Source organism: Arachis hypogaea, chromosome 19 (assembly GCF_003086295.3).
Source record: "Arachis hypogaea cultivar Tifrunner chromosome 19, arahy.Tifrunner.gnm2.J5K5, whole genome shotgun sequence".
Classification (NCBI taxonomy): domain Eukaryota; kingdom Viridiplantae; phylum Streptophyta; class Magnoliopsida; order Fabales; family Fabaceae; genus Arachis; species Arachis hypogaea.
In genome coordinates this window covers 11,906,865-11,977,252 of record NC_092054.1, presented here as the reverse complement: position 1 = coordinate 11,977,252, position 70,388 = coordinate 11,906,865, and the positions used below count along the sequence as shown (strand labels likewise).

At 36.8% G+C, this 70,388-nt stretch overlaps 6 protein-coding genes, 1 long non-coding RNA gene, 3 other non-coding genes and 2 pseudogenes across 12 annotated transcripts in view; 6 read left to right on the top strand and 6 right to left on the bottom strand.

Moving 5' to 3' along the window:
- Window positions 1–3,676, top strand: part of LOC112775801 (uncharacterized) — a 5,690-nt gene extending 2,014 nt beyond the window's left edge. Inside the window, exons 5-9 of one of the 2 annotated variants that reach the window (XM_025819656.3) lie at window positions 1–104; window positions 298–426; window positions 1,270–1,356; window positions 2,326–2,370; window positions 3,347–3,676. The exon at window positions 1–104 is cut by the window's left edge and continues 53 nt beyond it. In XM_025819656.3, the coding sequence (XP_025675441.1) occupies window positions 1–104; window positions 298–426; window positions 1,270–1,356; window positions 2,326–2,370; window positions 3,347–3,475 (494 nt within the window). In that variant the 3' untranslated portion in view covers window positions 3,476–3,676. The remainder of the gene's footprint in view (window positions 105–297; window positions 427–1,269; window positions 1,357–2,325; window positions 2,371–3,346) is intronic. The other variant, XM_025819658.3, reaches the window with a different exon arrangement.
- Window positions 3,677–3,845: 169 nt separating this feature from the next.
- LOC112775802 (ubiquitin-like-conjugating enzyme ATG10) lies at window positions 3,846–7,517 on the bottom strand. 2 transcript variants are annotated; one of them, XM_025819659.3, is made up of 7 exons: window positions 7,256–7,496; window positions 6,263–6,438; window positions 6,133–6,183; window positions 5,969–6,052; window positions 5,739–5,838; window positions 4,744–4,841; window positions 3,846–4,227 (listed from the first exon to the last, which is right to left on the bottom strand). In XM_025819659.3, exons 2-7 carry the CDS (start codon window positions 6,434–6,436, stop codon window positions 4,024–4,026), a joined length of 711 nt encoding a protein of 236 aa, XP_025675444.1. In that variant the 5' UTR covers window positions 6,437–6,438; window positions 7,256–7,496; the 3' UTR covers window positions 3,846–4,023. The 2 variants fall into 2 exon arrangements, with proteins under 2 accessions (XP_025675444.1, XP_025675446.1); XM_025819661.3 differs by lacking the exon at window positions 5,739–5,838 and having other exon boundaries at window positions 5,965–6,052; window positions 7,256–7,517.
- Window positions 7,518–17,059: 9,542 nt separating this feature from the next.
- LOC112777904 (uncharacterized) lies at window positions 17,060–18,709 on the bottom strand. Its single transcript, XM_025822285.1, has 2 exons — window positions 17,620–18,709; window positions 17,060–17,535 (listed from the first exon to the last, which is right to left on the bottom strand). Exons 1-2 carry the CDS (start codon window positions 18,707–18,709, stop codon window positions 17,060–17,062), a joined length of 1,566 nt encoding a protein of 521 aa, XP_025678070.1.
- Window positions 18,710–18,934: 225 nt separating this feature from the next.
- LOC112780337 (small nucleolar RNA R71) lies at window positions 18,935–19,041 on the top strand. Its single transcript, XR_003191181.1, has one exon. It is a non-coding gene; the product is annotated as a small nucleolar RNA R71 (small nucleolar RNA).
- A 5,992-nt stretch (window positions 19,042–25,033) lies between these two features.
- LOC112780443 (small nucleolar RNA R71) lies at window positions 25,034–25,141 on the bottom strand. Its single transcript, XR_003191280.1, has one exon. It is a non-coding gene; the product is annotated as a small nucleolar RNA R71 (small nucleolar RNA).
- Window positions 25,142–37,945: 12,804 nt separating this feature from the next.
- Window positions 37,946–38,051, top strand: LOC112780234 (small nucleolar RNA R71). Its single transcript, XR_003191086.1, has one exon. It is a non-coding gene; the product is annotated as a small nucleolar RNA R71 (small nucleolar RNA).
- A 2,178-nt stretch (window positions 38,052–40,229) lies between these two features.
- On the top strand, window positions 40,230–51,478 carry LOC140182137 (uncharacterized). The gene is made up of 7 exons (XM_072228258.1): window positions 40,230–43,116; window positions 43,213–44,616; window positions 44,680–44,885; window positions 48,325–48,392; window positions 49,573–50,011; window positions 51,056–51,115; window positions 51,215–51,478. The coding sequence occupies exons 1-7, from the start codon at window positions 40,230–40,232 to the stop codon at window positions 51,476–51,478; spliced, it is 5,328 nt and encodes a 1,775-aa protein (XP_072084359.1).
- On the top strand, window positions 51,475–53,743 carry LOC112777903 (protein FAR1-RELATED SEQUENCE 5-like). The gene is made up of 8 exons (XM_025822283.1): window positions 51,475–51,950; window positions 52,049–52,168; window positions 52,240–52,442; window positions 52,572–52,788; window positions 52,899–53,053; window positions 53,099–53,225; window positions 53,313–53,532; window positions 53,630–53,743. Exons 1-8 carry the CDS (start codon window positions 51,475–51,477, stop codon window positions 53,741–53,743), a joined length of 1,632 nt encoding a protein of 543 aa, XP_025678068.1.
- Window positions 53,744–55,009: 1,266 nt separating this feature from the next.
- On the bottom strand, window positions 55,010–56,216 carry LOC140181763 (uncharacterized). Its single transcript, XR_011876943.1, has 3 exons — window positions 55,904–56,216; window positions 55,379–55,775; window positions 55,010–55,294 (listed from the first exon to the last, which is right to left on the bottom strand). It is a non-coding gene; the product is annotated as an uncharacterized lncRNA (long non-coding RNA).
- A 5,298-nt stretch (window positions 56,217–61,514) lies between these two features.
- On the top strand, window positions 61,515–63,143 carry LOC112779278 (serine carboxypeptidase-like 50). The gene has a single exon (XM_025823529.3). It carries the CDS (start codon window positions 61,780–61,782, stop codon window positions 63,070–63,072), a length of 1,293 nt encoding a protein of 430 aa, XP_025679314.1. The 5' UTR covers window positions 61,515–61,779; the 3' UTR covers window positions 63,073–63,143.
- Window positions 63,144–65,966: 2,823 nt separating this feature from the next.
- LOC112777902 (NADP-dependent malic enzyme-like) lies at window positions 65,967–67,821 on the bottom strand (annotated as a pseudogene).
- Window positions 67,822–67,938: 117 nt separating this feature from the next.
- On the bottom strand, window positions 67,939–68,952 carry LOC112779949 (bet1-like SNARE 1-1; annotated as a pseudogene).
- Window positions 68,953–70,388: the final 1,436 nt, after the last annotated feature.

The following is a 70,388-nucleotide window of genomic DNA, read 5'->3' as shown; positions in this document are numbered from 1 at the left end:
GTAAAGTTGCTCTTGATTCTGGGCTGTCAACTGGAGGATTTACTGACTGCTTACTTCAGTATGGCGCATCACATGTTTATGGAGTTGATGTAGGCTATGGACAGGTAACTCATCCTATTTTATAAGTTCTGTGAATGTGGAAACTGGTTATTGGAGTCTACATTATTACTGGAGTATGCTGTTTCATTTTCCCTTTAGAAGTTCTATGCACTCTTCTTATTTTTCATATGACCTACAGCTATTGCATATCAATCTGCTTGGTGATTTTCTACTGTTCATGATTGTTAACTTATTTAGGTGGCTGAGAAAATTCGTAGAGATGATCGAGTATCTATTATAGAGCGGACAAATTTAAGATATCTTACAGAACTCCCCCAAAATGTTGATTTGGTGACTTTAGACCTTTCATTCATCTCTATTCTCTTGGTAAGCTCTGAAAACAGATCAAACGTAACTCAATTTCTCCTATTACGGGGTATAGCATTTCTGTTTCGGGAAATTGGATTGGTCCAGCCAGTTGAAACAGGAAGTAGCCAGTTTACTGGTCTGTTTCATCCCTTCTTCTGAGTTTTGGATATAACCAAAACTGTTAAATATTTGTCTCAGACGTATGGTTTTTGGTAGACTGGTGACTGCTTCATGTCATTCTGATTTTGTTGTTGGACAGTAAACTGGTCAGACATGTTATGATGCTATGTTATAAAGTTGAAAATGGTATGTAAGCTAAATCTTGCACACACTTTGAAAGTAGATAAGCCATCAGCCATCAAGTCAAAATTGCTTGTTTTTAAAGCAGGAACTTGTACATTTACATATGTTGTTTAAAACTACTTTAGAAAAATGGAGATTCCAAATTTTGCTGTGGTTGATGCACCAATTGTTAATTATTATAACTCTTCCAGTTCAATTATCACATTGGTAATCAAAGCTGTTCTCCGCTCCTAAATTTCCAGAATTTGAAATTGCCTTGTTGATTTGTATTTGGCTTCTTAGATTTTTGCATCACTAATGACTCGATGTTAACTCTTGTTATGTAAATCCTATGAATAGTTTGAGTATATGTGTATTTGCACAAGAATGACATTAGGCTGGTTTCTTATTGATGGACCACTAGACTTTTTTGTGGCTGACTACTTCACTCTCTTAACTAGAAAATCAAGTGAAGCATGGATCAACTATGATAATGTTTAGTCGTCTACTGATCTTTTTGAGAATAACCTGCATGGTTGGCCTTCTTGACCCACTAACATTCTTTTATTCTCTTCATAGGTCATGCCTGCTGTGGTTAATGTCATGAAGGAGGATGCAGCCTTAGTAACCTTAGTTAAACCACAATTTGAAGCTCGTAGGTCTCAGGTGATTTTTTTTTGTGTTGCCAACTGTAATTTTTATGGCTAAATATTCTCAACTTGGTTAAACTAAAATGGAGTTAGGGTCGAAATAGGATCTTGCAAGCGAACAAAAATGTAACTACAGTTTTGCATTTTCTTCACCCACATTTTCCTCTTATCCTTTTATCTCTACTCGTCGTGTTACTTGTTGTCTATTTGGTGAATTAAGATATGCCCCACAGTTTGGAACAGTTTATTTAGATAATTTCAGGGATTTTGGTAGGAGCAAGGAGTGTAAAGTGTTACTTAGATATGGTTTGCATGGTCTCTTTAGATTGAGTCGAATGTTCTAATTTGTAAGGGAATATCTTTCCTTAGATTTGTTATTATGATGACATTTCTTTGGTAGTTAGCATATGGATTAATTGGATTCTGTTAAGGTTTCCTTTTTAGACATCTTGGAGTAAATGCAGGAGCCCGTGGTCTATTTGATCCTTCAATAATAATATTTTCAAAGAAATTGATTAAAATTTCACTCTTTTCAAAACATGTTACCAGTATTATGTTGAGTTAGCTCCATTGTATCAGTGTATGTAGAATACAGGAATTAAAATACATGCCAAATGTACACAGGTGTCAACAGATCTCCTATCTAGAATTGATGGAGCATTACAATTACTGAGCCAATTAATGCCTCCTTTTTTATTTCAATGTCTGTAAAATAGTAAACAAATGTTATATTGATTGATCTTGGTAAGTACTTTGGTCTCTTGACCAATAGTGTTGGTTCAAGTCTTGGGTATACAAAGAAGGGATATTTTAGGGGGAAAAAAATTGGACACAACTTCCCCCAATCCTCTTCATATATAGAAAATTAGATGCAAGCAACCGAGTTATGCTTTTAATAAGATAACTATCATTGTTGACTCAATCTCATGAATAAAGTGGAAACAAATACTTCTATTTTTAAATTGCAATATCATTTACTTTGCAGGTAGGAAAAGGGGGGATAGTGAAAGATCCTAGTATCCATCAAGAGGTATGTGATTTCTGGGTATCTTGTTAGATTTAATGTTCTCAACATTGTTCTAGTTAGGATAAAGAGAACTAGTTTAAAGACAAATGCTTAAGCACAATGCTTTATATTCTGCCATTCATAACTCCATTCCCTTATGTTCCATCGAATTACAAATTGCCAAATAAAAACTCAAACCGATTAATGCACCAAATAGTTTGGCTACATTATGGGTTTCTGCTCATGTTTTAACAAATTCTCCGTGGACAGTTATTCAAAGGTGATTGGACAGTTCTTTTGAGCTAAAAATGTAATTTCCTTTTAGTTATTTTGGTATTCTTTTGCTCTGGGGTTGTTATGAGGATTATTCCTTGTCTTTTTCTGGCTTTTTGTCATTCTCTTTGCAAGTCAATTCTAGTGACAGAAAAAGAATTCAAACCTTGTTTAATAAAAGTCAAGCAACAACCTTTTGGAAGAAGATATAATTGGACGCAAGATCAACTTTACCTTTCTACATCACTACACTCTTCACATGATGTGATTCATATGTTATATTGTCAGTTTCTCTCTCTCTCTCTCTCTCTCTGAAAAAAATGTTTTATAATAAACTGAAAGAAGGATTTGACTGTCGTGTCATTCATCTGACATGTGCATCTGCATCACATCAACTGGCTAAGATTTGTGTCTATAATACTGCAATAAATTTAGAATGGCGAACATTAGGCTTGCATGTATAAATGATTCTTAATTCTCTACAAAACTGGTGATGCCTGCTTTGGAAGCAAGCTAAGAAAGGGAAAAGAATACAATATTAAGAACTTAGGAGAACTAATTGAACTAATATCATTCTCAGTCCCCAGCCAGCGCACTGTTGAGAAAACTTATAATCCAAAAGTTTCTAAGATTTGCAGCTCTCTTCTCATGTTAAATTGTTAATTCACCCTGCATTGAATCATAAATAGTATGACAATCTGAAAGTGTTGGTTTTTGGTAATTTCAGGTTCTTGACAGGATTATAAAGGGAGTAGAGGATTTTGGTTTCTGCAGTAAGGGTTGGATTGAGTCCCCTCTCAAAGGTGCTGAGGGTAACACAGAATTCCTTGTTCACTTCACTAGAACCCCAAAATAAAGGTTCTTGAAAGACTTATAAAGATTTGTTCATATTGCAACTTGGAAGGTGCAATATTGTTGTAGAGTGATGGGTTTATGCCATGTAGTGGTGAAATTTTGCATGATCCATTGAAGAAGCGACCATTGATTAGTGAAACAAAATGTGATGAACAATACAATCATTGTATTAATGAATGAATTGCGTAAAGTTTTTCGCCCACGAACATCCTTTTGGTTAATTAAGAATCATTGTTCACGTAATTTCTAATTAGTACCAAAATAAAGGTTCCTGACAAAATTAAATTACTGATACCTGTTACATTTCTTGAATAATTTTAAATGAAATAGATCCAATGCAATAATCAATAAATTATACTATTTGGAACAACTTGATAAAATTGATTTTTCATTCAAAACCAATCAAAACTAAACCGTGAACACCCTTACATATCTCATGCCACATTCACTTGGTAACTTCTAAAAGTAAATTTGATGTGCTGTGCAGAGACTTTTTATTCTTTACCCTCATTTCATCAATTACATTTTAAGCATCAGTGACCACCTTACTTAGCAACTCAGAGTCTCCAACATTCCCAAAGGGATTTTAAGACCAACCACTTGTCCAATGACAGAGAACCATGAAACCAGATAGTGTTCAATAACAAAACCATTTTTATTCAAAGCTGTATCGCCATGGAATAGCAGCTTCATCCACTCACTTGTCCCACATGGATGTAACTTGTACCAAGGTCTGTTCAAATATGGGTGTTCCTACAAGAAATATGACATTGAAATCATTTAATATGTATATGTACAAAAATGGTGCAAGGTTCGAAGACAAGTTTTTGTTATTTTTAAATAATGTGATTACAAACTGAGAAAATATTTTTGCTACTTCCAAATGTCTGGAAATATCCCTTGCATGCCTTCTGAATTTTCCATGTTTATTCATAAAAATGCTTCTTGTCACAGTGCAAAGAATCAGATGGACCGAAAATTGATATAGCTTTCGGAATATTTTCATGAGGAACACAATTATGGATAAAAATGGAAATTTAAATTTAAAAGAAAATGGAAAGAAATGACACTAAAGTCTAAAGTTGAAAATTGTTACTGGCCACCCTCACACTACACACAAGTTCAAGTTGTCATCAAAATTCTCAGTTTATCTAAAAATGAAAAGCCTAATAGCCGTAAGTGTTAAGCAAGTCTTACCTCTCAACTTAGTTTTGGGGTGAACCCACTTAATTTCAAATAGAAAGAAAGATATGGAAGAGAGTTGTTTACCTCCTGAGTTATAAAAGTCCATTTAGATTCTGAACGTATCTTTGCAGAGTGATCAGGAAGGTCCTTTTCAATTTCACCAAACGGCAAAGGTTGCCCATCTATATAAATAGTATCCCCAAATCAAATATATTGTGAAAGTGAAAATCATTTATTTTAATAAGAAAACATACTTGGCATAGTAATGTATAAAAAGGAAATATGCCTATAATGACCATTCATCATTTAGAGAATAACAGTTGTTTTTACAATGCGACCCTCTTTTATCCATAATTTGATGAAATATGGATCGAGATATAAATTGCTTCCAGATATATTAATTTATGAATGTATCAAAAGTTTAAAATAACATATTAATATTGAATGGAAAGAGTGTTATACAAACTGATACAGACAAAATTTAGAACGGTTGTTTTTCAAGAAAGTCAAGACCATTCACCTAGATGATATAATTGAAAATTGTATTTCCCTCCATTTCCTATAAAATTTCTTTTTCCAATCACAGCTTCAATTACAATGGCATTGTGGGTTCCCTCAAACCTAATAAATATAAAATGAGGTGCAGGATTCTTAATTTAGACAGCATTTCTTGATTTGCCGAAATACAACCCAATTCCCCTTTATTTCTAAACATATATATTGATTTTCCTTGAGATACAGAAAATGATACACTTGGTACCATTGTAGACTTTTAAATGTAACATTAAACACCTTTATAAACATAACATTAAGCTCCCATAAAGGGTGGTCATTGTCACCTAGACAAATAGAGGGGAATCACAATGAATTTCATCAAACCTCATAGGACATCAATATCATTTGTCGTAGATGTTAAAACAGGAGCGGGTGCAGGGTCGCTTAAAGTAACCCAGTCCAAAATCCCAACATCAATATGAAAAGGTAATGTTGGTTTTCAAACTTATGTTTTATGAAGAACATAATTATAATCCATTAAGATATTTATCACACAAACTCCATAGATTGAAAAGTGAACATACCACTATGGTAAGAACGAAAATACAACACTGGAACTCTATATGAAGGGCTGTAAACAATGTGAAAATCATAGTGGTTTACTTCATCACAACTGCTCTGGACCTATAATATTTAAAATATTATTGTGAGTAATCAGAAACAGTAGTGAAACTGTAATGAGGTGATAGTAACCATATTCGTGTAGTGTATGCTGTACAAATGAGCTAGCTTATGAATACCAATTCATACATACTAAAGTGGCATTGTCTACAGCTTCTTCTTCTTGAGAGATGCTGCTCTCTTCTTTCCATGTTTGACTTCTACAACTCTCTTGCTCCTGTAATGGCAATTACAATCCACAAACTTACATCGACTCGGCTATTATTAATTAAGTACTATATCGAATTGCTGACAGACCTCACTTGATTTGATAAGGCACATGCCCTCTAGTGATAAGTATCCTTCCTCCTGACATAGAGACAAAAAAGACATACAACTAAAACAATAATGCAGTGGACAAAGAAAAATATAATGATGGAAAACTCACCTTATGAGAAGATAATAAATGATGCTTTCGAGATGGTACCCACAGCCATGGAGGAACAAAAGCATTGAACCTTTTCCACTTCTCAGAAAAGGCACAAGCAGCACTAAAAAAGTCACTTGAAGAAAGAGTCCCATCCCAAGGAGTTATGTCCCTAACTGATTCTTTCTGGTCCATACCTACAAAGATGACAAGAAGCACGTTTTATAATCAAGTAGAAATTAACTAAGCTGACATTTTTCTTTTCCCAGAGCATCTTAACTTCAATCCAATAGGTTATATGAAGAACTTGTTGTAGAAATGAGTGCATATGTTGCTTAGTCTACACTCTACATATAATGATATTAACCAATCAAAGAAACATCTATCTTCATAGATCAAACATCAAATTCTCAACTTCTAATGTACACAAGAAGAAGAACAATTATTTAGCATTTTTGCATTAGGACAGGTTGCTTCTGGGGATTGAATAACATTATTGAATCTTTTCAAAACCATGTTCTAGACAACCATTCCTCCATCCACCATGCAAGGTTAAGTGATCATTAAACCAATGGAACAGACAGTTGATTTGACTAAAACAAAAAGGTGATACCCAAATCCGGAAATATTAAATCAACAGGTTTGGAGAAGATTAGTGCAAGCAGGGATGTTCAAAAGAGCACAAAATATAACCCTCATCTCAAAGTTATCAAACTCAAAAATTTAGAAAAAATCTCATGAATTCAATTCATAGATTAAAATTGAATTCCCATAAATATCAGAAGCTTACACTACAGAAATTAGCATAACTGCTGTAACTAACTCTACCAACTGAATTCCCAATTCAGGTAACATTGTTTATCTATGGTTGCTCAAATCAAAACAAGAATTTTGATTAACAGTAACACATCAAATTCTATCAATTTCAATTAATCCAATCAATTTCATCACCTGAAGCTTGCATAAGAAATAATCAAAAGAGAACAACTGAATATTGCTATAAACAAAACTAACATGCATATGAGAGCGCGTTTTCTTTTTATTTTGAAACAAACTTGCGAGTGCTTCTTCAAATTGGTCAACAGCTGATGGAACAGGGGCGGCGGAAACTCAGATCGGCGGTGGACAGTTAAAACCGTTGGCGGCTATGGATGGGAGGCAGTGATGACTGATGAGCGGAGGAGATTGGAGTTTTTTAGTAGGTAATGGAATCAAGAATCATTTCCGGTTATCATCTTAACTCTCGGTACAAGTCACTTTTTATTTTATTCAGGCCAATTTAAGTAAATTTTTTAAATAAGTTCTTTTGATAAAAGAGTTTAAAATATAAATTCTTTTATTAATAGTAGTTTATGAATAGTCATAAAAAAAAAGTAGTTTATAAATAAATTATTTTATGTTTAGATTTTTAGTTATAGAAATATTTATTTTAAAGTGATAGTGTTTGAATAAATGTTTAAAAAATATAATTTTTTTACATAAAAAAATAGATATTAAAATAATGAATAATAATAAATACTTTTTGATATTGAATGTTGATTTTACATAATTTAATCCCACTTGTTTTTAAATTATTTATACTCATTATTTAAATCAGTCTTTTTCAAAAATTTTGTTTTTGAATTTGTCCAACTTTGTTAAAATGTGTTCCGGTCTATTTTCAACCATTATCTCTTCTTTACATATTTTTATGAATATAATAGTATTTTGTTCATTCTAATCAGCTTTCAATTTTTTTCCTTCACTTTCATAAATTTGTTGAGGAAGAACATAAAAAAAATTAAATAAATATTTCGTACCTGAAGAGATACATAAAAAGTTGAGAGATATTGCAACATAAGGAAATAACCCTATTGAAAAAAAAAATGGTGAAAGGCTAGCACTTCTAGTAGATAGAACATTGTGTAAAAATGGTGGAAGACCAATACTTCTAGCAGATGGTGGTAGAGGATCAATATTTTCAGCAGATAGAAAATATTTTTCACAAAGCCAAAAATAAAAGTAGCACAATAATCTCTTTTATTTTAAAGTTAAACTTTTTTTTAATGAGAGTGATAAAATAACGTCTAATAAAAAAAAAGTCATATTTTTTTACTTTTTCAAAAGCTCTCAATTAACTTCTTAAAAAGTTAGAAGCGTTTTTCAAAAATGATACCAAACATGCTTAATATAACTTTTCATAATCCAAAAGAAAAAAAAAAAAGTAGCTTTGGCTATTTTTTAAACGGGCTTAGTGTTTGTTTGTATACACTATTAAATTGATAAAAAAGATTTTTTTTTAATTTTTAGTATATTTGACAAATTTCTAATAGTAAAAATAAAAATATTAAAAAAAATAAAGCTACAATTTACATTTTTTTTTTAAATTTTTTTTCTTAAAAAAATATTTTTCACGTAATAAATGAACAAAAAAAAAATATTTTTACCTTATTTTACATAAATATAATTAATAGATAAAAAAATTCTTTTACATGAGATATCCAAATATAAAATTACTTTTACTTTTGTAAAAGATCTTTTAAAAAAATTATTAAAAAAGATCTTTTCTAAAAGTGGCGTTCAAATAACCCTTAAACTAAATTTACTGATCAAATCTAATTTTTTTCCTTAACCCTTGATTTAAAAAGTTAAAAATAATAATAATAGTAAATAATATTTCTTATAAATTAATACGGTAATACCTAACAAAGAAAATCAACAAATTAATTTTTAATTGTAAATGTTAATACGTGTTTAAAAAATTAAATAGAAAAGGCAAGTGTAACCCTCTCTAAAGCATCACATAACAAATAAATAAGTAGATTTATGCATTTATTTTTTTATAGTTTTATAAAAAAAAATAATATTACACATTTAAGTTTTTTTTGTTAATTAAATCTAAATAAATTGGCCTAACATAACAAAAATCAGTTATGACTAGTATTATTCCAAGTCTTATGACGTCGGGACGTCGCTTGGGACACCAATCTTAGCGAGGTTAACAATCTCACTATGGTAAAAGTAGTCAAGATCTCACCTTGGTTAGCTAAGCCAAGGATGTACCTCTTACTTTCAAAGAGCCTAGAAGAAAATAAGCACACAGCTTATTTAAATATATAACTCAATCAATTCAACTCATAAATAAAATGGGTACATACGCATATTTATACTAATAGGGGAGAGGGAGCCTTTGAGTATTAGGCGATGTGGGACTAATTCATATGCATATTATATTAACATAACTAAACTTTACTACTTTAACAAATATTTCTAATAACCTAATAGATGCTCCTGCATCATTCTCCCTGGGTTGGAAGAGGTTTGGTCTTATCTTGTATTGATTCTGCATCTTATTCATAGGAAGGTGACAGATTAGCCACGTTAAAAGTGACAGATACTCCATAGTTTCTTGGAAGTTCAATCTTGTAAGCATTATCATTAACGCGCTCCAAGACTCTGAATGGTCCATCTGCTCGAGGAGATAATTTCCCGCGAGACTCAGGAAATCATTCCTTTCTCAGATGAATCCATACCAAATCTCCGACATTAAAAATATTTGGTCTCCTATGTTTGTTGGCTTGGACCTCATACTGAGCAGTCTGACGCAATATCTTCTGTCGTACCTCTTCGTGGAGTTTCTTGATTTGTTCAGCACGTTCATCAGCATTTGCACTATACTCTCGAGAAGTTGGTAACGGCGGAAGGTCTAAAGGACTCAGGGGTCGCTTGCCATATACCACCCGAACGGACACCTCCATGTTGTTTGACTAATGGAATTGTTGTAGGAGAACTCGGCTTGTGGCAACACAAAATCCCACTGGCGAGGGTGTTTGTCACAAAACTTCGTAGCAAATTTTTTAGGCTTTTGTTAACCACTTCTGTTTGACCATCCGTTTGCGGATGACTAGCAGAGCTAAATTGTAGGTGAGTTCCCATTTTTTATCCATAAAGTCCTCCAGAAGTGACTCATGAATTTCACGTCTTGATCTGAAGTGATTGTTTGAGGAATACCATGCAAGCGCACAACCTCTTTAAAGTACAAATCTGATATGTAGGAGGCATCATCTGTCTTATGACAAGGTACAAATGGGGCAACTAAGGATGGAGCACCAAGAGCATTCCATCCTCCTCCATGAAATTAGAGAAGACCAAAGAGCCATGAGAGAGGAGCAACAAAGGCAAGGAAAAGACATTGAGGAGTTAAAGCACTACATAAGATCTTCAAGAGGAAGAACTAGCCGCCATCACTAAGGTGGACCCGTTCTTTAATTTCCTTGTTCTTTATTTCCTATTTTTCGTTTCCTAGGTTTTATGTTTTATTTATGTTTGTGTCTTTATTACATGATCATTAGTGTCTAGTATTTATGTCTTAAGCTATGAATGATTCCATGAATCCATCACCTTTCTTAAATGAAAAATATTTTAATTGCAAAAGAACAAGAAGTGCATGGTTTCGAATTTTATCTTGAAGTTAGCTTAATTATTTTGATGTGGTGGCAATACTTTTTATTTTCTGAATGAATGCTTGAACAGTGCATATTTTTGATATTGTTGTTTATGAATGTTAAAATTGTTGGCTCTTGAAAGAATAATGAAAAAGGAGAAATGTTATTGATAATCTGAAAAATCATAAAATTGATTCTTGAAGCAAGAAAAAGCAGTGAAAAGCAAAAGCTTGCGAAAGAAAAAAAATTGGCGAAAAAAAATAAAAGAAAAAGAAAGAAAAAGAAAAAGCAAGCAGAAAAAGCCAATAGCTCTTTAAACCAAAAGGCAAGAGCAAAAAGCCAGTAACCCTTTAAACTAAAAGGCAAGGGTAAAAAGGATCCAAGGCTTTGAGCATTAATGGATAGGAGGGTCCAAAGGAATAAAATCCTGGTCTAAGCGGCTAAATCAAGCTGTCCCTAACCATGTGCTTGTGGCGTGAAGGTGTCAAGTGAAAGCTTGAGACTGAGCGGTTAAAGTCGTGATCCAAAGCAAAAAGAGTGTGCTTAAGAACCCTGGGCACCTCTAACTGGGGACTCTAGCAAAGTTGAGTCACAATCTGAAAAGGTTCACCCAGTTATGTGTCTGTGGCATTTATGTATCCGATGGTAATACTGAAAAACAAAATACTTAGGACCACGGCGAAGACTCATAAAGTAGCTGTGTTCAAGAATCAACATACTGAACTAGGAGAATCAATAACACTATCTAAATTCTGAGTTTCTATAGATGCCAATCATTCTGAACTTCAAAGGATAAAGTGAGATGCCAAAATTGTTTAGAAGCAAAAAGCTTAAGCCCCGCTCATCTAATTGAGACTAATCTTCATTGATATTTTTGAGATTCATTGTATATTCTCTTCTTTTTATCCTATTTTACTTTTAGTTGCTTGGGGACAAGCAACAATTTAAGTTTGGTGTTGTGATGAGCGGATAATTTATACCCTTTTTGGCATTGTTTTTATATAGTTTTTAGTATGCTTTAGTTACTTTTTATTATATTTTTACTATTTTTTATTCAAAAATCACATTTATGGACTTTACTATGAGTTTGTGTGTTTTTCTGTGATTTCAGGTATTTTCTGGTTGAAATTAAGGGACCTGAGCAAAAATCTGATTCAGAGGCTGAAAAAGGACTGCAGATGCTGTTGGATTCTGACCTCCCTGCACTCGAAGTGGATTTTCTGGAGCTACAGAAATCCAATTGGTGAGCTCTTAATTGCATTAGAAAGTAGACATCCTGGGCTTTCCAAAAATATATAATAGTTCATACTTTACCCGAGATTTGATGGCCCAAACTGGCGTTTAAAGTCAGCCTAAAAATTCTGGCGTAAAACGCCCAAATTGGCACCAGAATTGGAGTTAAACGCCCAAACTGGCACCAAAGCTGGCGTTTAACTCCAGGAACAGTCTAAGCACAAAAAAGCTTCAATGCTCAGCCTAAGCACACACCAAGTGGGCCCCGGAAGTAGATTTCTGCACCATCTGCACCTAGTTACTCATTTTCTGTAAACCCTAGTTACTAGTTTAGTATAAAAACTACTTTTAGAGATTTATTAAGAGACGGGAATCTTATGTTCCTGTTTTGGAGATTGTACACATTTGGAGGCTGGCCTCACGGCCATGCCTAGACCTTTCTCTTATGTATTTTCAACGGTGGAGTTTCTACACCCCATAGATTAAGGTGTGGAGCTCTGCTGTTCTTCATGAATTAATGCAAGTACTATTGTTTTTCATTCAATTCACGCCTACTTCTTCTCCAAGATATACTCTTGTTCTTAATTCAGTTAAGTCAGAATGAAGGGGTGACCCATGACAATCACCCAATCTTCGTTACTCGCTTATCCAAGATCCGCGTGCCTGACAACCACAAGCGGTCTACATGATGTTCAACATAGTCATTGGACGACAGCCAGAGTATATTCTCTTGAGTTTCCAATCAACGATTCACATCGTCTCTCCTGACAACAGAGCATCTGAATCTGAGATTAGAACCTTCGTGGTATAGGCTAGAACCATTAGCAGCATTCCTGAGATCCGGAAAGTCTAAACCTTGTCTGTGGTATTCCGAGTAGGATTTGAGAAGGGATGACTGTGACGAGCTTCAAACTTGCGAATGTTGGGCGCAGTGACAGTGTGCAAAAGGACAATGGTACTATTCTGACGCTAGCGGGAACTGACAGATGATTAGCCGTGCGGTGACAGTGCACATGGATTTGTTTTCATCCGAGAGGATCATACAGCTTGCCATGGAAGGAGGTAACGCATGGTTGGAAGAAGGCAGTAGGAAAGCAGAAGTTCAGAAGCAACAAAGCATCTCCAGACGCTTATCTGAAATTCCCACCAATGAATTACATAAGTATCTCTATCTTATTTTAAGTTTTACTTATATTTTAATTATCAAAACCTCATAACCATTTGAATCCGCTTGATTGAGATTTACAAGGATGACCATAGCTTGCTTCAAGCCGACAATCTCCGTGGGATCGACCCTTACTCACGTAACGTTTATTACTTGGACGACCCAGTGCACTTGCTGGTCAGCTGCACCGGAGTTGTGGAAAGTGTGGAATACAATTCCGTGCACACCATATACCACCACTTACTGTTATTTCACTTTATTGCCAAAAAGGAACTCTTCCACTTCTTGTTCAAACATTTCTTTTATTGAAATTGAAAAGACTCAGGGAACAAAACAAGCATTTAAACTGGTGAAAGTGAAAACACACACACCTAGGCTAGCATACTTATTGCAAAATTAAACACACGGAATGCAAGATGACTAAAACTACAAATTGACTATTAATATGGGCACATTCAGACTTCCAATTTAGAGCATTTCAAAGCAGATGAATTAAGTAACAATACAACCTCTTAGTGGTGCCTTCTAGTTGCTTCCTCTCTGCTATCACCATCTGTGGCTTTAGTGTCCTTCTTTTTTGTCCTTTGATGATAATGCATAGTTCTTCCAAGGGTTGATTGAATTCCTGCAAAAGCTACTGAAAGCTGCTTGTTTCCCAAGCACTTGAGAGATGGTTAGCATGCATGTATGCTTGTGATTTTCTGAACTTAACTTAGTGTGGGAATACCAATCTAAGTTCCTTGCCTACTTCTACATGAAGCAGAGTAAATATATGCGTGAATCATTAAGTACTTTTTATTAAGAAAGTAAACTATGAACCATAAAACAACTATGAACTAGATAACAAACTAGAAACTAGAAACTAGAAAACAACAATTTTTGAGTAATTTCTCTGATTGTTTGGAGCTGATAACTAGTTATGCTGAGGGTGCAATGTGTTCTTTAATGAAAACCATGGTGGAACACCAAACTTAGATTTACATACTCACCCTTGAATTTCTTTGGTGTACAACACCAAACTTAGCTCCTAGCAATGCAGAGAAATCTCCTTACTCTCTTATTGACAAGCTATGAAAAGAGAATTACCTTTGGTTGGGTTGCCTCCCAACAAGCGCTCTTTTAATGTCAGTAGCTTGACGACTAACTCTCTCAGTCGAGTCTGTATTTTGTCTTAGTCCTTTCCTTCATATCACCCAAGTAGTGCTTGAGCCTTTGTCCATTTACAGTGAAGGTCTCCTGTGATTTTTCTTCCATGATTTCTATATGTCCATAAGGGAAAACCTTGGTGATAAGAAAAGGGCCAGACCACTTTGATCTTAATTTCCCAGGAAAAAGTTTCAATATGGAGTTGTAAAGTAGCACTTTCTATCCTTCCTCAAAGCTTCTTGGTGCCATCTTGAGGTCGTGTTTTTTCTTTGCCTTTTCCTTGTACATTTTGGCATTTTCATAGGATTGGGATATGAATTCTTCCAATTCTTGCAGTTGCAAGAGCCTCCTTTCACCAGCAGCTTCACTATCAAAATTCAATAACTTGAGAGCCCAGAATGCTTTGTGTTCAAGCTCTAATGGCAGGTGACAAGCCTTACAATATACCAGTTGATATGGAGACATCCCAATTGGTGTCTTAAAGGCGGTCCTGTATGCCCAAAGAGCATCATCCAACTTTTTTGACCAGTTTTTTCTTAAAGCTCCCACCGTCTTTTCTAGAATTCTTTTTAGCTCTCTGTTGGATACCTCTGTCTGGTCACTTGTTTGGGGGTGATAGGGTGTGGCAACCTTGTGCTTCACCCTATATCTCAGGAGGAGGGTCTCTAATAGCCTGTTGCAAAAATGACTTTCTCCATCACTGATGAGTGCTCTGGAAACTCCAACCCGACTAAAGATATTCTTCCTGAGGAAGTTCAAGACCACCTTGTTGTCATTTGTAGGAGTTACAATGGCTTCCACCCATTTGGACACATAGTCCACTGCCACCAAAATGTAATTGTTTGAGTATGAGATTGGGAATGGTCCCATGAAATCAATCCCCCAAACGTCAAACAGCTCAAGTTCCAAGATGAATTGTTGTGGCATCTCATTTTTCTTGGGCAGATTTCCATCCCGCTGCCATTCATTACAGTTCTTCACTAACTCTCGTGCATCTTTGAAGATGGTGGGCCAAAAGAATCCGCACTGCAAGACTTTTACTGCAGTTCTTTCTCCTCTAAAATGGCCCCCATAGCAAGAACCATGACAATTCCATAAGACTTCCCTTCCTACCTCCTCTGAAATACATCTTCTGAGCAATCCATCTGAGCATTTTTTTAATAAGTATGGCTCATCCCAAATGAAATACTTTGCATCATTGATGAGTTTCCTCTTTTGATGCTTGTTGATCATTGAAGGAAATTCTCCAGTAGCCTTAAAATTAGCAATGTCTGCGAACTAGGGTGCCTTATGAACCAGCATTAATTGCTCATCAGGGAAGAATTCATTAACACTTGATTTGTGGGTGCTACCTTCTTCACAGGGGATTCTGGACAAATGATCTGCTACTTTGTTCTCCACTCCCTTCTTGTCTTTAATCTCAATGTTAAGTTCCTGCAATAGCAAAATTCACCTTATCAGTCTTGGTTTTGACTCTTGTTTTGCAAGTAAATATTTTAGTGCTGCATGATCAGTAAAAACAATCACTTTAGATCTAATGAGATAAGATCTAAATTTGTCAAATGCAAACACTATTGCCAGTAGTTCCTTCTCAGTAGTGGTATAATTCCTTTGAGTTTCATTCAAAACCTTGCTGGCATAATATATAACATGCACTAAATTGCCTTTCCTCTGTCCAAGTACTGCCCCAACAGCAAAGTCTGATGCATCACACATCAGTTCAAAAGGCAAATTCCAATCAGGTGGGGCAATGATAGGTGCTGAGGAAAGCTCTCTTTTTAGTGTTTCAAATACTAGTGTGCATTTTTGATCAAATAGAAAAGGTGTATCAGAGACTAATAGGTTGCTCAAAGGCTTTGCAATTTTGGAAAAATCTCTGATAAACCTTCTGTAGAAACCAGCATGGCCTAAAAAACTCCTAATTTCCTTGACATTACTAGGTGGAGGTAATTTCTCAATTAATTCCACCTTAGCTTTGTCTACTTCTATGCCTTTTTCTAAAATTTTATGGCCAAGCACAATCCCCTCTGTTACCATAAAATGACATTTCTCCCAGTTTAGAACTAGGTTTGTCTCTTGGCACCTTTTTAACACTAAGGAAAGATGATTAAGGCAATTGAGAAAGGAATCTCCAAAAACCAAAAAATCATCTATGAAGACTTCAATGAATTTTTCAATCATGTCTGAGAAGATAGACAACATGCATCTTTGGAAAGTTGTAGGGGCATTGCACAATCCAAAAGGCATGCACCTGTAAGCAAAAACTCCATATGGACAGGTGAATGATGTTTTTTCTTGATCTCTAGGATCAACCACTATTTGATTATAACCCGAATATCCATCAAGAAAATAGTAATATGCATGTCCTGTCAATCTCTCCAGCATCTGGTCCATAAAAGGGAGTGGAAAATGATCCTTTCTAGTTGCCTCATTGAGTTTCCTATAGTCAATGCACATCCTCTAGCCTGTTACTGTTCTTGTGGGTATGAGTTCGTTCTTCTCATTGGGTACAACTGTGATCCCTCCTTTCTTTGGAACCACATGGACAGGACTCACCCATGGGCTGTCGAAAATGGGATAAATGACTCCTGCATGCCAAAGCTTCATCACTTCTTTTTGGACCACTTCTTTCATGACAGGATTCAATCTTCTTTAGGCTTGAATGGAGGGTTTGAAATCATCTTCCAGCAAGATCTTATGCATGCATATGGATGAGCTTATCCCTTTTAAGTCAGCAAGGGTCCATCCAATGGCATCTTGGTGCTTTTGCAACACCTTGATTAATTCCTCTTCCTGTTCTTGACTAAGGGCAGAATTGATGATCACTGGGTAACTTCCATCACTTCCCAATTATGCATACTTGAGAGTAGGAGGCAGTGCTTTCAGCTCCAGTTTGGGTGCTTCTTTCTCCTTTTTCCTCCCCTCCAATGTGCTTGGAATAGACATTTTAGCTGAGTTAACATCAGCAACCTCAATATTTAACATGGAATCACCCTCTGTCAATCTTTCAAGTGCTTCTTCAAAGGTTTCTTGCACCACAGTTTCCACTGCATCTAGCCTCATACACTCTCCTAGTGATTCTGGTGGATAGCTCATGGCCTTGAATACATTGAATACCATTCTCTCATCATGTAGCCTAAGGGTTAGTTCACCCTTTTGGACATCAATGATGGCTCCAGCAGTAGCTAAAAATGGCCTCCCCAAAATTATTGAAGCCTTAACTTCTTCCTCCATATCCAATACCACAAAGTCAGCAGGGAAGATGAAGTCTCCTACTTTCACTAACAAGTCTTCTACTATTCTATGAGGGAATTTGAATGATCGATCTGCCAATTGGAGAGTCATTCTTGTTGGTTTGGCTTCCTCAATCTTCATTCTCTTCATCATTGTTAAGGACATCAAATTTATACTAGCTTCCAAGTCACATAATGCTTTTTCAACTGTTATTTCCCCTATGATGCAGGGAATTTGGAAGATTCCTGGGTTCTTCAATTTTTGAGACAGCTTGTGTTGGATGATAGCACTACATTCCTCCATTAAAACCACAGTTTCATCATTCCTCCAGCTTCTCTTGTTGGTCATCAATTCCTTTAGAAACTTAGCATAAAGTGGCATTTGTTCTAGTGCTTTTGCAAAGGGAATGTTGATCTGAAGTTTCTTGAAAATCTCCAAAAATTTGGAGAATTGGCTGTCTTTTGCATTCTTCATTAGGCGCTGAGGGTAAGGAGCCTTTGGGACATATGGCCTTAGAACTTCTTTCTCTTCTGATGGGTTGGGAACAGGTATTTGTGCTTCTTCCTTGGCATTTGAACTGCCCTCTTCCTTCTCTTCTTGAGTCTCCCTTGGAGTCTCTTTCAATTCTTTTCCACTTCTGAGGGTAATAGCTTTGCATTCCTCTTTTGAAGTTGTCCGGGTGGCATTACCTAAACTGTGCCCAGGAGCTTTCTTGGACAAGTATCCAATTTGTGCTTCAAGTTTCTGAGTAGCAGCATCTTGGTTTTGCCAATTGGATACTACTTCCTCCTGAAATTTTTTCATGTCTTTAATTTCCTTGAAAAGGTCTGCAATCATAGCTTCCATCTTGGCCATTCTGTCATCATGAAGTGGTGATGGTTGGTTGAAATTGGGGTGTTGAGAGTGGTTATTGTGGCTTTGGTATGGTAGCTGTGAATAGGTATTTTGTGTGGTCTGGTATGGTTTTTGGTTGGAGTTTTGGTGAGTGGAGTTGTTATACTGGTTTGTATTATGGGGTCTGTGGTCTTGGCCTTGGCTTTGTTGGTTCCCCCACCCAAAGTTTGGGTGGTTCCTCCAACCAGAGTTATAGGTTTTAGAATATGGATCATTAGCTTGCCTCGATGAGTTTCCAAGGTAATTAGCTTCCTCCCAGTTAACTCCTTCTTTTGTGTCCAAATCTTCTTGGGATGATGGTTGAGTATGGATAGCTGCAGCCTGATTCTTCTCCATGTGCTTGGTCAATTCAGCTAGTTGCTTAGTGATCATCTTATTCTGGGCTAAGATTGCATCCATATGGTTTAATTCCAAGACTCCCCTGTTGTTGCTCCTATCTCAGGCATAAAAATACTCATTGTTAGCCACTGTCTCTATAACATCAATGGCTTCTACATTGGTCTTCTTCTTGTTTAGGGAACCTCCAGATGAGTGGTCTACAGCTTTCCTTGATTCACTCAGCCCTTCATAAAAGATGTGAATTTGCACCCACTCATTAAACATATCAGGGGGCATTTCTTTGTCAAATCTTTGAACCTCTCCTAGGCTTCATAAAGAGTCTCACCATCCTGCTATCTAAATGTCTGCACTTCAGTTCTTAGCCTGTTTACTCTTTGTGGAGGGTAGAACCTTGTTAAGAATCTATTCATTACATCCTCCCAGGTTGTCAAGCTTTCCTTGGGGAATGATTCTAGCCATTTTGATGCTTTGTCTCTCAAAGAAAATGGAAACAATAGCAATCTATAGGTGTCAGGATGAACACCATTAGATTTAACTATGTCACATATCCTTTGGAATTTAGTGAGATGCTCATTAGGATCCTCTTGTGCACTTTCTCCAAAAGAACAGTTGTTCTGGATAAGAGTTATAAGCTGAGATTTCAATTCGAAATTATTAGCATGGATAGTTGGCCTTTGAATGGTGCTACCACAATTTTCTGGATTTGGATTGATGTAAGATCCCAGAACTCTCCTCTCTTGTCCAGCAAGGTTGGCCCCACCTCTTCTGGTATGATTATTTACCTCTCCTTCATGATGGTTTTCCATATCATCCTCCATGGTTATATCAAAGTCTTTCTCCTCTTCTTTTCCACCAACAACCCTCTTTCCTCTTGCTTCCCTTCTTAATATTAGGAAGGTTCTTTCCGGTTCACTATCAAAGGAGGTTGAAACCTCTCTTCTACCTGTCATACAATGAACAAGTACAAGAAACAGAATTTTCTTCCGGCAAGTGCACCGAATTATCGTCAAGTAAAAACTCACTGTAGAGTGAGGTCGAATCCCACAGGGATTGGTAGATTGAGCAATGTTAATTGGAGAATTATACTATTTGAGCGAAATCAGAATTTAATTGGGATTGCAGAAAGTAAATTGGCAGGAAACTTAAATTGTAAGAAAGTAAATGAACAGAAATTAAATTGCATGAAATTAAATGACAGAAACTTAAATTACAAGAAATTAAATGGGAATGGGAATTAAGCATGAAATTAATGAAGCAGAATGTAAATAGAATGGGTAGATCAGAGATGGGGTTCATTGGGTTTCAGGAGATATTCAATTCTCCGAATCAAATCATTTTCACCTCTTCCTCAATCAATGCATTCATTGACATTGCTTGGCAATCTTAGATGATTGGATCCCAATGTCTTGGCTCACTAATCTCTCTAAGCATGAACAATTGCCCAATGTCTTGATTTAATTGCTCATGGGAAGAGTTGAAGTTCGGTCACTGACTATACCACACAAATTCATAGATCAAAGTATTGGTAGGATTACATGTCACTATATCCATCCAACCCCCAATCTAATCCAATGTGAGAAAGCAATTCTAGCATGAATTCTTCATCCCTCTCTCAATGATCCGAAGAATTCCAATTATGGATAGCTTCTCTCTCAAGACAACTATCCAATGGAATTAAGACCGAAAGCTTTCTAACAAAAATCAAGAGAAAAGAAAGAAGAAGAAGATGAAAACTACTATTGATCTATTGAATTACAATAGAGCTCCCTAACCAAATGAAAGGGGTTTAGTTTTTCATAACTCTCAAAATGGAAATTCAAATTGAAACATACATTCTGGAAATTAAAAACGAAAATGAAAAGTGCAATAAAGTAAAAATCAGAACAAAAGTTTCGAAAAGAAAAAGAAGGTTCCTCTAACTTAAATTCTAAGCTATTTATACACTCTCTTTCATTGATCTTCAATCTCTGAATTGGGCTTTTGGCCTTGTTGGAATTGGGTTGAAATGGCTCCAATTGGTTTCCCTTGCTGTTGAGAAGAGATCTGTTTGAATTGCAGATTCTGATGCTTCACGTTGGAGTCAATGTTTGATGGCCAACGTTGACTCAAACGCTCTTCAAAAAAACCAGATAACTTTGCTGTCATTGGCGTTTGACTCAACGTTGGAGGGCCAACGTTCCGCTATCCACGTGTACGCGTGCCTTGCGCGTTTGCGCCCATGGGGTAAAAATGCTCATCCATGCGTGCGCGTGCTGTACGCGTGCGCATGGATGCAAAAATTTCATTCTCCAGTTTTAAAACCATGTAGGGGAGCATTGGCCTCTGATGAGCGGATAATTTATACGCTTTTTGGCATTGTTTTTACATAGTTTTTAGTATGTTTTAATTAGTTTTTAATATATTTTTATTAGTTTTTAAATAAAAATCATATTTCTGGACTTTACTATGAGTTTGTGTGTTTTTCTGTGATTTTAGGTAATTTCTGGCTGAAATTGAGGGACCTGAGCAAAGATCTGATTCAGAGGCTGAAGAAGGACTGCAGATGTTGTTGGATTCTGACCTCCCTACACTCAAAGTAGATTTTCGGGAGCTACAGAAGTCCAAATGGCGCGATCTCAATTGCGTTGGAAAGTAGACATCCAGGGCTTTCCAGCAATATATAATAGTTCATACTTTGCATGAGTTTACACGATGCAAACTGGTGTTTAACACCAGCTCTCTGCCCTATTCTGGAGTTAAACGCCAGAAACAAGTTGCAAAGCAGAGTTAAACGCCAAAAATATGTTACAAACTGGCGTTCAACTCCAAGGAAGACCTCTACACGTGAAAACTTCAATGCTCAGCCCAAGCACACACTAAGTGGGCCCCGGAAGTAGATTTCTGCATCATTTACTTATCTCTGTAAACCCTAGTAACTAGTTTAGTATAAATAGGACTTTTTACTATTGTATTTACATCTTTGGATTGTATTTTGATCCTTTGATAACGTTTTGGAGGCTGGCCTCTCGGCCATGCCTAGACCTTATTCTTATGTATTTTCAACGGTAGAGTTTCTACACACCATAGATTAAGGTGTGGAGCTCTGCTATTCCTCATGAATTAATGCAAAGTACTATTATTTTTCTATTCAATTCAAGCCTACTTCTTATCTAAGATATACACTTGTTCTCCAACCTGAGGAAGGTGATGATCCGTGACACTCATCATCATTCTCACCCATGAACGTGTGCCTGACAACCACTTCTGTTCTACTTGCAATAGCTTAAGTGCGTATCTCTTAGTCTCCTAGTTCATGACGCATGGTTGCCTCACCTGACAACCGAGTCTTTCATTCCATGAGATCAGAGTCTTCGTGGTATAGGCTAGAATTATTGGCGGCCATTCCTGAGATCCGAAAAGTCTAAACCTTGTCTGTGGTATCCCGAGTAGGATCCGAGAAGGGATGGCTGTGACGAGCTTCAAACTCGCGAGTGCTGGGCGTAGTGACAGACGCAAAAGGATTACTGAATCCTATTCCAGTATGATCGAGAACCGATAGATGAATAGCCGTGCGGTGACAGCGTATTTTGGACCATTTTCACTGAGAGGACGTGATGTAGCCATTGATGACGGTGATGCCCTACATAACGTTTGCCATGGAAGGGAGTAGGAATGATTGGATGAAGACAGCAGGAAAGTAGAGGTTCAGGAGGAACGAAAGCATCTCTATACGCTTATCTGAAATTCTCACCAATGAATTACATAAGTATCTCTATCCTAGTTTATATTTTAATTATATTTTAATTATCAATTCACTATAACCATTTAAATCCGCCTGACTGAGATTTACAAGGTGACCATAGCTTGCTTCATACCGACAATCTCCGTGGGATCGACCCTTACTCACGTAAGGTTTATTACTTAGACGACCCAGTGCACTTGCTGGTTAGTTACACGAAGTTGTGAAGAAGTGTTGAGATCATATTCGCGCGCACCAAGTTTTTAGCGCCGCTGCAAGAGATCACAATTTCATGCATTAAGTTTTTGGTGCCGTTGCCGGGGATTGTTCGAGTTTGGACAACTGACGGTTCATCTTGTTGCTCAGATTAGGTAATTTTATTTTATTTTTTTTAGCTTTTTAATTTCGAAAAATTTTCAAAAAAAAATTAAATTATTCTATGTTCTTCAGAATATTTAAGAAAGAATTCTAGAGTTTCATGAGATTTGTTGAAGCCTGGCTGGCTGTAAAGCCATGTCTAATTCTTTTGGACCGAGGCTTCCACTCATCAGCACAGAAGCAAGTTGAATGAAGTATCAGCTGTTGTATGTCTGATATGTATGCTGAAGCTTGACTGGCCATTGGCCATGTCTAGTGTTTTGGACCGGAGCTTTCACTGAAAGCTTGGCTGGCTAGTGAGCCATGTCTAATTCCTGGACTGGAGCTTTAGACTAACATTGCAAGATTCCTGGAATTCCTATTAAAAAATTTTGAAATCCTTATTTTTCTTTTTCAAATTAATTTTCAAAAAAAAAAAAACCAAAAATTTGATGTTTCTTATTTGAGTTTAGAGTCAATTTTTTTAGTTTGGTGTCAATTGCATGTTTATCTCTTTCTTGTATTTTTCGAAAATTCATGCATTGCATTCTTCATGATCTTCAAGTTGTTCTTGATGAATCCTCTTGTTTGATCTTCATATTTTCTTGTTGTGTGTTGCATCTTGTTTTTCATATGCATTCTTGCATTCATAGTGTCTAAAAACTAAAAATTTCCAAGTTTGGTGTCTTGCATGTTTTTCTTTTCTTAAAAATTTTCAAAAATAAGTTCTTGGTGTTCATCTTGACATTCATGGTGTTCTTGCATGCATCATTTGTTTTGATCCAAAACTTTCATGCATTGAGTCTTTTTATTGTTTTTCTCTCTCATCATTAAAAATTCAAAAATAAAAAAATATCTTTCCCTTATTTCACTCATAAATTTCAAAAATTTGAGTTGACTTTCTCAAAACTTTTTAAAATTTAGTTGTTTCTTATGAGTCAAGTCAAATTTTCAATTAAAGAAAAATTCTATCTTTTTCAAATCTTTTTCAAAAATCAAATCTTTTTCACTTTTCTTTCATAATTTTCGAAAATTTTCAAAATTTATTTTCAAAATCTTTTTCTTATTTCTATTTTCAAAATCTTTACTAACAATTAATGTGATTGATTCAAAAATTTTAAGTTTGTTACTTGCCTAGTAAGAAAGGTTCAATCTTTAAATTTTAAATCATATCTTTTTGTTTCTTGTTAGTCAAGTAATCAACTTTAATTTTTAAAATCAAATCTTTTTAAATTTCTTTTTCAAATCTTTTTCAAAATAAGTTTCAATCACATCTTTTTTAAAATCAATTTCAAAATCTTTTCTAACCTCTTATCTAACTTCTTATCTTTTCAAAATTGACTTTCAAATCTTTTTCAATTAATCTTATCTTGTTTGATTCTTACCTTTTTCAAAACCACCTAACTAATTCTCTCTCTCTTAATTTTTGAAAATCACCTTCCTCTTTTTCAAAATTCCTTTTTAAGTAACTAATTGTTTTAACTTTTAATTTAAATTCATTTTTTTTAATTTTAACTTTAATTTTAAATTAAAAAAATATTTTTTTTATTTTATTTAATTTTTGAGTTCTTCCATCTCTCATCTCCTTCTAATTGTTTATTCATCTACTAACACTTCTCTCCCTCTTAAAAATTCGAACCCTCTCCTTCCTTCTGTGTTCGAATTCTTTTTCTTCTCTTCTACTCACATAAAGGAACCTCTCTACTGTGGCAAAGAGGATCCCTATTATTTTCTGTTCTCTTCTTTTTCATATGAGCAGGAACAAGGATAAGAATATTCTTGTTGAAGCTGATCTTGAACCTGAAAGGACTCTAAAGAGGAAGCTAAGGGAAGCTAAAGCACAACTCTCTGGAGAAAATCTTACAGAAATTTTCGAAAAAGAAGGAGACATGGCCGAAAATAATGACATTGCAAGGAAGATGCTTGGTGACTTTACTGCACCAAATTCTAATTTACATGGAAGAATCATCTCAATTCCTGCCATTGGAGCAAACAATTTTGAGCTAAAACCTCAACTAGTTTCTCTGATGCAACAGAACTGCAAGTTTCATGGACTTCCATCAGAAGATCCTTTTCAGTTCTTAACTGAATTCTTGCAGATATGTGATACTGTTAAGACCAATGGGTTTGATCTCGAGGTCTACAGGCTTATGCTTTTCCCGTTTGCTGTAAGAGACAGAGCTAGAATATGGTTGGACTCTCAACCTAAGGATAGCCTGAACTCTTGGGATAAGTTGGTCACGGCTTTCTTAGCCAAGTTCTTTCCTCCTCAAAAGCTTAGTAAGCTTAGAATGGATGTTCAAACCTTCAGACAGAAAGAAGGTGAATCCCTCTATGAAGCCTGGGAGAGATATAAGCGACTGACCAAAAAGTGTCCTTCTGACATGCTTTCAGAATGGACCATCCTGGATATATTCTATGATGGTCTGTCTGAGCTATCAAAGATGTCACTGGACCATTCTGCAGGTGGATCTATCCACCTAAAGAAAACGCATGTAGAAGCTCAGGAACTCATTGACATGGTTGCAAATAACCAGTTCATGTACACTTCTGAGAGGAATCCTATAAGTAATGGGACGCCTCAGAGGAAGGGAGTTCTTGAAATTGATGCTCTGAATGCCATATTGGCTCAGAACAAAATATTGACTCTGCAAGTCAATATAATTTCTCAGAGTCTGAATAAAATGCAAGCTGCATCCAATAGTACTCAAGAAGCATCTTCTGAAGAAGAAGCTTATGATCTTGAGAACCCTGCAATAGCAGAGGTGAATTACATGGGTGAACCCTATGGAAACACCTATAATCCCTCATGGAGAAATCATCCAAATTTCTTATGGAAGGATCAACAAAAGTCTCAACAAGGCTTTAATAATGGTGGAAGAAACAGGTTTAGCAATAGCAAGCCTTTTCCATCATCCACTCAGCAACAGACAGAGAATTCTGAGCAGAGTCCATCTAGCTTAGCAAATATAGTCTCTGATCTATCTAAGGCCACTTTACGTTTCATGAATGAAACAAGGTCCTCCATTAGAAATTTGGAGGCACAAGTGGGCCAGCTGAGTAAAAGAGTCACTGAAACCCCTCCTAGTACTCTCCCAAGCAATACAGAAGATAATCCAAAAAGAGAGTGCAAGGCCATTACCTTGCTTGGTGTGGCCGAACCCAGAGAGGAGGAGGAGGATGTGAATCCTAGTGAGGAAGACCTCCTGGGACGTCCAGTGACAATTAAGGAGTATCCCTTTGAGGAACCAAAGGAATCTGAGGCTCATCTAGAGACCATAGAGATTCCATTAAACCTCCTTCTGCCTTTCATAAGCTCTGATGAGTATTCATCTTCTGAAGAGAATGAAGACGTTACTAAAGAGCAAGTTGCTAAGTACCTTGGTGCAATTATGAAGTTGAATGCCAAATTATTTGGTAATGAGACTTGGGAAGATGAACCTCCCTTGCTCACCAATGAACTGAATGCATTGGATAGGCAGAAATTACCTCAAAAGAAACAGGATCCTGGTTGATGATCATGTGGAGTCACAAAAACTACAAAAAAATCAAAAACAAAATGAAAAACAGCATTAAAAACATCACACCCTGGAGGAGGAGCATTCTGGCATTTAAACGGCAGAAACAAGCATCTTTCTGGCGTTTAACGCCAGAAACAAGCATTAAGCTGGCGTTTAACGCCAGAAACAAGCATCTATCTGGCGTTAAACGCCAGAAACAGGCTACATTTGGGCGTTTAACGCCAAGAACAGGCAGCAAGCTGGCATTTAACGCCAGACATGCATGCTAATGGCGTCTGACACGCCTAATTGGAGCAGGGATGTTAAGTCCTTGACCCCACTGGATCTGTGAACCCCACAGGATCCCCACCACTTCTTCTCTCCTCTTCACACCTTTTCATAACTCTCTTCCCCAAATACCCTTCACCAATCACCTCAATCACTCTTCCCCATCACCTCTATCCACTCTTCCCCATAAACCCCACCTACCTCCAAAATTCAAACTCTTATCCCTCCCAAACCCAACCCTAATGGCCGAACCATAAACCCCCCCACCCCTATATAAACCCCTCATTCCTTCTTCATTTTCACACAACACAACCCTTTCTTCTTACCCTTGGCCGAATACACACCTCTCTCCCTGTTCTCCATTCTTCTTCTTCTTCTTCTTCTTCTTCTTCTTCTTCTTCTTCTTCTTCTTCTTCTTCTTCTTCTTCTTCTTCTTCTTTCTCTCTTCTTTTGATCGAGGACGAGCAAACATTTTAAGTTTGGTGTGGTAAAAAGCATTGCTTTTTGTTTTTCCATAACCATCAATGGCACCTAAGGCCAAAAAATCCTCAAGAAAGAGGAAAGGAAAGGCAATTGCTTCCACCTCTGAGTCATGGGAGATGGAGAGATTCATCTCAAAGGTCCATCAAGACCACTTCTATGAAGTTGTGGCCAAGAAGAAAGTGATCCCTGAGGTTCCTTTCAAGCTCAAAAAGAATGAGTATCCGGAGATCCGACTTGAGATCCAAAGAAGAGGTTGGAAAGTTCTCACCAACCCCATTCAACAACTCGGGATCCTAATGGTTCAAGAGTTCTATGCAAACGCATGGATCACTAGGAACCATGATCAAAGTGTGAACCCGAATCCAAAGCATTGGCTTACCATGGTTCGGGGGAAATACTTAGATTTCAGTCCGAAAAATGTAAGGCTGGCGTTCAACTTGCCAATGATGGAAGAAAACGCACGCCCCTACACTAGAAGGGTCAACTTTGATCAAAGGTTGGACCAAGTCCTCATGGACATATGTGTAGAAGGAGCTCAATGGAAAGTTGACTCAAGAGGCAAGCCAGTTCAATTGAGAAGACTGGACCTTAAGCCTGTAGCTAGAGGATGGTTGAAGTTCATTCAATGCTCAATTATTCCTACTAGTAATCGGTCTGAAGTTACTGTAGACCGGGCCATCATAATCCATAGTATCATGATTGGGGAGGAAGTGGAAGTTCATGAGATTATACCTCAAGAACTCTACAAGGTGGCTGACAAGTCCTCCACTTTGGCAAGGTTAGCCTTTCCTCACCTTATTTGCCATCTATGCAATTCGGCTGGGATTGACATAGAGGGAGACATCTTCATTGATGAGGATAAGCCCATCACTAAGAAAAGGATGGAGCAAACAAGAGATCATGGACCTCAACAAGAACATGAGGAAATTCCTCACCATGAAATCCCTAAGATGCCTCAGGGGATGCACTTTCCTCCACAGAATTATTGGGAGCAAATCAACACCTCCCTAGGAGAATTAAGTTCCAACATGGGACAACTAAGGATGGAGCACCAAGAGCACTCCATCATCCTCCATGAGATTAGAGAAGATCAAAGAGCTATGAGGGAGGAACAACAAAGACAAGGAAGAGACATAGAGGAGCTCAAGAGCACCATTGGTTCTTCAAGAAGAGGAAGACGCCACCCTCACTAAGGTGGACCCGTTCCTTAATCTCCTTGTTCTTATTTTCCTGTTTTTCAATTTTTGAGCCTTATACTTTATTTATGTTTGTGTCTTTACTATATGATCATTAGTGTCTAAGTGTCTATGTCTTAAAGCTATGAATGTCCTATGAATCCATCACCTCTCTTAAATGAAAAATGTTTTAATTACAAAAGAATAAGAAGTACATGGTTTCGAATTCATCCTTGAAACTGGTTTAATTATTTTGATATGGTGACAATACTTTTTGTTTTCTGAATGAATGCTTGAACAGTGCATATGTCTTTTGATATTGTGGTTTATGAATGTTAAATATGTTGGCTCTTGAAAGAATGATGAAAAAGGAGAAATATTATTGATAATCTGAAAAATCATAAAATTGATTCTTGAAGCAAGAAAAAGCAGTGAATGCAGAAAGCTTGCGAAAAAAAAAAAGAAAAAAATGGCGAAAAAAAAAAAGAGAAAGAGAAAGAAAAAAAGCAAGCAGAAAAAGCCAAAAGCTCTTAAAACCAAAAGGCAAGACCAAAAATCCAATAGCCATTAAAACCAAAATGCAAGGGTAATAAAAAGGATCCAAGGCTTTGAGCATCAGTGGATAGGAGGGCCTAAAGGAATAAAATCATGGCCTAAGCGGCTAAACCAAGCTGTCCCTAGCCATGTGCTTGTGGCGTGAAGGTGTCAAGTGAAAACTTGAGACTGAGTGGTTAAAGTCAAGGTCCAAAGCAAAAAAAAAAGAGTGTGCTTAAGAACCCTGGACACCTCTAATTGGGAACTTTAGCAAAGCTGAGTCACAATCTAAAAAGGTTCACCCAATTATGTGTCTGTGGCATTTATGTATCCGGTGGTAATACTGGAAAACAAAGTGCTTAGGGCCACGACCAAGACTCATAAAGTAGCTGTGTTCAATAATCAACATACTGAACTAGGAGAATCAATAACACTATCTGAATTCTGAGTTCCTATAGATGCCAATCATTCTGAACTCCAATGGATAAAGTGAGATGCCAAAACTATTCAAGAGGCAAAAAGCTACTAGTCCCGCTCATCTGATTGGAGCTAAGTTTCATTGATATTTTGGAATTTATAGTATATTTTCTTCTTTTTATCCTATTTTATTTTCAGTTGCTTGGGGACAAGCAACAATTTAAGTTTGGTGTTGTGATGAGCGGATAATTTATACGCTTTTTGACATTATTTTTACATAGTTTTTAGTATGTTTTAATTGGTTGTTAATATATTTTTATTAGTTTTTAAATAAAAATTACATTTCTGGACTTTACTATGAGTTTGTGTGTTTTTCTGTGATTTCAGGTAATTTCTGGCTGAAATTGAGGGACCTGAGCAAAAATCTGATTCAGAGGCTGAATAAGGACTGCAGATGCTGTTGGATTCTGACCTCTCTACACTAAAAGTAGATTTTCGGGAGCTACAGGAGTCCAAATGGTGCGCTCTTAATTGCGTTGGAAAGTAGACATCCAGGGCTTTTCAGCAATATATAATAGTCCATACTTTGCTCGAGTTTAGATGACGCAAATTGGCATTTAACGCCAGCTCTCTGCCCTATTCTGGAGTTAAACGCCAGAAACAAGTTGCAAAGCAGAGTTAAATGCCAGAAACACGTTACAAACTGGCGTTCAACTCCAAGGAAGACCTTTACACGTGAAAGCTTCAATGCTCAGCCCAAGTACACACCAAGTGGGCCCCAGAAGTGGATTTCTACATCATTTACTTATCTCTGTAAACCCTAGTAACTAGTTTAGTATAAATAGGACTTTTTACTATTGTATTTACATCTTTGGATTGTCTTTTGATCCTTTGATCACGTTTTGGAGGCTGGCCTCTCGGCCATGCCTAGACCTTATTCTTATGTATTTTCAATGGTAGAGTTTCTACACACCATAGATTAAGGTGTGGAGCTCTGCTGTTCCTCATGAATTAATGCAAAGTACTATTGTTTTTCTATTCAATTCAAGCCTACTTCTTATCTAAGATATACACTTGTTCTCCAACCTGAGGAAGGTGATGATCCGTGACACTCATCATCATTCTCACCCATGAACGCGTGCCTGACAACCACTTCCGTTCTACTTGCAATAGCTTAAGTGCGTATCTCTTAGTCTCCTGGTTCATGACGCATGGTTGCCTCACCTGACAACCGAGTCTTCCATTCCATGAGATCAGAGTCTTCGTGGTATAGGCTAGAATTATTGGCGGCCATTCCTGAGATCCGGAAAGTCTAAACCTTGTCTGTGGTATTCCGAGTAGGATCCGGGATGGGATGGCTGTGACGAGCTTCAAACTCGCGAGTGCTGGGCGTAATGACAGACGTAAAAGAATTACTGAATCCTATTCCAATATGATCGAGAACCGACAGATGAATAGCCGTGCGGTGACAGCGCATTTTGGACCATTTTCACTGAGAGGACGGGATGTAGCCATTGACGATGGTGATACCCTACATAACGCTTGCCATGGAAGGGAGTAGGAATGATTGGATGAAGACAGCAGGAAAGCAGAGGTTCAGGAGGAATGAAAGCATCTCTATACGCTTATCTGAAATTCTCACCAATGAATTACATAAGTATCTCTATCCTATTTTATATTTTAATTATATTTTAATTATCAATTCACTATAACCATTTAAATCCGCCTGACTGAGATTTACAAGGTGACCATAGCTTGCTTCATACTGACAATCTCCGTGGGATCGACCCTTACTCACATAAGGTTTATTTCTTGGACGAATTGTGAAGAAGTGTTGAGATCATATTCGCGCGCACCAAGTTTTTAGCGCCGCTGCAAGAGATCACAATTTCGTGCATCAGCCTCAGCGTTGGACCTCCAACGTTCCCTCCAACGTTGGCATATCCACGCGTGTGCGTACTCCACGCTTACGCGTGAATCGCCCTTTTTCCCATCCACGCGTAAGCGTCACTGACGCGTACGCGTCGATTCAAGTTTTTCAAATCCAAATTCTGGGCTCTTTATCGCGGACGTTGGAGGCTAGCGTTTGAGGCAACGTTGGACTCCAACGTTCGTTTAGTGACGCGTACGTGTGACCCACGCATACGCATAGATGGTCAATTTTGCCATTCCACGCGTGTGCGTGGATATAGAAATTTTGCTCTTTCACGCGTACGCGTCGTCGCTCAAAAATCATTCAGCTCCATAATTGAATATTTTATCACAAGGTTGGGGATAACGTTAGATGTCCAACGCTCCCTCCAACGTGAGCATCAGCACACTTTACAGAGAATTGCTCTGCCTCTCTTCCAACATTTGAGGCAACATTGGTGGTCCAACTTGGCAACCAACGTTGCTTCTTCTTCATCTTTTCCAGGCTCCTTCTTCAACCTTCTTCCATGCTTTCTTTCACCTATCATCAACCAATACATGCATCAAAGCCTTGCTAAAATCGTGAGAATCTTTATCATTCTTAGCATACAAGTAATTATATCATAATTCTCATGAAATTGCATCAAATTAATCATGATTGACTGAATCTAGGCACACATGAATTTCTAACCCAATTGCTTACTTATAGCTCAAGAAAGTGCATAAAACTAATTAAAAACAAAGAAAAAGGATAGTGAAACTAGCCTAAGATGCCCTGGCATCACAATACATGCATCAAAGCCTTGCTAAAGTCATGTGAATTCTCATCATTCTTAGTATACAAGTAATTATAGAATAATTCTCATGAAATTGCATCAAATTACTCATGATTGAATGAATCTAGGCATACATGAATTTCTAACCCAATTGCTTACTTATAGCTCAAGAACGTGCATAAAACCTATTAAAAACAAAGAAAAAGGATAGTAAAGCTAGCCTAAGATGCCCTGGCATCACAATACCAAACTTAAACCTTGCTTGTCCCTAAGTAAGAACTGACTTATTGAGAAGAAAGAATGAAACATAAGGTGATGTTCATATCAGCAAGTAATTATTATTAGTTCATGGGGTTTTATGCAGAAGATGCAATAACTCACTTCTTATTGATCTTTAGGCATAAACTGTCTCCTTTAAGCATCAATTAACACACTGGTATGACCTCTTATAATTTACTCATCCTTGGTAATTGCTTTTCTTTATTTTCTTTTTCTGTAAACTTTAGCTCAGTGTCATGTGTTGTAGCAGTTTCTTAGCTTATTTGTACTCAACACATATTCACTACAGACACTTGGCTCATAATTCCTCTTAAGACATTGGTGCCCAGCACCTATTTCGGTTACTAAATGCCTTGTAACTAAGTTGCTCTTGATAATGGATTTTCGGTTGATAATCCTGGGTTAGTTAACCCAAGTTACCAAGTGTTAAAGCACTCCATAGAACCTAATCATCCAAGCAGATCCTAGTACAAAGACACCACAGACATATATCCTAAGGTCCAAGCTATTGGTGTATAGCCTTATTCTTTTGCTTTCTTCTATTTTTGTTGCCACTTTTGGCTTTTCTTTTTCTTTCTTTTTATTTGTTTTTCTTTCTTCCAAGGATTTTTATTTGTTAAGATTCATAGACAGCATCCTAGTTTACACTAAAAATGGGGACAATCTATCCTTTTATTCATTACAAGTGAGCTACTACATAATCAGCATATATACCACCACTCAATGTTATTTTACTTCTTGCTAAAAAGGAACTCTTCCACTTCTTGTTCAACCATTTCTTTTATTTGAATTGAAAAGACTCAGGGGACAAAAAAAGCATTTAAACTAGTGAAAGTGAAAACACACAAACCTAGGCTAGCACACTTATTGCAAAATTAAACACACGGAATGCAAAATGACTTAAACTAAAAGTTGACCATTAACTAAAACAGACATGTTCTTTCTTTATTGAATAGAATAACCAAGGAGCAAGTCCACCTTTCATTTTTTATCTTGTTTGTCTTTCTTCTTCTTCTCGCTTGCTTGCTTACTAGTTTCTCCCTTACCTTTTCCCTTTAGCTTTATCCAGAATCTAGCTTTCTTCATTGTCTCTTCCACTCTGTCTTCAAGGCGTATTGCTTTGTCTACTTCTATGTCACTTTTTTCCTTGAAGTATTGATCATAAATTGGAAAAGCTGGGTCCATATTATGTAGATGTTTCGTAATGTAGTTGAGCTTGATCTGAGAATTTATGTTGTAATTAGCTTGAACTTCATACCTTGCATCCTGAAGAGTCGTGAACTCCTTGAAAGCTCTCATATTATCAACTTGAAGTTGGCCCAGCTGGTTGAAAGCTCCTTGACATTGTGAAGCTTGTTCTCTTTGTATAACTAGAGATCTTGACTCATAATCTCTCTGTTGACTCATCATTCTCAACTGAAGCTCCTCTTGTCTCTGTTGAGCTCTCATGTACTGTGAATGGAATTCTTCTTGTTTCACTTGAACTCTCATGTACTGTTCGGATAGCCTTTCAATTGCTTCTTGCATCCTGCCCATGTCCATGTTGGTTTGTGGTTGAATTGTTGCTCTTCTTCTTGTTCTTCTTGTTGTTCTTCTTCCTCCTATGGTTCCTTTCTCCTTCTCCTCCTTGGTGGTTTTCGACTTTATTGTGCCTCTATAACATTCATCATCCTTTTGAGAGTCATAGGCATGCCTGGATGCAGCCATGTTGGGTTTGCATCCTCCAGTGGCACTCTGGCCTTCATGCATAACCTCATAATGGTGCTTGGGTAATATAGCCAGGCTTCAGCAGCATTTTTTTCTGAGATCTTTTGAATATCATTTGCAATGATCTCATGAACCTTTACCTCTCCTCCCACTATTATACAGTGTAGCATGACAGCCCTTTGCTTGTTAACTTCTGAGGTGTTCACTGTGCCCAGAATTGATCTCTTTATAAGTTCATACCAACATTTTGCTTCAGGAGTGAGATCTCCCCTTAGGTACTTGTGCCCTCCTTCATTGTCTCTCTCAGAGTCAGTATTAATCACACAGATATCACTAGAGATTTCATCATAATCTGGGTTCCCGTTCACTCTTTATTGGTACCCTGGCTCATCAAAATGTGCTGGCCTTAGTCCTAATACCTTCATAATGGTCTTCGGGCTAAAGTCTACTTCCACACCCCGTACAAAACTCTTGTATGTTGGTGCTTCGGTCATATCCAGCCTTGTAGTGTTAGCATAGAACTCCCTTATGATGTTTGTATTAATCCTGGTGATTGGTGAGGTCAGCTCTTCCCATTTCCTCTTTCTAATCTTGGCTTTTATTTCTGGGCATCCATCCTCAGGCAACAGGAAAGGGATTTCTGGATATATCTTTTTGTCATTCATCCACCTAAGTTGTATTTGGCAGAACCATGATCTGAACTTCCATCGATCATAGTCGTTTTCAACTCCCTCAGTAACAGGTTCCTTTCCTCTCTTTCTTTTGGAACTTGAAGAAGATGCCATACTTTCCTTGATGGTTAGCCGAGTAGGGGTTGAAGGTTTATGAAGAGGGGAGGTTGGTGTGATTCACTCTCGGTGGAAAAATGTTTGAAGGTAAGGTAGTATTATGGAAGCAAATGAGCAAGGATGCTTTGTTGCACAAATAACACGGTTTCTGGGTCTTGGTTCTAGAGAACACAAGAGCCGACTTTGTTTAGAGTACAAGAAGTATGAACATTTTAGTTCATATGCATGGTCCAAGTGAAGCCATTTATAGTAAGCTTTAATGAAGAATGGATGGTTAGGATTCCTTGGGACAGGTTATGAATGAAGGGTTTGCATGTAAAGATGAATGAGGACAAAAGTTGCCTCTTCATTAGGCATGTGGGGTCGGTCTCCTAAGGGCTTCTTCCAAAGATGTGCAGAATTTTATCCTTACGAAGCAACCTTCCAAGCCATGTGATCTCATTTTGTCTTCATGCTAGCTTTATCCTTCCTTGTCTTGTCCCTTTCATTAAATAGTTCTCTGCTCACCTAACCATCATAACAAGACAAAAGAAGTAAGTACTAACAAGTGGCAGCAAGAAAACAATTAATATTTAAAGCTAAAAATTTGGCTAGCATTCCTTATACTTGTTTAACCAACCATGACTCCTTTTGGTGCTCTTATATATAGTCTTGGAAGACACCAAACACTTTGGTTATATGGTTCAAAGTGTTACTTCCTCCAAGTATTGTCATTGAGATCTCAACGGGATTAGTGTCACTTTTGGTTAAACCATCATGATAAACACTTTATTTTTCTATTTCTAAACATGAATTAAAAATTATATAACATGGCTGCACTTTCATGACTTTCAAAACTCAAAAGAACTTTGACTCTTACACCTTGTTCTTGCAATATATAGAACGCCAAACTTAATGTTTGACTATATATTCCAAGAAACACATGTCAACATGGCAATATGATCATCATTTTTGAAAGGTGTCTTAGTGTGTCTGTAGGCACACCAAACTTAGAATTGGATCATATGCTTCACAATGTCATGGATAGTTGTCAATGTTGTCTATGAGAGCTTGAATTCATGTTAGAGTAACAATTATTATTCATACTGAAGTATTAAAGACAAGGAAAATAAATCATGGGCTACCTCCCATGGAGCGCTTCTTTAGCGTCATTAGCTTGACGGTTGGTTTACTGTTAGGACAGATTGTAATGCCTCAAATCTTCTCCCCTCACAGTGAAGCTTTCTCCACTTGATTCCTTGATGATTTCTACATGTTCCAAGGAAAGGACCTTTTTGACTGTGAACACTTGGGGTAACTGAGATGGAAGTGTCGGAACCTGCGTTGAGATTAATGGATGGTGGGCTGATATCACCTTGTTTCCAGGGGAAAAATCTTCTGTAGGAATTTTCTTATTTCTCCATCCTCTTGGCAATTTCTTCACAACCCTTTTCTCTTCTTCCATTAGTGCTCTAGTGATTATTGTGTCAGGGGGTCCCTTGTTAGATGCTCTTCCCAACTCTTGTGGCCTAATTTCTTTCTTTAGTTCTCTTGGTTGCTGTATCTCTTAAATTTCTTGCTTGTTCACCACAGACTGTTTCAGTGGTTCAGCTGCTGATTTATTGTTGCTTTCCTTTGTGCACATGTTGCTGTGATCATCCTTTGACTCTTTAGGTTCTGGCTCAGACTCAAATGTAGGTTTAAAAACATGAAAGGTGAGATGTTCATTATGTATTCTCAGGATTAACTCTCCTTGTTCCACATCTATCAGTACCCTAGCAGTGGCTAGAAATGGTCTCCCCATAATAATGGGATGGAGGTAACTTTCCTCCATGTCCAGAACAACAAAGTCAGTGGGGAGGAAGTAGTTTCCTACTTTTACCAATACACTTTTGACTACTCCTTCGGCCTGCTTCTAAGTTTTATCTGCCAATTGGATGATTACATCCGTGGATCTCAGCTCATTGATTTGCAACTTCTTCATAAGAGATAGAGGCATCACATTTATGCTAGCTCCTAAGTCACAAAATCCTCTGTCAATTTTTGTCTCTCCTATGGCACATGGAATATGAAAGCTTCCTGGATCTTTTTTCTTCATGAGTACGTCCTTCTTAATGAGGGCACTACATTCCTTATTCATTGTCACTGTTTGTCCCCCTTTTAAGGTTCCTTTCTTGGTCAGCAGCTCTTTCATGCACTTGATGTATATGGGCATCTGTTGGAGAATTTTGATGAAGGGAATGTTGACACTGAGAGATGCAAACATGTCTAGGAATCTTAAAATATGACCTTTCTTTTTCATCTCCCTTGAGTCTCTGAGGAAATGGTGCCTTTGGCACATAAGGTTTTGGAGTTTCCTTCCTTGTTGATTCTTTCCTTTGTACAGATCCAATTTCTTATTCCTTTTTCTCCAAGTTGCTCTGGGAGCTTCCTTGGTTGTGCTCTGTTGGTTTGCTGGCATCTCCTTCCTGAATTTTTTCATTTGCAAGGGTAACTGCCTTACACTCTTCCCATTTCACCTTCTTCATTTTTCCTCTTGGATTTTTTTCTGTGTCACTTAGGAAACTATCAGTGGACTTTGGAGTCTACTGTGAAAGATGTCCTACCTAAGATTCAAGATTCTTAAGAATCTCTCCTCGGCTCTTTATACCACCTCTCACTTCTTTCCTGAATTTTTTCATGTCTTCAGACTCCTTGGAAAGGTTTGCAAGCATTGCTTCCATTTTAGCCATTCTGTCCTCATCATGTGGTGATGGTTGGTTGAAATTGGGGTGTTGAGAGTGGTTGTTGTGACTTTGGTATGGTGGTTGTGAATAAGTGTTTTGTATGGTCTGGTATGGTTTTTGGTTGGAGTTTTGGTGAGTGGAGTGGATTATGGGGTCAGTGGTCTTGGCCTTAGTTTTGTTGGTTCCCCCACCCAAAGTTTGGGTGGTTCCTCCAACCAGAGTTATAGGTTTTAGAATATGGATCATTATCTTGCTTGGATGAGTTTCCAAGGTAATTAGCTTCCTCCCAGTTAACTCCTTCTTCTGTCTCCAACTCTCCTTGAGGTGATGGTTGAGTGTGGATAGCTGCAGCCTGATTCTTCTCCATTTGCTTGGTCAATTCAGCCAGTTGCTTGGTGATCATCTTATTCTGGGCCAGGATTGCATCCATATGGTTTAATTCCAAGACTCCCTTGTTGTTGCTTCTGTCCAAGGCATAAAAATACTCATTGTCAGCCAATGTCTCTATAACATCAATGGCTTCTTCAATGGTCTTCTTCTTGTTTAAGGAACCTCCAGATGAGTGGTCTACAGCTTTCCTTGATTCACAATTCAGCCCTTCATAAAAGATATGAAGTTGCACCCACTCATTAAACATATCAGGGGCATTTCCTTGTCAAATCTTTGAATCTCTCCCATGCTTCATAGAGAGTCTCACCATCCTATTATCTGAATGTCTGCACCTCAGTTCTTAGCCTGTTTACTTTTTGTGGAGGGTAGAACCTTGTTAAGAATCTATTCATTACATCTTCCCAGGTTGTCAAGCTTTCCTTGGGAAATGATTCTAGTCATTTTGATGCTTTGTCCCTCAAAGAAAATGGAAACAGTAGCAATCTATAGGTGTCAGGATGAACACCATTAGATTTAACTGTGTCACATATCCTTTGAAATTTAGTGAGATACTCATTAGGGTCCTCTTGGGCACTTCCTCTAAAATAACAGTTGTTTTGCACAAGAGTTATGAGCCGAGGCTTCAATTTGAAATTATTAGCATGGATAGTTGGCTTTTGAATGCTGCTACCACAATTTCCTAGATTTGGATTGATGAAAGATCCCAGAACTTTCCTCTCTTGTCCAGCAGGGTTGGCTGCACCTCTTCTGGCATGATTATTCACCTCTCCTTCATGATTGTTTTCTATATCGTCCTCCATGGTTATATCCAAGTCTTCCTCCTCTTCTTCTGCACCAACAACCCTCTTTCCTCTTGCTTCCCTCCTTAATCTCAGGAAGGTTCTTTCCGGTTCACTATCAAAGGAAGCTGAAACCTCTCTTCTACCTGTCATACAAGTACCACAACAAGCAGTAACCAGCAAGTGAAGAATTTCACAATTAATGAAAAAGTGTGGTTAGAGCAATCGAGGCAATTAATCAAACAGTTAATGAGTTAGTGAGTTAGTTTTGCTGGAAAGTAAAGAAGTAAGAGAAATTAAAGAGAAACAACTAACATTGAAGAAAATGAAAATGAACAGCTGAAATTAAAATTCAATTAATCAAAAGAAATGAAAATTGCTCAATCTAGTTATCCTCTAATTTAGTAATTATCAATACAAAACAAATCCCCAGCAACGGCGCCATAAACTTGATTCACCCGGAAACTGTCTCTCAACAATTTTGATACGAGCCCTATGGAACAAACTGAGAACTATCATATGCCAATTGGTCCAATTACAAGAGCAACAACTAAGAGAATAAAAGAAGGTTTTGCAAACATGGCTAAATCATGTGTTCAGGAGATGCATCAAGAATTGGGCAAAACAATGATTAACGATTATCAAAAGCCACACGTCTTACTATTTTACAAGATGCATTGAAGACTCTCATTAGTCAAGATGAATTAAAAGAGACATCACTTTCTTAGAATTTATTCTATGTTTATTTTATTTTTGTTATTTGTTTGTTTTAGGCCCAATTATGATTTGGCCCATATTTTATTCTAGTGAACTTATGAGTTAGGGATTTAAATTTAAGAGGTATAAAAACCCTCTAAACCCTGGTAGCCATTTTTTTTTAATTTTGATGAATGAAATTTTCTTTGAGTTTCTTTGAGAAACTTGGGTGTGAACAGGTGAGGTAGAGTGATTCCCTTAACTGTTGCATCAGGAAATCAAATTGAGGTAGAGGAGTCCCTTTCTTTGATCTTCCATCTTATCCTGGGTTACGTTCCGTATCATTTGGTATCAGATTTCAGGTATTAGATTAATTTTCATTAGTCTACATTCATCCTTTCTGTGTTCTACATAAACTTAAAAAAAAAAAAATTCCAGCCACGCATAGTCACTTTATCCTTCCGTCTGTGTTCATCGTTATTCTTTTTATCCTTCCCTTGAGTACCAAAAAAAAAAAAAATTTCCATCCACGCATAGTCACTTTATCCTTCCGTCTGTGTTCATCGTTATTCTTTTTGTCATTCCCTTGAGTACCCAAAAAAAAAAAAGAGTACATACTTGAGAGTACATACTTTGAAGTTTACACAGTAGCACTCAAGCAAAAAAAAAAAAAACAAAAACAAAACAAAACAAAGCAACAATCTCAAAAAAAAAAAAATCATTACGTACGTTATTATTATTATTCTTATTCTTATTCTTATTATTTTTTTTTATTCTGATCTTTTGTCTTTTGTGTCTTTGTCCCTTTTATTATTCTATCCATCTTTTCCTCTTATCGTTGTGTCGGATTTTCTCTATCTTTTATTTTTATTTGCTTTCTAAAGTGCAACAGTCAAAGAGATTCAAGAGTGGTAAAAGGCAAGAGTGGTAAGTTCAATAGAGGGTAAAAGCCAATTTTGAGAATAAACACGAGTGTCCATCTTTGAGTGAAACACGTGAGCGAGTGCTTGTGAGGTTCTTTTATAATATTTTTGTTACAGGTTCATTGTTATGGCAGCTCATTCTGAAGATACTGTAGTTGACATGGAGTTGATGCAAAGGGCCATTCAACACTTAACTAATCGCTTGACTGAATTGGAAGCATGGAAGCAAGAGGTGACACAGGCACTATCCAAGATTGCTAAACAAGGACCTTTCCGGAATCGGCGTCAGAATCATGTACCTTCTGATGATGACTCTAATGGGGTTATAACACCTCGACATAAAAGTCAAGATAGCAATATCAACGCCATCAAGATGCAAATACCACCATTCAAAGGGAGAAATGATCCTGAAGTTTATTTGGAGTGGAAACGTAAGGTGGAAAGAATTTTTGCTTGCCATAATTACTCTGAGGAAAAGAAGGTTCGTTTGGTAGCAGTTGCATTCTCTGACTATGCCTTGCTTTGGTGGGATGAACTAGTGAAGACACGACGGCGGAATGATGATCACCCTATAGAGTCTTGGGATCTTATGAAGCGCCTCATGAAGAAACGATTTGTGCCTTCGTACTACTACAGGGAAGTGCATCAGAAGTTACATCGACTGACTCAAGGCTCCAAGTCCGTTGAAGACTACCATAAGGAAATGGAAATGCTTATGATTACTGCCAACATAGAAGAGGACACTGAGGTTACTATGGCACGATTTGTGGGTGGTTTGAATAGAGCAATTGCTGATGTGGTGGAGTTACATCATTATGTGGAGATAGATGATTTGGTCAGTATGGCAATGAAGGTGGAGAGGCAACAACAAAGAAGAGCACCAAGAGGATTATCGCATGCTAATCCAAAGTGGGAGTCTCGTAGTGCTGACACAACAAAGACTAAGGGTGTTGAATCCAATGCATTGCTTGATGCTACGAAGAAGAAAGGTAATTCTAACTCTTCTTCTGCTACTTCTAGACATCGAGATATTAAATGCTTCAAGTGTCATGGTATGGGTCATTATGCTAGTGATTGCCCAAATAGGAGATTGATGGTTATTAGAGGAGATGATATTGTGTCTGATTCTGATCGTGGTGATGACTCTGATCATAATAGCATGCCATCCTTGGAGGATTGTTCTGATGGTGATGTTGAGTATGCAGTCCATGGTGAATCTCTTGTTGTTAGACGTGCTTTGAATTTACAGGTGAAAGAAGAAAGTCTAGAGCAACGCCACAATCTTTTTCACACTAGATGCTTGGTGGGTGGAAAAGTGTGTAGTTTAATTATTGATGGCGGGAGTTGGACTAATGTGGCTAGTACACTTATGGTGGAGAAATTGGGTTTGACATGTGTTCGACATCCTAAACCATATACGTTGCAGTGGTTGAATGACAGTGGAGAGATCAAGGTTGACAAACAGGTGACAATTGCATTCTCTGTTGGCAAGTATGTTGATGAGGCATTGTGTGATGTGGTGCCAATGCAAGCTTGTCATTTATTATTGGGGCGACCTTGGCAGTTCGACCGTCGAGCATTTCATGATGGTTATACAAATCGATTCTCCTTTGATTTTAATGGTCGCAAGATCACTCTTGCTCCTTTATCACCTAAGGAGGTTTACCTTGACCAGTTGAAACTTCAACAGGATACCAAGGGGAACATGGGATGCGAGATAACAGAAAAATCTGAGAGAAAAGAGGCTATGAGTGAAAAGAATATAGCAAAAGGCCCAAAGGTGAGTGAAAAGAAAGAAAAGAGTCCATGTCATGAGAGTAGTACAAATACAAAAAAAATTAAGAAAGTTGAGAGCAAATTGTGTTTCTTTGCAAAAGAGAGAGATTTAAAGAGTGCTTTCATAAGCAAGAAAGCTTTGTTTATGGTTCGGTTTAGGAATACTTTATTCTCTGACACTGACCTTAACCCAAATTTGCCAAATAGCTTTGTCTCTTTGTTGCAGGCATTTGCCGATGTCTTCCCTACTGACGTACCACGTGGTTTGCCTCCATTACGTGGGATTGAGCACCAAATTGATTTTATTCCTGGTGCTAGCATTCCTAATAGACCAGCCTATAGGAGTAATCCTGAAGAGACAAAGGAACTTCAAAGGCAAGTAGAGGAGTTATTAGCCAAAGGTCACATCCGGGAGAGTATGAGTCCATGTGCTGTACCAGTTTTGTTGGTTCCAAAGAAGGATGGTACTTGGCGAATGTGTGTGGATTGTCGCACAGTCAATAAAATTACGGTAAAGTATCGTTATCCTATCCCTAGGTTAGATGACATGCTTGATGAGTTATATGGTGCATGCATATTCACTAAAATTGATTTAAAAAGTGGGTATCATCAAATTAGAATGAACCCAGGGGATGAATGGAAAACTGCATTTAAAACAAAACATGGGTTATATGAGTGGTTAGTAATGCCTTTTGGGTTAACTAATGCCCCTAGTACTTTTATGCGTCTGATGAACCATGTTTTGCGAGACTTTTTGGGTAAATTTGTTGTTGTTTATTTTGATGATATTCTCATTTATAGCACTTGTTTGGATGACCACTTGTTACATGTTTCAGCTGTTTTGGAAGTGCTTCGACAAGAGAAATTATATGCTAATCTTAAAAAGTGCACTTTTTGTATTGATCGAGTTATATTTCTTGGTTTTGTTGTGAGTGCGAGTGGAATTGAAGTTGATGAGGAAAAGGTAAAGGCTATTCGTGAATGGCCAACGCCTAAGAATGCTTCTGAGGTACGAAGTTTTCATGGGTTAGCTGGGTTTTATAGAAGATTTGTGAAAAACTTTTCTACCATTGCTGCGCCTCTCACAGAGGTCATAAAAAAGGATGTTGGATTTAAATGGGAAAGGGAACAAGATATTGCATTTCATACCCTAAAAGACTGTTTGTGTTCTGCTCCTATTCTTGTTTTACCTAACTTTGATAAAACCTTTGAAATTGAATGTGATGCTTCTGGGATTGGTATAGGTGCTGTTTTAATGCAGGAAAAATGAGCCATTGCCTTCTTCAGTGAAAAGTTGAATTTAGCTCAGCGTAAATATTCAACATATGACAAAGAATTATATGCTTTGGTTCGGGCTTTAGAGGTTTGGCAACACTACCTCTTACCTAAGGAGTTTGTGATTCACACGGATCATGAATCTTTGAAGCACTTAAAAGGACAAGGTAAGCTTGATAAAAGACATGCTAAATGGGTGGAATTTATTGAAACATTTCCCTATGTTATTGCCTTTAAACAAGGTAAAGATAATGTCGTTGCTGATGCTTTATCTCGGAGGTATGCTTTGATTACTACACTTACCTCTAAGTTATTGGGCTTTGAGTTTTTAAAGGAGTTGTATGTCACTGATTCTGACTTTTCTGCTATTTATGCCTCTTGTGAACATAGTGCATTTAACAAATTTTATAGACATGAAGGTTTTCTGTTTCGTGGTAATAGAATTTGTGTGCCTGCTTGTTCTATGAGGGACTTACTTGTTCTTGAATCACATAATGGGGGTTTGATGGGTCATTTTGGTGTGCATAAGACATTGGATGTATTATCTGAACATTTTTACTGGCCCCGCATGCGTAGAGATGTTGAAAAATTTTGTGCTAAATGTGTTGCATGTAAACAGGCTAAATCTAAGTCTTTACCACATGGTTTGTATGCCCCTTTACCTGTTCCTATGCATCCGTGGGTTGATATCTCTATGGATTTTGTTCTTGGTTTGCCTCGAACAAGAAAAGGTCGAGATAGCATTTTTGTTGTGGTAGACAGATTTAGTAAAATGGCTCATTTTATTGCATGCCATAAAACTGATGATGCGACAAATATTGCTGATCTATTCTTTCGAGAGGTTGTGCGTTTGCATGGTGTTCCCCAAACTATTGTTTCTGATCGTGACGTCAAATTTTTGAGTCATTTTTGGAAAGTTTTATGGGGTAAATTAGGCACAAAATTATTATACTCTACTACTTGTCATCCTCAAACTGATGGTCAAACTGAAGTAGTAAATAGAACATTAGGGACCTTATTACGTGCTGTTGTTGGTAAGAATTTGAAAACTTGGGAAGATTGTTTACCTTTTATTGAGTTTGCTTATAATAGAACTACTCATTCTTCTGCTGGGTTTTCTCCTTTTGAACTTGTTTATGGTTTTAATCCTTTAACTGTTTTGGACTTATTACCTTTGCCTTTGAGTGATATTGTTAGCTTGGATGCAGAAGGTAAAGCTGAAAAGGTTAAAGCAATGCACTTGAAAGCACGTGAATCGCTTGAACAGAAAAATAAGTTGATAGCCCAACGGGTGAATAAAGGTCGAAGACAACTTATCTTTGAACCTGGTGACTGGGTATGGGTTCATTTGAGAAAAGAGAGATTTCCTACTCAAAGAAAATCCAAGTTAGACCCTAGGGGTGATGGTCCATTTCAAGTGCTCGAAAGGGTCAATGACAATGCTTACAAGATTGACCTTCCAGGTGAGTATAATGTATCCGCTACTTTTAATGTCTCTGACCTATCTCCTTTTGCTTGTGATGCAGATTCGAGGACAAATCTTTTTCAGGAAGGAGGGAATGATACGAGCCCTATGGAACAAACTGAGAACTGTCATATGCCAATTGGTCCAATTACAAGAGCAACAACTAAGAGAATAAAAGAAGGTTTTGCAAACATGGCTAAATCATGTGTTCAGGAGATGCATCAAGAATTGGGCAAAACAATGATTAACGATTATCAAAAGCCACACGTCTTACTATTTTACAAGATGCATTGAAGACTCTCATTAGTCAAGATGAATTAAAAGAGACATCACTTTCTTAGAATTTATTCTATGTTTATTTTATTTTTGTTATTTGTTTGTTTTAGGCCCAATTATGATTTGGCCCATATTTTATTCTAGTGAACTTATGAGTTAGGGATTTAAATTTAAGAGGTATAAAAACCCTCTAAACCCTGGTAGCCATTTTTTTTAATTTTGATGAATGAAATTTTCTTTGAGTTTCTTTGAGAAACTTGGGTGTGAACAGGTGAGGTAGAGTGATTCCCTTAACTGTTGCATCAGGAAATCAAATTGAGGTAGAGGAGTCCCTTTCTTTGATCTTCCATCTTATCCTGGGTTACGTTCCGTATCAAATTTTCTACCGGCAAGTGCACCGGTTTGTCGTCAAGTAAAAACTCACTATAGAGTGAGGTCGAATCCCACAGGGATTGGTTGGTTGATCAATGTTAATTGGAGAATTATGCTAGTTGAGCGAAATCAAATTTGGTTGAGAATTGCAGAATGTAAATTTGGCGGGAAACTTAAATTGCAAGAATTAAATGACAGAAGTTAAATTGCATGAAATTAAATGACAGAAACTTAAATTGCAAGAAATTAAATGGGAATGGAGGTTAAGTATGAAATTAAGGAAGCAGAATATAAAAGAATGGGTAGATTAGAGATGGGGAAGCTCATTGGGGTCAGGAGATGTGATAATTCTCTGGATCAAATTCATTTTCATCTCTTCCTCAATCAATGCATTCATTAATCTCCTTGGCAATCTTAAGTGATTAGATCCCAATTCCTTGGTAATCTAATCTCTCTAAGCATGAACAATTGCCCAATTCCTTGATTTAAGTGCTCATGGGAAGAGATAAAGTTTGGTCACTGATTATACCACACAAATTCATAGATCAAAGTATTGGTAGGATTACATGTCACTATATCCATCCAAACCCCAATTTAATCCAATGTGAGAAAGCAATTCTAGCATGATCTCCTCATTCCTCTTCTAAGGTTTCGAGGAGATCCAATTATGAATAGCTTCTTTCCCAAGACAACTATCCAATTGGATGAAGAACGAAAGCTTTCTAGCAAAATCAAGAGAAAAAAAGAAGAAGATGAATGAAAATTAATATTGATCCATTGAATTTACACAGAGCTCCCTAACAATGAAAAAGGTTTAGTTGTTCATAGCTCTCAAAATGGAAATTGCAATTTAAAGATACATTCTGGAAATTAAAATGAACTGAAAAGCAAAAAATGAGGTCCAAAGTAGAAAGTGAGTAAAGATGGTCCTTCTAACTTAAATTCTAAACTATTTATACACTTTCTTCCATTGATCTTCAATCTCTTAATTGGGCTTTTAGCCTTGATGGAATTGGGTTGAAATGGCTCCAATTGGTTTCCCTTGCTGTTGAGAAGAGATCTGTTTGAATTGCAAGTTCTGGTGCTTCAAGTTGGAGTCAACGTTTGATGGCCAACGTTGACTCAAACGCCATCCTTAAAAACCAGATAATTCTGCTGTCATTGGCGTTTGACTCAACGTTGGAGGGCCAACGTTCTGCTACCCACGCATACGCGTGCCTGACACGTTTACGTCCATGGGGTGAAAATGCTCATCCATGCGTGCGCGTGCTGCACGCGTGTGCGTGGATGCAAAAATATCATTTTCCAGTTTTAAACAAAGGTAGAAGAGTGTTGGCCTCAGCGTTAGACTGGCAACGTTCCCTCCAACATTGGCCTATCCACGCGTGCGCGTGCTGCACGCGTGCAAGTGGATTCTCAAAATTCAATCTGCGCGTATGCGCCATAGACGCGTGCGCGTCATTGCTAGTTTTCAAATCCAAATTTTTGAGATCACAATCGCGGACATTGGCCAAGGACGTTGGAGGTAGCGTTTGGGGTCCAACGTTACCCATCCACGCGTACGCGTCACCCACGCGTGCGCGTGGATTGCCAGAATTTCCAATCCACGCATATGCGTACAGCACGCATGCGCGTCGCTACAGGTTTTCAGAATTTCCAGAAAGCTCACTTGTTCACAACATTGGGGGTAACGTTGGATGTCCAATGCTCCCTCCAACGTGAGCATCAGCAAATTATGCAGACAATTGCTCTGCCTCCCCTTCAACGTTTGAGGCAACGTTAGTGGTCCAACTTGGCCACCAACGTTGCTTCTTCTTCATCTTTTCCGGGCTCCTTCTTCAACCTTCCTCCATGCTTTCTTTCACCTATCATCAACCAATACATGCATCAAAGCCTTGCTAAAGTCATGAAAATTCTCATCATTCTTAGCATACAAGTAATTATAGAATAATTCTCATGAAATTGCATCAAATTACTCATGATTGAATGAATCTAGGCATACATGAATTTCTAACCCAATTGCTTACTTAAAGCTCAAGAAAGTGCATAAAACTTATTAAAAACAAAGAAAAAGGATAGTGAAACTAGCCTAAGATGCCCTGGCATCAGGTATTACTTGATTCGACCCGGTGCACTTGCCGCTATTTTGTGGATTGTAAAATCCACATCACCAAGCCCTGTTCTTCTATGTTCTGATCTCCCCTAAATAGATAGATTTTCTATTTAGATGATGGAAATAACCATTGTTTGAATCTCAAGTAATTTTATTTGAGTAGCAAATTAAGAGATGAATAAATACAGAAAAGTGAGCACGCTTTAAATGCACAATTTTGGTGAGCAAAGTAAACTTAAAAAGATTATTATTAATATAAGATTATGCAAATATTGATTGTCAACGCCAGCATATCCTCACCTTCTAAATGAAAAATATGCATTATATTGATCTTAAATCGTAAGGTGAAGGAGACTCCCTTAAATTGTACTATGGCGACGACTTCGATGATAATAGTGAATGAGAGAATGAAGAGGCAGATTTAGAGTAGAGGACGCAATTTGTAGTTTCCATTTGCAAACCATGAGATCAATGAGGGGAGCGACAGATTGAAGAGGCAGAGCAAGAAATTGAGGAGGATGGAGAGGTGGTTTTACCATTTCAGAGCACTAAGAGCGAGAGTGGGGAACTGAGAATGAAAATGTGTGTTTGGATTTTGAGATCTAGTTGAGAATAGGCAACACTTTTTGTATGTTTTTCAAAAAATTAAATGCATTTATTAACATTTGAGTATAAATGTTACTTAATATTTAATTTTATGATAATTACTAACATTTTAATAAATATTACTAGGTAAATGTTACTAAAGGTCCAATATATAGTAGTGAAAGATGATTTTGGGTCTTTGGAAAATTATTGAACTTGAGAATGAGTTTAAAAAGAGGTACAGAATTTTCCACCTGCGAGGTGACACAGTACTAACCCTGCGAGAGATACATGCTGTTCTGCCTACGAGATAAGGAAAGTGATGGTGAATTTGTAAATGGTTGTATGATGATATGACAGGGTACTAACTCTGTGAGAGATACAGGCTATTCTGCCTGCGAGGTGTACAAAGCACTTAACTCTGTGAGGTGTGCAGGGCACTTAACTCTGTGAGGTATTCTCTGTCTGTGATGTATACAGGGCACTCACCTTGCGAGGCTATGCTATATAGCGAGTAAACAACAAAGAGGACAATGTCCAGATTAGCTACTAGATGTGTCGGGTTCTAGCAAAGTAACCGACACGTGAGCTCATGGCCAGTAGGACAGGTATGCATCATATGTATCTATGTGACATTGTTTGGGTGTGCATATTGTATTTAGTTTGCCTATGTAAGTATTTCTGTATAACTGCTAATTGCCATACTTGCTGTAATTGCTCTTGATTGTGTTTGAACTTTATTACTTGTGATTGTGATTTTTTGGTTCGGACTATGGTGGTTGGAGTAGTGGTTTGATTATACTTTGGGCAGAGGTCGTGACTGTTAATATTTTGGGCTAGAGGCCGAGGCTGTGTTTATGTTGGGCCGGAGATCATGATTGGTGAGTTTGGACTGATTGATCATTGGTATATATTGAATGTTATGTGATTCATCGAGAATGAAACCTTTTATAAAATTCAAGATATGCAATTGGATTTTCGGATTTATTTATATGTTGATATTTGAATAGATTCATAAAACGAACGATAATCACTGCAATTGAAATCAGTTTTCTTTATACATATCCTCTTATGACAATTCTTAAAAATCCCTTATTGAGAACCAGCAAAGACGATATTCTCAGCCTTTACAGATTTTTCTTTTCAAGATGCATAAAGAGTTTAAAAAATTCCTTTCGAACATATAATTGTATTTTATATTATTATATATACATTTATAGTTTTCTCTTGCCTTTATTATTATATTTATAAGAGGAATAAGAATTATAATAATTAATATGTAAGTATATATATTTATAAATTATTTGTATAAGAAGTTTTGTACGTGTGTGTGTGTGTATATATATATATATATATATAAAGATTGTAATTTAAATTGTGTTATATACGTATATTTGATTGAAATAAAAAATATTTTTGATTTTTTAAAGAACACAATTATACGATTTCGAGTTAAAGGTTCACATATTATTATTAAATGGGAAAGTAGGAGGAGACAATATACCTATTGTACAATACATACAATGGGGTTTAATTGAAATTAACGTTAAATTATGGGTAATTAATTAATTTTAATTTCTTTCTAATTTGAATTTTGAAACAAATTAGGATTACCATCAATTATAGAATCAGAAAAAGAAACTGCCTACATCAAGACGGCGTGAATTCAACTCTCTCCACTAATTCGAGAATCTCGCCGCCTCAGCCTTGCAAGATCACTGACTGCCGTCTGCCTCTCTTCCCACCGCCCTATTGTTCGAACTGCATCCAGGTGATTTGCGTGGTCTCTGCGTTAGCGCAGAAACCCAGACCTGTAGCAAGGAGTATTTGCAACCGAAAGACCATCTTCCCAATGGCCACATCTCAAGACGAACGCGTTTCAAGCGAGGGTCATCCTTCATGCACACCATCGGACAAAGATACATTAATGGAGTGCGATATCGTTGAACCCCTAGGCTGTGATATGTCTACCGTTGCAGTGGTTTCATCAGACCAACCTCAAAACATATCTGGCGAAGTCGTCGTCGACGTTGAGAAGTCGAATCAGGTGAGCAATTTTCATAAACAAATTCTGACATGGATGTTTAGTTTTCGAAAAATTCAGATTTTATGTCACATTGTAAATGAGGTGTTTGTTTTTATCATAAGAGCAGTATCCATATATGATGAATGAGTTGTTATTGAACCAAATGTGACATTGTTTTATATTGAATGGTATGATTATATCCATGCAGAATTTGAAATAATGAATTAATCATTTCATGCGTATATGGTTGTTTTTAAAGGTATGGTATACTTATGTGCAGCAAACATATTTTATACTTATTTTTTGTATATGAATGTATGCTGCCTGCATATTATATGGCATGTTTTATATGCTAACCATCCTATTATATTTGTATCTGTCATGCAGATGGCCATATATTTTATATAGATGTTGAAATAGCCTAAATTAGTTAGTTGATATGCATTGTAATGTATGGTATGCGTATATTGTTGCTACATGATGGTCATTCAATGAATTAAAAAAGTAAATATAAGGTGATGCATGGGTTGAGAAATAGGACTAAATTAAAGTGTATGGTACTTGGATTTCCTGCATGTTAATCATGACATGCTTATTTCAGTGCTTTGTAATGGCGTGGTATCTTTATATGATATCTGCATATATTTTTTTTATATGCTCACATGCTTTCTACTTATTATGTGGTTTATATGGATACGGGGTTTGTCTTGTTTATATGGTTGTGTTTTATATTGCATGGTAACCTTATATGAGTGTTTTGTACATATATGATACCTGCACATTATGCTTGCCGGCATGTTTTTTATTTATATATTTTATTTATATTTTTTATGTGTAGAAAAGATGTTTTGTAGCTAATTCTACATGATTGTCATTAAATGAAAAAAGAAGCAACTAAAGGGTAGTGCAGGCCCTTAAATAATAGATAAAATGAAATAAATAATTCTGTTGGCTTGATTTGTAGCTGTTGCTGTGTTTTTGGTGATTGTGTTTAAGATTTTATTTAAATGATTTTTTATAAGGATCTTTAACCTTTTGGTTACTTTGTTTGTTTTGGAATTATAGGCCATGCAGCTGTCAAATGTTACAGATGTTGGAAGTGAAGAGATGGAGCTTGGTGATGAGGTTTTGGAATCTAGTTTACTTTTGTGTAGTCATAATGTGCATGTTTGATTTGATAACTAATGGTAATTATGTTTTTTTTTGGACTAATATAAAATATAGTTACCAGATCATGGTTGCCTACAAGAAGACGAGATACCAAGAGTTAGAATGCGGTTTGCTCAGTTACATATGGCTCATGACTTTTATGTTACCTATGCAAAGAAAGTTGGATTTGCAACTAAGATAAGGACGACAATATTTGACAAGATCACAAAGGCTCCCGTTAACCAAGCTATACACTGTAATCGCGACGGTACCGCGAGTCTCGTGTTAAAGCACCAACGCGGAAGAATACGTTTTCAGCTACTGGGTGCAAGGCAATGATATATGTAAAGTTTGATAAAGCCATGCAAGACTGGGTTTTGTTCAAGGTTGACTTGACACACTCACACCCCTGTTCAGCGAGAAAGGCAGTGCACTACCATGAGTATAGGCAGCTGACCATGCATGCGAAGTGCGTGATCGAGAATAATGATGAGGCTGAGATTCGACCAAATAAGACATTCCTTGCTTTGTCAAATGAGGCTGGAGGCCCCTCTAACGTGGAATTCTCAGAGAAAGATTTAAGAAACTATATAATAGCCAGGCTCCGAACTAGCAACGTGAATGCGGATGTCAGGGAGATGATGAGCTACTTCATGAGAATGAAGGACATTAATTCGAACTTCTTTTACGCAGTGAAGTTGGACGAGGAGTGTAAATTTAAGAGTGCAGTATGGGTGGATGCAAGATGTAGGGTGTCGTATGAATACTACGGAGACGTTGTGTCAGTTGATAGCACCTACAGTACAAACAGGTATGAAGTAGTTCAATTGTTGTGGTGCGCACTTTATTTTTTTAAACTCTATCTAATCATGATTGGCATTTCTTATGTGTGGTTGGTTTTTCTGGTAGGCATGGATTACCGTTTGTGTCGTTCGTTGGGGTCAACCACCATGGCAAGTCAACCCTTCTCGGTTGTGCTTTACTGGGAATGAGAAAATCACAAGTTATGAGTGGGTCTTCAGCCAATGGGTGAAGTGCATGGGATCTGCTCCGCAGCGTATCATAACCGATCAATGTCAGTCCATTTTTTGTGCGATCAGGAATATATTACCCCGCCACCGATGGTGCATCTGGCATATTACGAAGAAGTTACCGAGTGAGCTTGGGGGTTACCGCCGGTACAGAGCTTTGTATGATGACCTCAATGACATCGTGTGGAACTTTCGGACTGAGAAGTCATTTGAGGATAACTGGGCAGAATTTATAGATGAGTACAAGTTACATAACAACACATGGCGGGTAGGTCTGTTAGTAAATGATTAATTCACGCGCTTTAATAGACAATTATTTAGTATCTGAATTGTTCTTATTTGTATTAATAAGTTTGGTGTAAGGTTTCTTTGCTAAAATTGAGATTCTTTATTTTCTGTAGACATGTATGATGAACGGTGCATGTGGGTCCCCATATACTTCAAGGGTGAATTTTGGGCAGCAATGAGGAGTACACAAAGGAGTGAGAGCATGCACGCATTCTACGGTGGATACTTACACTGTAAAACTAGCTTGGTTCAATTTGTTCACGAATATGACAATGTGCTTGGAGTCAAGGAGCAGAGGGAATTGGAGGATGATGCTGCAGACTCGAGGGGGTTATCCCTTGTGCAACGAGCTCGCCTATGGAGAAACAGTTTCAGCAAGAGTATACCACGAGCATGTTTATGGATGTTCAAACTGAGTTTGTGAAGAAGGCTAACTGCAGAGTTTCTGCAGTTGATGAACAGGGTCCATTGGTTTGCGTGAAGGTGGAAGAGGAGAAACTAGTCAACGATACTATTCTATGCGTTCCGTACGATGTTCACTTTGACCATTTCACACAGGAGGTTCGTTCTGAGTGCAATCTTTTTGAGAGTTCAGGTGTGTTATGTTGTCACTATCTTGAAGTTTTCCATTCGTATAAAGTGTACAAAGTACCTTTCTGTTATGTTCTTCCTCGATGCAGCAAGAAAATAAAGCGCAAGCATACGTATGTCAAAAGTAGCCATGATGTCAGTCGGTCGGATGAGAGTCATGTTAAATTCAGGGGACTGTGTGCACACTTCTATAATGTTGCTCAAGAGTTTGTCGGTGATGATGACGAAACAGCATTGTTGCATGTTGCTTTGGAATAAACAAGGGCCAAGTTGGCTGCGCACCGTGCCAAGAAGAGGTCCGAGAGCGTGTCAGAGACCCAGACCAACATTGGCTCACAGAGTTCGAACGATGTTGGTGTTGATGACATCCAAGGCCCATCGAAGGTCACCACAAAGGGCAGGCTAAAGAGTAAGAGGCTCGGTGCTGCCCTTGATAAGTCCTTCAAGAATTCAACTCGGAGAAAACAAAAGAATTCATCCCCGGTACATGTTTGCCTTAATCTCAACTTTGTATATTTATTTGGTATAGTACTATCCAAGAACATAACTGTTGGACTTTTTATTTTTTTATTTTTGGTAGGTGGTTCATCCGCACACATCTCAAGATGTAAACCATGGAACTGTTGCTGGCCTGAATGTTCCCGAACAAGCTGGTGGTTTCATGTCTTTGTTAAGCTCCTTCAACAAAAATTAGGATTAGTTGGACAAGGTTGTGATAGTGTATATTTTTTCATCTCTGTGTTTAAAGGGTTCATGTTAGTTTCAAGGTTTTAAGGCAGTTGTTGCGAAAGTCCATATGTTATTAATTGCAAGAACCCTTTTTCCATTTGTGAGAACGAACCACTTTACTATTTTTATTTCGTTTAGACTTAATGCATAACGAGTATATTTGATGGTTATTCTGTAATTTACGAGATAGTTTAATAAAGTTGTACTTGATTTCTACATGCTTTACTGTATAGTTTTTCGGTACGTAGCCGTACATTCTAGACATTGTTTTCACGGTTTTTGTAATCAACTAAAGCAGATGTTCATTTTTATGAGTGATCAGATTTTTATTTTCACTCTAAGCATGGATGGTTAGCCGTTAGTATTTGTGTGTGTGCAGCAATTGGTTGTTATGTTTTAATTTTGACCAAGTTACACTGGATGTTCATTTTAGTAAAGTTTAGGATGTTTAGTTTAGCTATATTGGTGGATGGTTATTGGTCACCTATTTCAATATGCACAAATACGGCTACTTTACCAAACAACTTTGATAAATCCGGGATTCTAACATATAAAAAAAAACATAGATCCTTTTAAGGTAACATAACCAATAAATCATTGTAATGTAGAAAAAAATACCTCCTGGAATCAACTCTTTCTAATGTGACATAAACAAATCCCTAAACATGTCAGCAGTAAGTAAAATAATTATAATATGGTAGTTCGATTCATTGTAGCTATGCGCTTCTGGTGCAGAATACCTCCTGGTGCAGAATGCAAACTGTCGAGTATAACTATGCACTTTGCATTCACCTCAAATGCATATACCCACAAATGGTCCCTCCAACAATAAGGAAATAACCACTGCAGCAAACAATATATATGAATGAGGTTTGTCTTGTGAGTAAACAAAAAGAAAACCCCAAAAAAACCTATTGATCTCCGTCGAGCATTCAAGAACCAAACATCCTCAAATTATATGACAACCTATTTCCAACAGCATAGTAAAGTCAAACAAGGTAACAACATGGAAAAACCCAAAACTAAAATATGCAAATAAAAACATTCATAAGAAAAATTGGTCACAGTGACCCCCCGTTCCAAATTTAACCATGTATTTATTAGTGGAATCAAAAGCCGGGGTTAGGTCACGTATACAAATCGTGGTAAAATAATAAACAACCCGCATAATCCAATACTGAGTTCAAGGAGGATACAAACATTTCAAAACAAAACAGCAACTCACCCAGTTTCTCTTTGCTGCTACTACCTTGTTGAAGAACCTAGTATCCTCACCAAAGCTTGGACTAAGACCAGCATAAATTGGTCTCACACCGTCAATAAATGAAGTAAGACTATCATTTTGTGTCACCGATTCCTGCAAATCCACACACATAGTAAGAATCCCGACAAAATCATTTCCACATTGTAATCAGAAGAATGTAATTACCAATATGCCTGGACACACGCAATAGAAATCTCGCTTGAATCTAGATGACTCGTTGTCGTTTAAAGAGTAGCACATCCATTGAATTACCTACACAATTTATTTAGCTAATGTAAGCTAAACCCCGATATAAAGATAGGGAATAAAAATGCATGATTAAGTTCATATACTTACGCAGCTGTTGACCCAACTGCGGGGTTTCAAGGTCCAGAAGTCCTTCCTTTGTAATACCATGTAGTCACGCCCTTCATACTTAGCTAAATCTTGATCTTCGTTCAACGAAGAGTTAACTATCCAGGTTCTGATTTGTTCCTCCTTAGTCTCCCCCACCTTTATATTTCTTAGGGTTGGATGAATTGAATGTATCGGTGAAGGGGTTGGAGTCTTTTCAAACTGAGTTAAACCGAGTGAAAAGCTAGGTCTCCCTGGACTCGGTGTATGGTAGCTCGATTTGTTTGGCAACAGCGTTTGTAGGGGCTACATGATGATGGCATTTGTTTCACGTCCCTGTTCAATATTATTGAGTACTTGCTCGAATTCAGGACACTGAACGATCGAGATGTCGAATTCGCTGCAAACGAACGCGACATGAAGTTAGCTAATACGACAACTTATGCCTAGCTAGATGGCTAATCACAAGGCATGGTATGACAAATAAAGAACAGAAACATACAGCAAGGTAAGCCAGAAACCACTAACCGGTCAAAATCATAGTCACTGAGCTGGACATGTGCTGCTGGCGGCGTGTGTGGAGATGCATCCTTGTGATCAGTGTTTTCTTCTTCAGCACCTTTATGATTGCCCTTGAACACGGGCTCTGATTGTTTTACATCATGTGGTGGAGGCTGCTGTTGGAATAATCGTATCCTTCTAGCAAGCGGCACGTTGTCCTCATCGTCAGAGTCCGGTACTACCAACGGTCCAGCATTGCTTCCTTGGACAATTTCTCTTAGAATTGCTTTTTTGGTGCCGCTTCTAGATCAGCTTTTACGGACAGGCAACTTTCTCCTCGTTCCAGGCCTGGATTCCTGTGGTGAAAATTCATCTATATCGTCATTTGCATAAAAAATGATGCATCTCATTGTCATGGATATCGTCATTTGAATGAAAGAATAAACACCGATGATAACAACACACGTAAGGGTAATTAACCAAGCTCACCTTATGCGTATCGATATCCATATGCTGTGGTTTTTCCCAGCTCCTGGTACGTGGTGACTGGTCGGAGTCCTTGCGCTGCTGTTTCCTTCCATCGTCGACCTTGCCACACTGTTGGAATTACAAAAGAATTAACAATTACATGCACATCATAGCATCTTGCACAACAGACAATGAAGGAATGTACAAAGATAAAGAAGGATGCATGAAAATACTAACAAAAAATGAATCACAAATTAGCAATCCAGTTCAGATCATAACCCCTTTGACCATCTTAAAAGCATCTGTTTACATAACAACACAATCCAAATAAAAAACCAACACCGACCATTCGATTACATAGTAAAGTTACCTTCCAACTATAAATATCAAAGATTTATGAAATAGAACAACCATCCAATCAGATAATCGAGTAACAATCCAGCATATAAGACTAACTATCTATCATAAAAACCAACAACCCAAATTCCTACTAAAGTGAACATCCAATATCCTAATAAAGTGAACATCCAAATGAGTGACGGAACGTCCTACGTGGAGCAGCACAACCCTCAATTACAACCACGCCAGCGATCAATGAAAACTATTTTCACACAATCCATCAAATAGGCAGCCCCATAAAGCAATTTTATCATACATACAGAAGCCATCCAAATAAATCAAACATAAGTTATCTATCCAGTTCAGATCAGAACCCAGTTTGAGCATCTTAACTGCATCTGTTTACTTACCAAACTCAACCCAAATAAAACCTTAGCAAAAATACGACGCAACAATTGTATTCAACCAAATCTTCAACATAAAAACATGTAAATACCATTCACGGTCATTGAACTCAGCTATACCAGGTTTTCCTTTATAAACATCATACATCAAAACCAACCATGCAGCCACGTACAGAAGTAACTTTCCAATTTTGTTACCGCAAATTCTATGATAAGAATCAACCATCCTATCACATAAGTAAGGATACAATTAAATGAGCACACGATCTATCACAAAGAAAGCATATCACCTTATTCGCCTCCTTATAACTTGGATGAGATGTAGTCCTGCCTTGGTTAGACGAAGCTTGGTCAGCATCCTTTCGAGGCCTTTTACACCTCCCTTTCTCGTGAACTGCTTTACTAGAAGACTGTTTTTCTGTTTTTTCTGTTTCTTTGCATTGTTGACTATGCAACCCTGTGTGTTCAACATGAGACAACAAAGAGATGAAAAAAATCAACGTGAACCTCCAATTGCACTAGTGTTCAACTAGATTATAGAACAGAGACTAGTAGAGAGTGAACCTGTGAGATAACATGCTCGGCCTTCTTATCAAGTTCATTAGTGGTCCATTCAACAATCCAAGGCTCGGGTACTTGACATGCATGTAGCAGACCATGCTTTAAGCGCTGAAAGTACAAAACCTACAGCAAGTAACTAAAATATTAGGACTTACACCTAAAGCCGTACATGGTTTTTAAATTTATGTAATTTATTTGCAATACCAGTAACATGAACATGCACCCGCCGCATGTTTCCCGTTTCTCGTCTTGGAATTTCGTTATCGCATCTCGTAGCCACTTTAGTATCTGATATAGCCAATGAAATCTTCTTGGGTTCGAGACATCCAATATCGGAGGGAGGTGCCATGGGAAAATAGTCTGCTGGCTTGTCGGATTAAGAAACATCTTCAAAATAACCATGATAAAGTATCTTCTAAAGGTCATCCTCTGTTGCTCGGTGTCCATTGGACAGGCAAAGACAAAGTCCCGCAGTTGGATTGTAGTTTTCTTCTGAAACTCTCTCTTAATTGCCAAATGCGATTCATTTTTTCTGCAATTCTGAGATTGGGTCCCCTGCGCGAAACGAAACAGTTTACCACAATCAGTACGTGTCAACAACGGAAAAAGCATAACCACGCAGAAGAATTTTTACATCTTACATAACTTCCACTAACCTCGAGAAGGTATGCTGAATACATTGCCGATAAGTTCGGCGGTAATGCGAATATCCCCGGCGTCGACCTTGAGAGTGTTTGTCTCCACGTCGTAGGCCCTAACTAGTTGGAGCATGATGCTCTGCTTCACATGCCATTGTGGTACCCGGCGCAGGAAATCAAATCCTATGGCCTCAATCTCGGCCAACTTAGCCTGCTCATTATGTCGTTCTAAGTGAGTAAATAGGTTATTAATGTAGCAAGGTGAGCAGAGCGTCTTGACTAGTTTTTATTGAGCAAAATAAAAAAAGGATCACCATACCGTCATAAAAAGTAACCAAATATGTTCATTTTTTCATGTAATCAACGGGATACCTTTTTATCCATTTGACTTTGTCTTCGGCCGGTATAGAAATTGGTTTTTTTTCGAGCATTGTGATAATTTACACACGCAATAATCTCTTTAAAATCTAAGTCGTTAATTCATAAAAGAGACAAGTGACCTGGACCCAAATAACGTAAATATTAACATAATATTAAATTCCAATTCATGTAAACTTAATTTTTGGAGCTATATGGCACGAGAATATTATACTGATGAACTGAGGCTGATAAAAAATTATTGGTCTAATTAAAATCAGGTAATTAAAATCTTGAGAAGATCCAAATTCAATTAAAAGATTAGCAAGTTGTGTCTAAAGTCTAGACAAATATATATACTTCATCATCATCTTGTAGTATTATAACACAGTGAAATACACATTATTATAACCATCTATCTATGGCCCAACCATATATATACTACTGAGTCTCATGAGACACAATACTAACCAAGTGCTTTACTTTGGTGCTATATGAATGGCTTCTTTCTTCTTTGCAATAACAATAAGCAGCAGTGCCTTAATGGCTTCTCTGTTACTCCTGTTGGCATTATTCACAGTAAATCTTCGCATTACTGGTTATTGTTCAACTGTTTATTATGTGTTACTATTCGTTTTTGTTTCTTCTAACCCAAAATTATTCTAATTCTTTTTATTAGAGAAAGTGGACATAGTGATGTAAAGTGCTATAAATCAATATAAATGTTGTGAAAATTAATATATAAGGAATACTAAGAATAAACTTTGAACTTGGAATTCTGAGATTGTTTTAATGCTTCCTGAGGCACACACTAAAAATAAAAAATAAAAAAACATAACACAAAGATGCATTGCAAGTCCATCAATCATTTCATTATATCCATACAGTAGATATTATTTTGTTAGAGTCTTCTACATGTAATTTTTTCGTTCGGAATTAAAATTCTAACGGTTCAGGCCTGAGAAAAAAATTATTTTAATTTTATTACAAATGAATAACAATAGGTACAGGTAATTTTTTTGCTGCAGTGATAACAGCAACACAGTAAGAATTGAAAATTGTCCAAATTATAGAAAATTTGCATTAATAACCATTCAATATCCTACTAAAGTAATCATCCAACAGATATCAACTAAATTTCAACAATGGTCAGCGAGTTTACGTCACGTTGCATGCACATAGTCCACACGGGAAGAGCGAAAAAAAATTTAAACCTATACTGCTACATAAAAACGATCCCCAAACTTTCCCGACCTTTTCCGCGCTAAAGTTAAATCAACATGAATTGCAACAAACCAAACTAACTACATACTCCACAGGCTCTGGGATAATAAAATTGCAGGTACTGCTTCCTCACCATGGGTACTCACGGATATCATCAACAGAATTTATCTACATTCCAACATGCAACAGTGATTACCATTCCAAAAATGAATAACTCCACCCACTTACCTTGGATGGTTAGGATTCTTCCGGCCATGATTATCGCTCTGTGGCGGCCAGTGAAATATTGACGATCAGGCGGCTATTGTTCCAGGATCGGCTCCTCCGCTGCTCAAAGACGACAGCGCCCGTGCGAGGATGACTATCCAGCTACTCGGTCCGGCGTTGAGCGCTCCCGTGGCTACAGTTCTGATCGGCGGCGTAGCACCCAAGGGCTCGGTTGGAGCGACGGCGAGATGCTAAGCAGCAACAGGACGCCGTACTTGAGGGCAACGAAGAGGAAAAGGCAGGATGTTCAGCAACGCTTGCGGCACTCACGGTTCTGTGCCGTCACCGGAATGTTCAACGATTAGGAGGGTTTGGGTGGGGAACTAAAAGAGTGACAACGAAATGGATTTGGAGGTTGGAGAAAAAATAAAAATATCTAAAATTGTGTGGTGTGTTAAAAGTAAACAGCCAAAAAAGAATTAAGGTTATTAATATGTTAATTTTCTGTTTTAAATTTAATTAGGCTTAATAAACAGCCTATTGTAACTATTGTATAATTATTTTATTATCTCTCGAATAAAACTCTTATTAAATATATGAAAATTGTGGTAATAATTTTAATATTAAAATGACACCACTAAAAACGTGACATTCTCATACTAAAAGTGTTACACGCTTTAACATTTTTTCGTAATGTGTCAGTATCGCATCTTTTTTTCTTCTCAAGTAACTAATTACATATTTTTCAACAAATAAATTATCGTTGCAACGCCAGGCTATTATTATAGACTTTAACGTTTATGGTAGTTGGTTACGTCACGTTTGTTTTTATTTTTTTTCAAAGACAGTTGGATTGGGACTTGGTAGGGTCCAAGACACTCACAGCCCCAAGTTCAAAACATAGAAAGATATGTAAGTACGTAAGTATAATTCTAGTTCCAAAGAAGAAAAGTATAATTAAAATAATAAGAATTTAGCTAATACAAATTTTTATTAGTAAAAATTTTAAATATTTTATTTTAATAAATATGTAACAACTATATTGAAAATTTAAAATTTTTATATGTATTTCATAAAGATTTTCTAGTTAATAATCTATCTTAATCTAATCCTTAAGAAACATGTGTTATTCAAAAAATAATCTTGAAAAATTTTACAGCAGATTTATAAATTTTTATTTCATACTTTTTTCTATAATAACTTATAAGAGTCTAACTTAAAATTTTCAAAAAGACTTATTTAATTTCTCCGAATCAGAAGACCAATCAATTACTTATTTAATTTATGTAATGATTAATCTTTTAGACTTTACTCCATTTTTAACAAATTTGTTTATCTAGTTTTTAATTACTAATTCAATTTTATCTCTTGTTTTTTAATCCATCTCATCCTATTCTCAATTTGATTTAATTTCAGGAATAAAATAATCACATATATGATGAAAGCACACATATTATAATATTATTGGTTTATAAATACATGAGAAGATTTTTCTTCAATACTTATGGACCAACAATAATGCAGAACGACGCAGCATCAATAGAGAGGAATCAAATTTATAAAAAAAAAATTTGATTACAAACTAGAAAATTGCAAAAAAGACTAACAAATCTTAGTAACATTCCTGTTACCCATAATAGCCTATATAATAAACTAAGTAGCTCCCTGAAATTATACTCGAAAAGCATATATAACAATAACAAGGATGGATTCCTTCATCTTCTTCCTTATCTCCATTGTTATCTCCTTGTGCTTCTGCTTCACCCTTCAAGCCCATGTCTTACCTTCTTCAAACTCCAACAATCCATTCCCCGAAGAAGCTCACCCCACCAAATCTGGTTACCTTCCAGTAGCTACCACGTCTTCTTCTGCAATCTTCTATGCTTTATATGAAGCTCAAAACTCAACCTTACCTCTCTCCAGAACCCCACTTCTCATTTGGCTCCAAGGTGGCCCTGGAACCTCCTCCATGCTTGGCAACCTCTATGCGGTTGGACCATGGCGTATCACAGAATCCATCACCCTTGAACCCAACCCTGGTGCTTGGAACAAGTTCTTTGGCGTTCTCTTTCTTGATAACCCCATTGGCACTGGATTCAGTATAGCCTCATCACCTCAAGAGATCCCAACAAATCAAGAAGGTATTTCCAAACACCTTTATGTTGCTATTACAACGTTTCTTCGACTTGATCCTGTTTACAAACACCGCCCTATTTATATTGTTGGCCAAAGTTATGGAGGAAAGTATGCGTCTACAACTGGAAATTACATATTGAAAAGAAATGCACAGTTGCATGCTTCTAAAAGAGTGAATCTTGTTGGTGTGGCTATCGGGAATGGAATAATTGAGGCAGTGACCCAATCACGCACGCTTCCGGCTAATGCTTATTATGTGGGTCTGATCAATGAGAGGCAAAAAAGTGAGTTGGAGAAGACTGCAGGGGGAAGACTCCAGGGGAAGTTGCAAAACATGTCAGGGCTGGCTACTTTGTATGATTACACAAGGAAAGATCATCTTTATCACTATCAAGATTGGATTAATCAATTCATGAATATAGCTGAAGTGAAGAAGGCATTGGGAGTGAACGAATCACAAGTCTTTAAAGTGTCCAGTAATGATATTAGAGCAGCGTTCCGAGGTGATATAATGAAGAGTGTCAAGTTTAGGGTAGAAGGGTTGTTGAGGAGCAATGCTATTAGGGTGTTGTTGTACCAAGGTCAATATGATTTGATTGCTGGTCCGGTGCAAACTGAGGCATGGGTGAATACTATGAAATGGGAAGGGATTGTGGAGTATGTGAATGCAGAGAGGAAGATATGGAAGGTGAATGGAGAGCTTGCTGGGTATGTCCAACAATGGAAGTCACTCACCAATGTTGTGGTCTTGGGTGCTGGCCATCTTATGCCTGCTGACCAGCCTTTGAATGCTAAAGCAATGATTGAAGATTGGGTCTTGCAAAAGGGTATATTTGGAAATTCGCCTTCTTTTAAGTTTTGATTTCATTTAATGTACTTTATATTAATTTGTGTTTTAAAATGTGTAATAATAAAAATTTTTAATTTTGACAATGAGTTATAGCTCAAATGACATATAGTCTCCCCATACTCAATTAAGAGGTTGCGGGTTCGAGTCTTTTATCTTTGATAAAATAAAATAATAAAATTTTTTAATATATTTAATATATTAAAAACGTAAAAAAATTATTTTTATAAAATATTTTTTTTATGATATGTTTAATCTGTATTATTTTTAGGATATAAATTAGCAAAATTTTATAATTAATAATTTTTTCCTTCGTTTAAATCAAATAAGTTTAGATTATTTTTTCAAATGCCCTTTACCTTATGTATGTTGGGATCTCAATTGATTCAAGTTTATAAGCTTTGGAAGTCAGGTTGGTTTAAAGATTTTGACTGTAAAATATTTTACAATGCAAGGATCTATCGTTATTTATCTTTTAATTAATTATTATTTATATAAATTTAATAAAATAATTATAATAATTATTTTTAGATAAATAATACTATATAATTAATAAATATTATCATTTTTATTAACAATAATTTATATTCATATTTACAAGAGTTTTGTGTATACAAAAAATATATAATTTGTATTTATATTTATCAAAATTTACACACGTAAATTAATACAGTTTGTACTCATTTTTTTAAAATTTACACATATAAATTAGTAAAATTTATTTATTAAATAAAATTTAATGTTTATACATTTTAAATGATAACCAAAAATACTAAAATTTGTTAGCATAAAGAATTTTTTTTTTAAATATTATGTCTCAAATCTTCTTTCTTATATATTTAAAATTTAAAATCATATTTTTTTAAAATTAAAATATTTAAACATAAATTAAAACCTAATAGAACAAAAATAAATAACAAATCAAAATTAAATTCTAATCAAATTAAAATTAAAATAATATTATCAAATCAATTTCTTCAGCTTTAAATCCAGTATATATGACTTTTTCGATTCTAGTTTCTTTGTTGATGTAATTGTTAGGTAATTTTATACGTAGATAAGTTTGTATGAATTTTAGACATTATAACAAAAATAGAGTATTTGCATAAAAAATTTGTGTTAAATTTAAAATTGTTACAAAATTTTTTTTAACAAAAATTAATTATTTGTTATATAATAACAATATTTTGTAACAATTTGATTTTTTTTATTATAAACTATGTTGGCTTTTGTAATGAATTGGTATTTTGTTGAAAAATTTTATAATGTTTAATTTCTAACAAAAGATTAAGTTGTTGCAATAGTTCAAAATATTTTGTAAGAATATTTATTTGTTTTAAAAATCTAATTATTTTGTAACAAAAAATTAATTTGTAACAAAATTCAATTTTGTCTGTAATAAGCTATTTATTTGTCACAATTTAAGAATTTTTTGTAACTAAAAAAAAATTATTTTAAAATATTAAAATCTTTAGAGTAAATATCTAACTCGTTCCTTGTCTACTCCAAAATAGGACAAGGCAATTCCTATCGAAAAAGTAGACCCGTTTCTATCCTTGTCTATCGTGAGTCATGGCGGCTCTTTCGTCATTTCTCCTCACTAAATTTAACGGAAGAGACATATGTGGCGCTTAATGTAACACCCTCATCACCACCAAAGTATCATGCTTTCGGCTGCAATACTCTGATAACAAGGATACTACGACAACTTTTATATATAAATAATAATAAGTAGGAGCTTTTACCTAAAAACTATATTGACTTTTTTTGAAAAACCAAAAATATTTTTCCTTTTTAAACAAGCATGCATATATAAATACATCCAAGTCATCACACCTCTTTTACATTTCAATACATTTACACTTACAAGAAAACTTATACAAGTGTTTGTATATATACAAAGTCATATCATAAAATTACAACTCCTATCCCTCTTTACAAGATATAAATATCGATAGCAATGGCGAGAAAAAATCTAGTAAAAATAAATAAAGTACAACCAGAAGCTTGGAAAAATTTTCATAGACTTTTCGTTCGTTTCCTAAAAAAAAAATAGGACTATAGGGGGTGAGAATCTAACCGTACGATCTCACCAGAGAAATTTTAAAATACACTATAATTTTAACCTCAACAAATACATCCATGCATATTAATTTTTACCAAACTTACCAAGACATATAACTTACCCAATCATGGTCTCCGGCCCAGTCACGGCTTTCGGCCCAAAATACACTACAACATATCAAGAGATATAACTCAAATCAAACACGGCCTTTGCCTCAAACAATCACGGCTTTCGGCCTAAAATACACCACAACACATCAAGAGATATAACTCAAATCAAACACAGCCTCCGGTCCAAAATACACCACAACACTCTACCATAATCCGAACCAACAAGTTATAACACTACAAGAAAACACGTCTATTGCCACGTTTTTAAAGCGTGGCAAAAAGCTGAAAAAAGCGTGGCGATAGCTTTTCGCCACGCTTTTTGAGCTACCGCCACGCTTTTGAAAGGGTGACCTCTTAAAGGGTGGTGGTTGCTCTATCGCCACGTTTTTTTCAACTTATCGCCACCCTTTTTCGTTTGCCACGCTTTTTACAAATGGCCACCCATAAAAGCGTGGCCGTATGTGAAGATATGGCCACGCTTTTAAAGCGTGGCCATATGAGAGGTATGGCCACGCTTCAAAAGCGTGGCGATAGAGAGATATGGCCACGCTTTTAAAACGTGGCGATAGCGAGATATGACCACACTTTTAAATCGTGGCCATAGCCAGAGATACGGCCACGCTTTAAAAGCGTGGCAATAGCCTTATAAAATTTTAAAAAAAAAAATCCTTTTTCTGATTTTTACCTTCATCGATACAAAATATAAATTTCAGTTCTTTTTTGATACCAAACTATAAATATAGTATGCAATTTTTATTACAAGACAAATCAAATACAAAATAAATCTCGAGTTTGCATAGGAAAGTGATTGTCCTGTTTACAATTTGAAAGAATTAGCAAACTTCTCTCACAACTGGTTGAAAAATTTAAGTTCCTATGGCGATGCCTTGTACAACAATCTATCTTAGCAATAAAATGAATTTGTTCCTAACAAGTATCTCAAAACTGTAAAACCGCGGAGAGCACACTACTAATATGTTCTGCTTGGTTTAGTTCATGAAACCGCCACAAGCTTTGGTCTGAATCATAGTTTGTAGCCTTTGAAAATAAACTAAACAAAACATGATATAATATGGTTCAAAAATCTCAACAGTAGTTTCTGTAGCCTGGGCTGTACATGCAACTTTCTGCATATTTGACAAGATCCTTAGGTCGAGGTAGATGAGAAGCAAGACCTGTTTTACCAAACACAGCACAAAAGATATAAGTATTGAAAAGAAAACAGAGCAAAGTTGTCTGAAACTCAAAACATTTCATGAAACTAACCAAGTTCATATATCTTGCTACCACGTTAGCAGCAATATGTGCTGATATCTTTCTGATATTTGAGAATGGAGGGTAAATCAGTCCTTTATCATAGTTCTCCTTTGACACTTGTGCAGCCAAAGTTTCAGCTGTTGCATAAGAAGAAACCGTTAGTGAGTTCTTGATTCTACCTTCTTGGAATTTAGATTGAATTGATTTTAGTATATTTAATCTCTCTTAGCTTGAATGAACTCACAGGCTACCAAGAGCATCTCATCGCGGACGCGGATTGCACCGGAGATGAGCAAACCCAAGCCAAAACCAGGGAATATGTAAGCATTGTTGGTCTGAACAGCAATGCAGGAAGCGCGAAAAAATAAAATGAAAAAATAAATATATAAAGGTCAGCCACTGAGATGTTTATATTGAATAACAAAATGTGTAGGTAGCAAAGGTCAAATGAAACCTGTCCAGGAACAAAGACTTTTCCTTCATATTCAACAGGATCAAATGGGCTACCACTAGCAAAGATTGCTTGACCCTACAAATTAAATTAAGATAAACAACATTAACAAATAATGATGTGTGTAATCTATTCTAAATTTCTGAGGCCAATTATATAAACAGTTAGTTACCTTGCTCCATGTATAAGCTTCTTCCGCAGTGCACTCAGATCGAGATGTTGGATTGGAGAGAGCAAGAATGAGCGGTTTCTACAAAAATCATACACTATCAGAGATATAATCATGTACATATCAGGAAGAATAACTAAGGAATTCTCGCAACTAAAAGTGAACATATACAAAATTTAGCAGATTTTCAGTTATTCCTTTGCCTCCACAAGCAAATACCAGGTCACTTAATATCACTTATATCCAAGGAAACGAAAAAGAAAAATTAAGAAAATAAGCCAATTTATGTAATTAAAGTAAGCTAGATACATAAAATTACATAAATTTTCGAAATAAGAACACCTACAAAAGCAAATCAAAATTAATTAATATTGACTTTCCATTCACAAAGCAAATATAATTATACATTTACAATAAGAAGCATGGCAGAGGCAACAATCATAAATGTGGTTCAGTTCAAAGAAAATTTGTAACATTAGATGCACTATTTTAAACCTTTTTTAAACATATGGAAGCATCCATTTGTTTTAATTTATTCAAATATCAAATGCATTATCCACATGACCACAAACATAGCTATTTACACCCACAACATGAGTCATTCAAACAACAAAATCAATTTCAAAGGCAAAACTAACCTTCTCTGGTGGAAGATCAATGCCCAAATTACCACGAGATTGGATAATACCATCAGCTTCTCGTAGAACCTCATCAAAATGGGTCAGGCCCTAATTTCAACACAGACATAAGATTGAATCAGCATAGTCAATAAGAGTATATCTTAAAAGAGAAAAGTTAACACTATGAAGACATCAAAATCACCTCAACATTTCAATCTTAGCAAAAATTTGGGTCTGGCTGAGATCACCCCATTTAGAAAGGAATTCACGGGCCTGAATTACAACATAAAAAAGTATGTTATAAGGAAAAGCACAACAAAGGATGCTATAAGTGAAAACGTTCTTCGGCTGGATTTTTTCTCAAAGACCTGAAAGAAGGTACAACATAATTAAAAGAGTGGGAAAAAAAGTAGAGAAGAAAACAAATACAAAGAAAAATCAGAACCAGATGAAAACTCTACTGCAAAAGCCATATGGTTTTACAATTCCACAATCCACATACCATTTTGAATTTGTCCATAGTTTCTGAAAGAACTCCTCTTGAAGAATCCATGTCATTCCCCTAAACAAATACCAACATTTTATCAAAGAAGAACAAAAAAGTAGCAGTGCAAATGGTAAATATTTTTTATAATTATATGCAAACCATGCGGTCCAGCATCCGGTTATGACTATCCACCTCCTCGTGTATATCACTTGAGATCTGTTACAATCACATCAACAACACGTTAACACATCAAAATAATGAGAAGGTTACCAACAGCTGAAAAGAAATAAATGAGGAAATGATCATAATTCACAACGTTCTTCAAGTATAATATACAGGAAGAACAAACTTAGGTCTAGATTATTTTACAAGAAAAATTAAACTTACTCTTTTCAACAAACTGACTCTATCTTACAATCCACCCATTGCTCGCTCGTTATCTTGTTCATCAATTTCATTATAGGAGGAGTAAAGTGATGATGCTCGGATGCCTCCCTCCTCAATGCCGTCAAACAGAGCAACTCTGCTGTTCCGGGCGTCTCTGAAACAGGGAAAAGGTTTATAACAAAATAGTAAGAGGCAAAAGTTAGATAATAAACAAAAGCAAGGTGATTTCCTTTGCATAAACCATACATTGAAACAGTTTTACAGTCTTTCCATCAGACATCTCCATGATTTCATAAAATGTTCAAGATAAGCAAATTATCTATGAGGAACAAAAAATTTGTTTCAGTATTTCTACTGTCACCTGTGAATGCTTGCGTATTTCAAAATAACAAACTTGTAAGTTAAAATAACCCTTCACAAGTTATCAAAATCCCAAAAGAACTAATCAAAGGGGGGAAAACGAAATACTAGTCCAACATAACCCAATTTCCACCAGAAAAGTTACCCTTCAATTTCTTTTGTATCTGCCATTTTAGAAGTTCTTTTTCATGTTTAAAATTACCTGTCACATTTAAATATCAAGAAAATATTAATTATTTTTGACCAATTATATCTTTAAACTAATTATGCTGAACAATAGAGTGGAAAACATAAATAAGTGGTAATTCAGTATAACTAAATAAGGATAGTTTCATAAAATTAGCTTACTAGATACTAGTATCAAGATTATTCATAAAACCAACCCGAAATATGGTTAAAGCATTTCATCAAACATGTTGAGTGCGGTAAACTTGAAACGAAATAAGAGAATTCAAAGCTTAGTATCAATGTGATAGACAAGAGAACATAATATTGTATACTTTAATTCAGTCTATGAAAAAGATCCAAACCACTGCCAAATCAAATAGTTACTTATTGTAATAGAAATAAGAATTTGCAGAGTTTCAAGCAGAGTATTGGTGTTGTGTGAGTGTATTGTCTGGTGGTGGGTTTAGGGAACTCACGGCGGCGACAAAAGAGAGCAGTTCGACAGCTAGGTGGAGCGCACGGGTTGGTCGCAGAGTTTGAAGCAGGGCAACGTGGCTTCCAGACGAACGCGAACGCGAACGGTGAACGGCGAGTGAACGCGAACGGTGAACGCCGAGCAAACTTGAACGGCGAAGAACGCGAACAAAGACGACGGCTGAACGAAGACGCGAATGTTAACGGCAACCAACGGCGGCGGAAGCACGGCTGAGCAGACAAAGACGACGGACGCCGAGCTCGAGGAAGCAGCTGCGATCGGTGACAGCGAACGGGGGTTGAAGACTTGGAGCACGAGGGAAGCTAGATAGACGGACGGACGGTAGCAGTATGCCACTCCTTGCGGCGGTGGTGGTGTAGGCTTACAGTGCTAGGGTTTTTTTGGCTGAGTTTCTGTGAATGAAAGAAACGGAGGGAGAAAGGGAGAAAGAAACGAAGGAGCTTCAGAACCAAGAGTGAAGGGTTTCGAGTGACGAAGGCTAAGGGCGAAGGGCGAAGGGTTCACAGCGAAGGGCGAAGGGTGAAGGGTGAAGGGCTAAGGCTAATGGGAGGCGCTCTTCAGGCTTAGGGTTTCGAGTGATTAGGGTTAGTGTCTTTGGGTTGGGGACCGGGTTGGTGCCGGGTTGGGAGCCGGGTCAGGGGCCGAGTTAGGGTCAATGGGTTGGAGCCCCTCTCGCCACGCTTTTAAAACGTCACTGTTTTGCTCTACGGCCACGCTTTTGAAGCGTGGCAGAAAAGAACCTTTTGGCCACGCTTTTAAAG

What these genes read in the sequence shown, in the direction of transcription:
- LOC112777903 (XM_025822283.1), top strand. Translation starts at nt 51,475, where the DNA reads ATGATATATGTAAAGTTTGATAAAGCCATGCAAGACTGGGTTTTGTTC. An exon ending in AGCACCTACAGTACAAACAG is followed by an intron (nt 51,951 to 52,048) that starts GTATGAAGTAGT and finishes TTTTTCTGGTAG; the next exon opens with GCATGGATTACCGTTTGTGT. An exon ending in CAATCTTTTTGAGAGTTCAG is followed by an intron (nt 53,054 to 53,098) that starts GTGTGTTATGTT and finishes ATTCGTATAAAG; the next exon opens with TGTACAAAGTACCTTTCTGT.
- LOC140182137 (XM_072228258.1), top strand. Translation starts at nt 40,230, where the DNA reads ATGGCAGCTCATTCTGAAGATACTGTAGTTGACATGGAGTTGATGCAA. An exon ending in TTACAAGATTGACCTTCCAG is followed by an intron (nt 44,617 to 44,679) that starts GTGAGTATAATG and finishes CTTGTGATGCAG; the next exon opens with ATTCGAGGACAAATCTTTTT. An exon ending in ACGATTATCAAAAGCCACAC is followed by an intron (nt 44,886 to 48,324) that starts GTCTTACTATTT and finishes ATGATATGACAG; the next exon opens with GGTACTAACTCTGTGAGAGA.
- LOC112779278 (XM_025823529.3), top strand. Translation starts at nt 61,780, where the DNA reads ATGGATTCCTTCATCTTCTTCCTTATCTCCATTGTTATCTCCTTGTGC.
- LOC112775802 (XM_025819659.3), bottom strand. Translation starts at nt 6,436, where the DNA reads ATGGACCAGAAAGAATCAGTTAGGGACATAACTCCTTGGGATGGGACT. An exon ending in GCCTTATCAAATCAAGTGAG is followed by an intron (nt 6,053 to 6,132) that starts GTCTGTCAGCAA and finishes TTGCCATTACAG; the next exon opens with GAGCAAGAGAGTTGTAGAAG. An exon ending in GGACTTTTATAACTCAGGAG is followed by an intron (nt 4,228 to 4,743) that starts GTAAACAACTCT and finishes TATTTCTTGTAG; the next exon opens with GAACACCCATATTTGAACAG.
- LOC112777904 (XM_025822285.1), bottom strand. Translation starts at nt 18,709, where the DNA reads ATGATCACTAAGCAACTAGCTGAATTGACCAAGCACATGGAGAAGAAT. An exon ending in ATTATGTGACTTGGAAGCTA is followed by an intron (nt 17,536 to 17,619) that starts GTATAAATTTGA and finishes TCCAATTGGCAG; the next exon opens with ATCGATCATTCAAATTCCCT.